Raw genomic sequence first — 70,372 nt, 5'->3', positions numbered from 1 at the left:
ACGTAGTTAATAAGTATTGAGATTTTATCGTGCGACTTGTTAGTTGTGAGTAAGTGCAGTGTTATTTTCATTTGATTTAGATATTTCATTCCATTTTCAGTACTGATTAGTGCTTAGTCAAGGGTTAAAATTAAAGGACATTGAAGGTTTTACCAAAGAGCCTGTATCATTTAAAAAGAGATACCAATCATGTTACTTGTTAAAGAATAATGACTAGGAAATTCCTTAATTTTAAATAAAGAGTTATGATGGGCAAACAACAATTAATGAAGTGGTTTGGGACGACAATGATTCCTATGCAAGATGCAAGTAATACGTAAATCAAAGACGTAGTTAATAAGTATTGAGATTTTATCGTGCGACTTGTTAGTTGCGAGTAAGTGCAGTGTCATTTTCATTTGTTTTAGATATTTCATTCCATTTTCAGTAGTGATTAGTGCTTAGTCAAGGGTTAAAATTAATTTCATTATATTTGGCATTATTTCTAAATGTATTATCTGTGGCGCCACCTCTACAACTTGGGTTGCTAATATTGAGATATTGACAATTTAGTAGAGTTTGTTACGTAACGTGTCCGCTAATAAAGATCTTAATTAAGAAATTATGGGCACATGGTACTTGTCAACTTATGTCTCAGGGTGATGGGCGCAGTGGCAGTGATCCTAAGGCTCAACTCACAGTTTATCGCCTATAGTATATTCATCTCTATTTTCTCATTATTAAGGTACAAATTTGTGTTATGCAAATATGGAAACGGGTGTCGCCGCATGGATGCGATCGAGCGGCTTCGGCGCGTCACTTGAGCGCAGTGAGGCGTCCGACGCCGACCACACTGTGATCCGGGCGCACTAAAGCGAGCGTCGACGCGCGATGACGCGCGTCGCCAAGCGTTGTAATTGAAAGACAGGACGCGACGCGACGCTTCGACTCTGCGCGATTTAAAGCTCTAAGTGGCACTGCAACTGTTATGGATAATATAAGGCGTGTCGCTTACCACCAGGTGCACGACTTGTTCACCTCGTCACTCGTCACTGGTATATTAAGAAAAAAAATTAAGCGCGTTTCAAATATTCGATCAAAACGCCATTTTGGAAAGTATTATGTATATCAAAATAGTGAACAACATCTCAAAATTCTTTTATAAAAATATTACTTAGGTATTTCTGTTTATTATTATGAACTTCGCCGTATTCTCAGTACCTTGATTTTTTAATTAAATGAAAATGAATGAATTGAAGTTTACACATTAGAGATGAAATAACACGTTAGTTAAAAAGGATACTTATGTACAGTAGGATACTTATATGCCTAGGCACTAAGCGTTAGTTTTTTCTTGCTACTCGTATTACTTATTTAGAAGTGCTATGTATTTCTATTGTAACTTTGAAGTCTTAACAATCTGCATTACATATGTAGTTATAGTAGTAATACATTTTTATTTGCACCCGGCTTCGACTCATTTGAGACAAATCTTTGAGGTTTTAAGTTTCATCTCAGCTGCATAGACTTACTGTCAGATTTTTTCTTAGATGTTTTCTTAATTTCTTGTTGCGTTTGTGGCTCTACTTGATCTTGTGGCTCCGCATTGGGTTGAGCTTCCCCGGATTCTATTTCTGTAAATCGACAGAGAACAAGTAATTGTTACGTATGTACAAAAGCATATTTTATTTTAAGTTTTGGGCGTCTTCACTGGGAACATTCGTGTATTTTGTGTAGTTGCGGTGAATTGAGCAAACATTTCTAAGCGTTCTATCATTTGTTCGACAAAACGTTAGTTTTTGGTTCGCCTAAAATAGCCTAAGCTAAATAACCTTTTAATGTCGTATGTATTGTTATGATGCCCGGATGATTGTTCGTACTCGGAATATTATTATTATCTACAATCAATGCACTATCTACTTAGCTTAGAACAGTAACGCATGTTCATACAATACGACTATTGTTACGTTTGTCAAAACATAATGCTGTACTTTTAGTTTATTGATGTAATCAGTTTTGTTTATTGTTTCTATTACTCACCCGCCATTTTACTTGCGTTACTAAAATGTATTTATATTAGGTGCTGTTTGCGTTTACTTTACAATCATAATAATGCACTTGCATGTCGTATTATTATTTGGAAATATCTTTAACTTTTGGTTGACTTGACTTTTGGGTTTTGTAGGGGTTTAAAATTTTTGACATTTAGTTGAAGTATGATAAAGTTATCAGAGTCTCGGTTTTGTTTTTTGTTATTTGTCATCTGCCTGGCCTCTTTTGAAATAAACTCTTTTTTGACAATCGAATACTTTTGGAATTTATGCAGTTATCCTAAAATCTAGACATAGGTAATTATGTTATTATCATCTTACGTGACGTACCTGTATTGTAGCGATACATTTTCGATTCTCTACCGACTAAAAATGTAGGCATAACTGGTAACATTGTTTGTCTAATAAGACTCTATATTACTCAGGATTCCAAATTTGATAAAAATGATCAAAATTCGAGAAGTACTTGACTTCTTTAAATATATTGAAATTTAATATTAGTGTACGTAAATAATAAAATAACCAATGATAATACTTGTAAAACAACATATAATTGTAAAGTCGTAAATAGTCGCTACTCTGGATGCATCTTAGAACATTTCATTTCGCATAAGATGTAGATACAATGTGTATATTTTTATTTCGGACGTAATTTTTTGTGTTAACCTTTATTAAAAATACAGGTATTTTCCAGTATAATATTAGCTTATAGTGGTTTTCAAAAGGCTTTTCTGATTTTATAAACTACCTACTTACCCATAAGGTAGTAGGTAATGAATGAATAACAATAGTAAATAATGAAACTATACTGTAGGTGTATTTGTAAGATTGTCATTATCATTATATAAGTTTTAATGAATTTCAATCGAAGTCATCCACAGATTTAAATTTTTTATCAATGAATGTTTAATGGTAAAATTCACTAGTCAGTAATCATTTATATAATTGATCTTGTATGTTGAGAGAAAATTAAATAATAATAATTATTATATACTACGTCAATTGAAATATGGTATAAATTTCAATGCTCTTTGAGCGACCTCGGAGTATTGCAGCGTATTTTACACCCAATAGGATAGTTCGGTGGGAGGCGCCGGTATGCGACGAAATCCAGCGGTTATGCCCCGGAGTCCGTCTGAGTGCCTCGTGGAAGCGGTTTCTTCTTCTTCTGGTATTGGTGTCATGCACTATAATGCTTGCCATGGTGATAAAAGGATTTGCGGATGGTACGCGTGCAGGGAGGCTCCCATCGTGCATTCCGGGTAGAAGCGCTACGGTACGCTCTCGGATGATCGTGGTATTTTAATATATGTTTCTCATCAATGTGTGCTGGCATCGTAGGTTTGGTTAATCGTCGGAAGCAGAGATAGGTAAGCGACCGGATTTTAATCACGCGCTTTCTTAACGACGCAATAAATCGGGTTAAAACCCATTAACGCCCAAAATCGAGGGAAAATGAGTTCAATATTATGAATGTCTTCTTTCTTAACGAAATTATGTATATTTTTACGGGCATACAAAATATTTGAGTAAATGTACTGTGATGCCACAGTCATGATACCAGTCTCCTTAAACTTTTCTCTGAGAGAAATCCGAGAACCTAAACGGTATATAGAACGAATCGCCTGTTTTGCAACACAAACATGGTTTGCATATCTGCCACTTTACCCCACATGAGAATCCCGTAGGACATTATACTATGGAAGTAACTAAACTAGTCTAGCAGTGGCAACATCGGTAAGTTCACGTATTCTACGGACTGAGTATGCAGTAGAGCGTAATCTGCTGGCCAAGAAAGATATAAATATGTGGAAACCATTGGAGTTTACTGTCTAAGGTCACTCCCAAAAAGACAGCTTTATTAACAAGGTCTAACTTTTCTCCATTTATTTCTATGATTGGGCTAGTCGATTTTATATCTCTTCTATTATTTTAGTCTTCTTGACATTGAGCAATAAATTGTTAATGTTAAACCAATAAATTACCTTTGAAAGGGTATCGTTAATATTGTCATAGTTAACGTCATGTCTGTTTGTTTTAAAAATCAAGGATGTCTCGTCACCAAATAATACTATTTCGCAAAGGTCCTTAACAAAAAATGGTAGATAATTAATATAAATGAGAAATAAGAAAGGTCCAAGCATTGAGCCCAGCGGAATACCCATTTTTACCGGAGAACCCAAAGAAGTCACTCCATTTATGTCTACTTTTTGAATTCTACCATTAAGATATCACGAGTCAAGTTCTAACGCCTTACCACTTACTCCGTAATATTCCAGCTTCCTAACAAGAGTAATATGATCCACGCAATCAAATGCCTTTGAGAGGTCACCGAAAACCCCAATAGCGTTCAAGGCGTAGTGGACCTTTCCCAAGTATCAAAGATATGTGTTCACTATGAAAAATATGATTCCTTCCGAAATACGACAGTAGTTGAGTCAACATAACCTTTTCGAATATTTTACTTAAAGCTGGTAGAATTGACTTGTATCGCCTCTCACTTGAGACTGGTGTAGTTCCCAGGTTGTGGAAGCTTGCAAACGTGCAACCTGTGCCCAAAAAGGGAAACAGAGCTGACCCTGTCAACTATAGACTTATCTCAGTCACTTCTATACTCTGCAAGACTATGGAACGTGTACTCAATAACCGTCTCCTGTTATACCTTGAAAACAATGACCTCCTCAGTGATCGCCAATATGAATTCCGACGAGAGCGATCTATCGGGGATCTTCTAGTGTATGCCTATCACATATGGAGCGAGGCTATAGAAAAGCAAGGCGAAGCACTTGCAGTGTCTTTGGACATTTCTAAAGCCTTTGACACGGTCTGCCACGAAAGCCTTTTAAGCAAGCTTATGGAAGCTTGCAGTGGGAAGCCCACAACATGGGTTGTGGGCTTCCCACTGACCTTTGTAATTGGATCTCGGATTTCTTGAGTGAATGTTCCATTCGAGTGGTCTTAGAAGGGTACTCTTCCGAACATATGGCGATAGATCGGAGTTCCTCAGGGTTCCGTACTGTCCGCAACTCTCTTTATGCTGCATATCAATGATATGTTATTTCCAGGTACCTTTGCGTGTGCTGATGACAGCACAGTTCTAGATAGATATTTGACCAATGCAAGGGTCAGTGGAGAGGAAATCCAGTATTGTCGAGAGTTTATGGTTAACCATTTAGATTTGACGCTCAAGGCAGTCTCTGATTGGGGCGATGCCAATCTTAGCAAATTTAACGCTACCAAAACGCGTGTCTATTCTCTACTAAACGGAGCCGCTTTGAGCTGACTCCGACTTTTCGTGATAAATATCCATACCGAAAGCTGACCGACTTCAGCTACTTGGAATGAACCTATCGTCCAATCAGAACTTCGGCAGATACATTGAATATATGGCCAAAAATGCAGCCAGGAAGCTTGGCATCTTTCCAGGGTGAGGCGTTACTTCACACCGGGACAGTTGCTTCAGCTGTATCAAGCACAAGTCCGGTCTTGTATAGAGTACTGCTGCCACCTTTGGGATGGCTCTGCTACATACCAACTGGCCACCTTGGATTCAATTGACAAGCGTGTCAAGAGGCTTATAGGTGATTCGGGATTAGTAGAGGCGAAGCTGCAAAGCCTTGAACACCGCCGTAAAGTTGCCTGCTTATCGGTATTTTACAGGATATATCACGGAGAGTGTGCGATGGAATTACACGGTTTAATTCCGCCTTCCCCTTTCCATCATCGGGGGACTAGGCGTAGGTTTGGCTTCCACCCCTATGTTGTGGATATTCCAAAGATTCGCAAGAAGCGTTACGCTTCCACATTTATATGGCGAACGGTTAAGGAGTGGAATTCCCTGCCTTCAGACTTGTTCTCTGAACGTCATAACTTGGACCTTTTCAAGGCGAGAGTGAATAGGCATTATTCTGCTGTGCATACTCCATCGTTGACCTCTTCCTCACTTTCCGTCAGGTGAGATGGAGGTCACATGCACACTTACATTATAATAAAATAAAATTAAGTGGGCCTATAGTTACTAGGATCAACTTCCTGCCGCTTTTCAATAAAGGAACAACCTTACTGTATTTCACCAAATCGGGAAAAATACCTTCGTCAACACAGCTATTGAATGCATCAGCTAAATGTGGGGAAATTAGATAGATTACCGAGTCTATAACTTTAGTCGATAGGCCCCAGAGATTTTCAGTTTTTTTAACTTGTATACATTTGAAAGCTTTAATGATGTCTTTTGAATTAAGATGATGAAAATTAAATACACTGCCACAAACTTTAAAATTTTTCTTTAGTAGATCAATAGCAAGGGATGGAGAGGGATTTAATGATTTTGTAGTGTTCACGGCGATTTCAGAAAATAATGCATTCAAAAGTTTGGGCTACCTCATCTTTTGATTTAATAAATTTGCCGTCTTATTTTCCACGTGGTTAATTGCTTCGTAATCTTTCAACCAGTGTCATGTTACACAAAACACGTCAACGGAAATATCGTTTAAAAAAGACTTATATTTCTAATATTTTGCCAGAAAAGCCTTGAATGTTTTGATGAACTACTTGAAAACGATTAGACTTTTCTGTTGACATGTTTTCTAGTTTAAATGTTGATTAGTAATAAGTGTATTGTTGCTACTTAGAGTACGAGCGTTGTCGTGGGACTGAGTTATATCTTCTATAACAGCGTTCTTAATAAGTATTAAAAGCTAGTAAACTAGCAATATGTCTCAGATACCTTAGGGGTAAATGTAAACTATCCTCAAAAACTTTGAAATTCCTTACGAACTTATTGATGTCAAAACATAATATAACGTCACTATGACGGCATGTTAAATTGTAAAAATGTAAATTTATATTATATACATACTCCTTATGAGTAGTGCCTAGATTGGACCAGTACGGGAATGCACTTAGCAGGAATTTACACACACTTCTCATGTATTCTCGTTTCCACCCTCTAAGATTCTCAAGAACACGTCAATGCTACTATTTATTTATTTATATAAATTTGAATCGATTATCATAAAAATCTAATTGTAATGAGAATCCTTAATAGTAAGAATCTAAAGGATTGCAAGGTGGGTATTATGTGGAGTTGCCTGTTTTTCGTCTAAAAAAAAGTTTTTACAATGAAATTTGTGGTAAGTATGGAATAATACCAAATTCCGTATTCGCCGTTCCTACCCACAATTTTGGGCAGAAATGGGTTAAAATTCGGCGCTTTGGGTAAAAACACAGGTTTATAGGGTTGATTGGATTTTAACTCACTGCCCACCTCTGGTCGGAAGTCATTCAACGATGTTAAATGGTTATTTATGAAGTTTTGTGACGTTTCCTTTATTAGCGCCTCAATTTTTAATAATAGTTGAATGATGATACGTTGTATCTAAATTAACGAATGCCTATCCTGCCTGCCATGCGTTACAGCTGTGAGACTGTCGATAACTTCCGATATTACTTCCACGTTTTATGTTTGCCCTAACTCAGTAGTTTTTGAGCGAATGTTGATGTCTCTACAAATAACAATAAGTCCATAGAAATTGGCAACCTTCTAGATATGAAATTTGTTAGACAGTTTATCAAAATATAATATTCTGATTGTCCTATTCATAGCATAGGCCGATTGCCACAATCACGTAATCTAGTCACGTAAATGCCCAGGTAGTGCACAGTAGTACCGTAGATCATCCGTATATAATAAAACCATTGGTACAATAACCCTATACATTTTGGTAGAGTCAAATCATAAAAATAATATGTATGGAACAGTAAAGTTGATAATTTTTTCTGTATCTATAGAAAATTATTGATAATAATAATAATAATAAAAATAATAATAACGCACACACTCAACATGGCCTCGCACTAGGGAAACCCTGTGTCGCGGGTGCCATGGACACACACTTAGACAACCACAAATTACGCCCAATCTCACGAGAGAAATAATTGTAGGCCATACAACTATTTCTGTCGGCCCGGGAAACCAACCTGGGACCTCTGCATGGCAGTCCGGCGTGGTAACCGTTCGGCCACGGAGGCAGTTATAGTTATATATTGATATAGATAGATTAAGCATTTTATTGCCAAATTTACCTGTAAAGTGTATAACACAAAGACAAGAAAGACACATAAGAGTTGAGATGTTTGCATTAATAAGTAACCATTGACCTATGTAAGCAACAGTAATTTTTGCCAAGATGTAAACGTGAAATCGTACCTTTTTGGAGAACACGTGAAGTATGTACTCTGTAACCGTTACTATGTGTATATTTTTATTTAAGAGTGAACAACTTCTTGTTCTATTAGAGTGAGTGAACATCTGTTTACTCAAATTTTTGTCACGTCGCCATGTTTTATACTTATAAGTCTTTTTTTATATAATTCATAACAGGTAACTGAAAAACAAAAATATGGTATGTATCAATTGATTCATAACAGGTAATTGAGAATAAAAAATATGGTATGTATCAATTGATTATCTTGTGCTTTTCGATTGAATAAATTTGAACATGTTTATTCAAATGAAATGTACTAAATCGATTTTTATGCTTTTGATAGAATTTTAGCTCCTGATGGAAAAGGATGACGTAGAGAAACCAGATACACCCTCACCTAAAAGGTGCCTGTTTGCTATAACCTTAAAGATATTATCTAATGACAGGACCCATTTGTTATTTACAATATATATTACAGACAGCCATCATGATCTAACCTGGATATAACACGGAATATTCTTGTGTCGTGCTCGCGCTCATAAAATGACTGGATTTAAATTTATATGTTGGGTTGCTCTAGATAAGCTTTGTGAGCAGTTTATAATTTGCATAATTTAGTATTTTAATTAAAAAGTTAATTATTAATATACGTTGTGAGCTGCACACCTGTAAAGTAAAATCAACACCTAATACGCGCGAATAATGAATCAAAGCAAAAATGCACATTTCAAAAGCCCATGTGAAGATTTAGTTTTTTTAATTTGTGCCGTATCCCGATCATTGTTATTCCTTCGTATAATTTATACCATTGAATTATACTACTAATGGTATATTCACTGATACTAAGCTATCCCATTTATATCTTGAGATGAAGACTTATAAGTCCCGTGACATCCCTGACGTCATAACGTCACGTGGTATTTTACCACAAAGGCTGAATTCTCAATTTTGTTTTCGAGGTATCCGCATCGAGTTTCTTATATTGCGCGTCAAATTTTCATTATTTTTAAATGAAAACGCACACAATAATTTTACGGCATTTTACATGTATAAGTCATTGTTCGTTGGTTGGCGATTCAAGTTACAGTCTGTTTACTAAAATTTTTTTAGTAAGATTAATTTGTAGACAAGGAAATATGTTTTGCTTCTTTTGCAAATGTATATTAATACGAATTCGAATTCTAGACTGTATACAGTTATTTATTCGTCCATTATAATTCGAAATAAAGTAATTTACAATTTCAATGAAAATGACTTTTCTACATAAACTTAAATAGTTCCACTGTCTTTTAAGATACACTTAACTGTTTATGATTTTTTTTATGATACCAAGTGACGGGATGCACAAATCGTGCGCCTAGTGGTAAGTGGTACGCCTGTCCATAATAGTTGCAGTGCCACTCAGAGCTTTAAGTCGCAAAAATCTGTGCCTCTCTCTCTCTCTAATGCCCCCTGCGCCCGTCACACTGACACATAAGTTGACCGACTGGTCATGTGCCTATAATTTCACCAACCCCATTATCCTTCAAAATTGAAACACAGTAATGCTCACTTTACTGCCAAGTGACACAATAAGTAAGGTGGCATTACTTCGCTGGACTCTTTCACAAGGAGTTTTACTGCAACTTTTATTACTATTTACTACAAGACATATATCATATATATCTCTGCAAAAAATGTGATTTGCTGTATTCGCCATACTTAATAAAAGGGTGAGGCGACCGCAGTAAAATTGCAATATAATACTCAGAATCACGTTGCGGCTAACATCCGCCTGTATGTGTGTGTCGATTACGGGGAACTTTATGGCATACGGCATGTTTGGCTGACTTATTTGACTTTGACTTTGAGAATTGCACTTTTTACTGAACACTTCTAAAACTCTGTACCAATTACGACGAGACAATCCAAAATGTATCTATGTTCTTTAAGCTCTTGTATAAAGTTCGAAGTCTGATGTAATTTCAGTACTTTCAATACTGACTAAGTGCATCTTTTTCTTTTAGGTCAAATGTGAGTCCTTTGATATTGTTGAGGAGGTTGGGAAAATCAAGCTCAAAGTAAAATCATCTTAGATTATAATTTAAGAAAATCTAACTAAAACAGAATCGAGCGATCTACAAGTAAAAAATATATTGACATAAAGCAATAGAAAATATAAAGAAGTGTTTGTCTGCCCCGACCAGTAGCCGGTCGGCAAGAGATATCTTTATAATACTTATGCATGTATACATACGCGGAAAGTCTAGCAAGATATACATATTTTACCTACAGCTATGGGTCAACTACATACGGAAAGCTCTCAGCTGTCTAAGAGTCGTGTACAATAATATATTCTGGATGCTGTTGCGGCTGCCGCGTATTTTCATTTAATTTTTATTCTGTATGTTCGCAGAAACTCATGAGGGAGTTGCCGCTATCATGAGAAAGAGAGCGGTATCCTTAATACGAGTGCGTGGCAGCGGTTACGGCATCGTGAGTATTATTGCTGGCCGGGTCCAGGATTCATTCCTTGAACACTGGACTAAACTTCATATATACACGAAACCCAGTACATATTTATAAGTTGTAATTACTAACATTAGTGTATAAGTTTTTTTCTTTGTTATACTAACCAACACGGATGAATAATCCGCAAGAAAATATTTGAATTTGAATTAAACCCTCCCCTGTCGGAATTTGAAAGAACTAATGTCTTCTATAGATTATAAAAACACTGAAGTCACAAATTGATACTAGCGCTACCGTTTTAAGAACCAAAATTAAGTTATCAAACCTTTACGTAGGTTAATGTTACTATAAGACCAAAACTTTGAAAGTCACAATTTAATTGCAAGTACATTTCATACGTCAAGTAGGTGTATATTATGGATTAGCCACACGCTGAACAGGTTCTGCATTCTACTTGTATAAATGTCAAAGTGAGATTTGAGGCCATACAGATAAATGTCAACATGATCTATATCTCTTTATCGGTGACGCTTGCATGAGTTTCGTTTCGTACTACTGAATCTATTTCATATAGCTATCTGATAGTGAGCACAAATGGAAATAGCTATTTCTGGGTTCCCATTTTGTCTCTTATTATTGACTGTCGAAATGTATTGTTTCTAATAAAGGTACAATACACTATAGAGCTCACTCTTTGAGGTTTCACATCTGAGTTTCTCGGAATTTATGTGCGAAATTTAATTTGAAATTTACCATGAGCTTTGCGATGACGGAAAACATCGTGATGAAACCTGCACGTCGAAGAAGGTTCACAACCCTCGGAAAACGTATGAAGTCCCCAACCCCCATTGGGCTAGCGCAGCATGGCGGCCTAAACGACGTAAAAGATCCGTGCCCAGCATTGGGACGCATAACTGGGTTAATGATGAATGTAACCTAAATGGAATTATTCAATTTAATTTGATCTGTCGCAAGAAAAATTATGGGAAAACATGCGTTAAGACAGTTTCATGTTATGATTTTATGTTCAGCCGCATTGCGAAAGAGTGCTTCTTTGTCAAACGGCTAATCGTTGGAATCGTGGCTTTCAGTTGGAATGTGATTGTGATACTTTCAATAAAACAGTGACCTACGTTTAATCATGTTATAATAAAGGATGATCATTGTCATTAATAAAAAATCTAAAATGTTTTCCGCAGAGTGTAGCTATTATTGTCAAAATACAGTACTAAAAATTTTAATTATGGTTCACCATATTGTAAATAGGCTAGTGCTTACAGCCACAGTGCAGTTCCGCGTCCCGGGAAAAAATCGGGATTCGGAGTAGTCTCAAAAATCCCGAGATTTGAGAGAGAGAGAAATCAGACTACTTCAAAAGTAGCTTTCAATGCTTATACGTTAAACAGTTAAATGTGATATTTTAATGAAGTTCTTTATTCAAAATACAAAATAAAAATAATAATTTTATTATGTACTTAAGTTTTTCATTTTTGTATTTGGCACGTAAGAAACAAAGGGCGTTTAATGTGGTTTCAGATGGAGAGAGTCTGATTTTATTACTATCATCCTCAATCTCCACAGATTATACGATGTTCAACTCTACAGCGTCAAAAAAATTTGGTTTAGTACATTTTTAATACTGTATAATGAAGTAATTTAAGAATCAAAAGTCTCAGTATTCCCGGAACTGAAAACATCAATCTTGAGTCTCCAAAATGAAAAAATATCGTCGAGAGTCTCGATATTTTTGAGACCGAGGTTCCCAGCATGAAAACTCTAAAATCGGCATTAGAGAAAATTTATTTTTGAACATATCGCGTAGCTTATTTGCCGTACACTACACAATTTGGTTGCGACACATTTAGAGTTTCTTTAGAATTTCGAAATGACGAAATATCGTATTTATAAGGAGAGGCAGTAGACCATGATCTAGGTATTTTGTTCGAATTTATAATATTGAAGACCTTCTGTGATCTGTAAACTTCTCTGCACTATTATTATAAATGTTTCTCCGATTTGTACCTGTCATTGTTTTCTCAAATTTTGTTCGCACTCAGTGCGATCAATCGTTTTTTCTCCAGTGAATTCTAGTATCAGGTACTTAATTTCTTTTATTTACATAAATTATATGTATAATAACAACAATCTCTTTTGTTTTGAAAACAATACAGAGATCGTTTGATAATTATAAATAAGACACACCGCATCGACAAGAAAAGTAGTTAAATCGTGAACATTGAAGGAGAACATCACAGTCAATTTATATTCTACACTAATGTTTTCTAGAAGAAATATTGTTGTTAATATTTTAATATTGGTGTATTGCTGTGTGAATGCGCGATGTGGTGTCCTCCAAGTGCCGAGAGATAACATCTCCACAATATTACTGCAGGTCCGTGTTTTAAGTCTTACGATTAATGCATAATGTTGAAATGAGAATCATAAAACTGTGTGACACCATTTTTGTTTCTGGATTATCAATATTATTTTCTAATTGGTTCTAATTCTAACATAAACACATGAAACAATGTCCCTGCTGCTGCTGCTTTACAGGACCCATGGTCACGGTTGACTGATCAGTCAATCGTGCATGGGACCTGTAAAGTATGTTTGACAAAACAAATATACGCGATTTAAATCCGGAAAAATAGTTTCATTTCCTATCTATGGTATACTTCAACCAAAATTCTAAAAATGGATGACAAAGAACCGAGAAATGTGTAGATTTGCGAGATTCATCTACATTTTATTTTTTTCCATCCTATAAGGCAAATACCAATATGTAAATAGGCAGCTATGTTAATACCACTGTGACATTGTAGCTACTTTTCTATATGATCAATTGAACAGAAACCAACACTGTCAAACAAGAAACAAAATCTTTTTGAAAATTGTTACATCGTCATATTAAATCGTTAAACACTGTCAGGTTGCTTATGTAACTTAAAATGTGGCAAAGTGGCAATTATATATTTTTTTTCATTTTGAATGATAATTAAAAAAAAATAGCTTATACATAGGGCTCACTATAAGTTTCCGGGACTGGCCACTTACATAAACAACATTTAAAAAGTAATTACAACATTTGAAAATGGAACCCTTTGACAGTAGAATACAGTTTGTTTCATCTGACTGTCACTTGTTTTTACATTGTGGCGTCATTTTAGAAATTGGTTGTCACATCATCATGGATTTAACTCGTGAAAATTTTCGTAGTATGATTTTCTACGACTTTAAGGGTAATTTAACAGCTCGGCGGAGCTTCGCTCGGCTTCAAACTGCTTTTGGCGATGAAGCACCATGCAAGACGACTATTTATAGGTTTGCAGAATTCAAACGCGGTCGTGTGAATGTCAGTGACGAATTTCGTGATGGTCGCAAGTTTACTGCTGTGAACAACAAAAATATCGATGCTGTGCGCTGTATGATCAAAACAAACAGGCATGTGACATACCGAGAGAGCATCTTTAGGCACTGGCATGAGTCAAATACAATCAATACTACACAAACATTTGTGGGGGGAAAATGCTGTGCTCGCGGTGGATCCCACACAATTTGACTGAGGTTCAAAAAACGGATCGCGTCACTTGGTGCAATGCCATGCTTACCAGATTCAACGAAGGGGCGTCAAATTTGGTATGGGACAGGGTAACAGGTGACGAAACGTGAATTTATAGTTACAATCCCAAAACAAAGCAGCAATCAAGCGTATGGGTCTTTCGAGATGAGCCGAAACCAACCAAAGTGGCGCGCGTGCAAATTGCCTCTAAGCGGATGATTGCTTTTTTTAAAATAAAACTGGTCATGTGTGTTCGCCGAAAGTTATTGACATACTCCGTAAAAATAACCGTACACGCCGTATCATCTTGCACCACGATAATGTCAGTTCTCACACTGCCAGACAGACAAATATTTTTTTGAAGGTGATCAACGTTGACCTTATGAGCCATGCCGCGTACAATCCCGACCTGGCACCTTGTGCTTTATTTATTTATTTCCAAAAATTAAGAACCGGTTACGCGGTCAACGATTTTCACCACCTGAAAAGGCTGTCGAAGAGTATGAAAAGTATGTTTTAGAGATTCTCACGGAGGAGTGGCATAAATGTTATCAAAATTAGTTCATTCGTATGAAAAAGTGCATTAACGCTAACGGAGAATATTTTGAGAAACAATAAATTAATTTCTGACCATTTATAGTATTTTTTTCTTATTCATTCCGGAAACTTATAATGCACCCCACCTACGTTTACGTTTTCATTTTTCTATGTTTTACGATACTTTTTGTTTTTTATTTCTATGTAATATTTTTTTAGTATCTATTTTATTATCTGTTAACCAGTGCCCCTGCAAGAGATTGCATATGGATTACGGTGACAGTTATCGCTAGCGACTAGAGTAAAACGTATGTGTATACATTAAGAACGAATTCTTACGGTCAAATGTTGGTCTAATTTGTATTTTTGCAAGACTCAGTTTCGTAGTCTTCCAGTGCCGTGACCGTACTCAACATACGACCAACATACTACCACAAATAATACATAATGTAAAACGTTAATGTTTATTCTCCGTCTCAGTGTTATCGCCTTAATACGTAATATTTACTTTCGTCATCATCATCGTCAACACATTTACACCTCCCACTGTGTCCGCACGCGTGTCCTATCAGGCGTGGATTTAGGCCATAGTCTGCTGCGGGTTGAGGACTTCACAAGTTTTTTTTCAAAGGTTGCTTGATGCTTTCTTTCACCGAAAAGCTTATAGTAAATTTGAAATTAAATTGCGCACACAAATTCTGAGAAACAAACCAAAGGCTTCTGGTTGAGAGGCGATATATCAACAGGTTTCCACGGCTTTTTTAATATTTACTTTATTCTTAAAATATTGGTTACTATGCGCTATTATGTTTTTGGTTTCAGGACAAAAGCTATTACCGATATGCTTGAAGTTTAATTCGTAATATGTTATGTTATGTCATCAGGTTAAAAGTGAAGGATTACAACCACTAACGGAACCCAAACTTCGGATAAAAAGACAAAAGGGTAAGATACCACAGCACAAAATATAATCTAATCTATACGTAGTTACACTTAAGGGTTGGTGCGTTCTAAGACAATACGATATTGAAACCATATTACATTTTCTTTAATAAATTAAGTCACTTCGTATGTCCAATGTAGGTATAAAATAAAATTGATTTTCTGGGTTATTTTCATCTGATCCTCTACAACGGTCCACCGCCAATTTAAATCCCAATTGATCCACTCTATATTTAGCAACTCCCAACAAATCTCCTTATTGTATTTGTAAGGTAAGTACAGTCAAAGGAAAAAGAAGTTTTAAAATAAAATCGTTTATAGAGCAAACGTCAAATCATTTTTTTACGACAGCTTATTAGTATTAACATATTGCAAATCACAAGTAATAAAAAAATGAGTCTTAAGTAATATTTAAAATGCTAGTTTTTCTAAATAGTGACTAACAGTGATAGTCGCAGTCAAAAGTTCGTCAGTGACGTATTTGTGCCAGTTATCGATTGCTATTTCTTTTATTAATCGTCGCTTTACTAGTGGTTTTGTTAACTGTAAATTATATTCCTTAATATGCACTATCTGCGAATTTGCGTCATGTCTTAGAAGCTGTCAAAAGCTTCTCTTGTTGACAGTACCTACCAAAAAAAGCTTGTGAACACCAAGGTAACAAGTGGGATTAAAATATTAATATTTATTCGTGATCCCTGCATAGGGGATCCGATGGTAACATGAAATAATACAAAACAAAGCGGATCCACCAGGGGATCAGTTTTAGGGGATCAGACGGGAATAATCGATTTTTCCAGAATGTCGCTTCAATTTTGTAGCATGTACTTATATATAAACATTAATTTGAGCTGTATTTTGTAAAATTGTATAAAAGCAGTTATATGTACACCGTTAACATATAATATAATTTCAGGTGGCTCCATGTTTGATATAGGAATGGACCAAAGTAAAGCGTTTCGAATGTGGTTTGAAGCCATTGTCAGCCTATTCTCAAAAAAGAACGATGGCCTAGTGCATCCTTTACACAAAAGTGTGCCATTAGGATTTGTGAGATACTTAAAACATACGATAGGCATAATGTTTTAAATAAACAAGTTATTTTTCGTCCTATTTTCGTGTTTCATTTGATGTGTATTTTAGTAGCAGTAGAGCTACTTGAGAAAGAGGTCGTCCAGGGAAGTACTGCAACCTTACCTATTTCTACCGCCAAGCAGTAATGTTGGCATTATTACGTTCCGGATTTAAAGGCTTAAGGGTGCTGGTCAAATTACAAGGACATGTGATTTGTCAGCTTATGTCTCAGGGTGTAGTGGCAATGCCTCTCAGTCTTTGCGATTTAAGGCTCTGAGTGGCACTGCAACTGTTATGGATAGGCGTGTCGCTTACCTACAGGCGCACGATATTTTTCATCCCGTCCCTTGGTATTATAAAAAAGTATGTTTTTATGATTATTCAGACAAAAATTTAACACTAAGAAAAATTTCTTTGATCTGGCTGAATTCGAACCAGCGCCTTCAGCATGCCGTGTCTGGCGCTACGTAGCTCAGTAAAGTTGGGCACTTTACTGAGCTACGAAACAAGCCAGCAGAACTTACAATTTTTCTATGCTTGTTGCAGATTTTTGTTTTTGATTTTAAACGACTTTATGCTGTAGCGCCATCTGTGTTTTCATGATTTTCTATTTGATTACTTTAATATCAATTACATTTGAATCGCAAATTTATGATGTTTGTGAACAAAGCATATTTTTTAGATCTATTACAACCTCAAATGTTTTTTATTTATTTAAAAACAACGCCTAAGAGTACGTCCCGTTTATGTCGTAACGTTTTATGTATCGTTGGACAACTGTCGCATCTAGCCTGTTCCCATATCACGACTATGTTGGGACTGTGTCGTGGACGTTTATTTTATCGTTGGACGACTTCCAGCTATTCCCACTAGATCGTTACGACAATTTATCGGTTCACGGCAGCCGCCTTGTCGTTTGCACGGCAGAATCGTTTCAAGTTGCGATTATTTGTCGTCACATGTTTATCGTGACGCGTTATTTACCGTCAGACGACTGTCGGTTAGCTCTTCCCATTGTCAGGACAGTCTGTCGTTGTAACGTCAAAAAAGTCGTGAACGACAGTTAATCCTGGTGTTCTATGTGTGAACAACTTCATTTAAATATACAAGTCACGACATTTTAAACTGCACGGCTATCTGTCGTCACTACATAATGGGAACGCGCCCTTAGACAACTGGATAGATTCGTAAATAACGCACACACTCAACATAACGCACACACTCAACATAGAAATACATAGACAAAGTTGCATAGTTAATTACGAAAAAAAAAACACAACCAGTTATACATTAATACTTATACACAATTAGCTCCCTATGTAAATACACAAAGGCTCAGGGACATAATATATTTTGAGGCACTTCGCGGCTCGTGACAGTTAATGCTGGGGTGCCACAGGGCTCCGTGCTGTCGCCCACGCTGTTCCTTCTGCATATCAATGACTTGTTGCCTTTTGGCAACATTCATTGCTATGCAGATGATAGCACAGTGCACGGTTGCTATTATAAGCAATCGTCAAGCACCCGGGAGGACCCTGAGAGAAACCGGGAAAAACTTGTCGATGAGCTCAACCATGTTTTGGAACATATATCGTCGTGGGGCTCCCGAAACTTGGTTGAGTTCAACGCCAAGAAAACCCAGGTATGCGCGTTCAGCTCCAAAAAATCCCCATTCCTTCCACTTCCCCATCTTCAGGGTACAACGCTGACGCTGCAGGACAAGCTCAGCCTGCTGGGGATGAGCATCCGGAAGGACATGAGCAACAAAGATTATATCGAGAGCGTCATCTGTACCGCGTCGCGCAAGCTTGGCAACCTGAACAAGGTGCACCGATTTTTTACTCCAGAGTTGCGATACCTGTTGTATAAAGCTCAGGTCCGAAGCAGCATGGAGTACTGTTCGCACCTTTGGGGCGGCTCTGCCAAGTACTTGCTCGATGCCCTAGAAGGACTGCAGCGCTACGCCTTCCGTGTTGTCAACGATCCTCATGTAACTGAGCATGCGGAGTCGTTACAGCTTCGCAGAGATATAGCGTCTCTTAGCGTATTCTATCGCCTGTACCACGGTGAGTGCTCTGAAGAGTTATTCAACCTTATCCCTTCCTCTCCTTTTCATCAGCGGACCACCCGTGCCGGACTGCGTTGCCACAGATGGACGGTCAGTTCAATACCGTCCCGCACTAAATAGTTTGGCAATTCGTTTTTATGCCGAACCATCAAATTGTGGAACCAACTCCCGGCGCATGTATTCCCTCCCCTCTACAACATCGGGTCCTTCAAACGTAGTGTGAAGAAGCATTTGGCCAGACCGGCAAAATGATAGTGACGGAGTGAAGATATTTGTGTTTTCCATCCGTTACTCTCATCTCTGGACTGTATTCGCACTTTCCATCAGGCGCGGTGCAGTCATTTTGCCGAGTCACAATAAAAAAAATAATAAATAAATAAATAAATATGAACACCAAACATAGCTTTAAACCTCGGTATCAGTAGTATCCAGAAGTTCGCAACCTTCATAGGTATTCAGTTTCCAAGTATAAATCAGTAAACATGCAGAGTGTCAAACGATTATGGAAAATGTGTTATTATTTTCAGGATACACAGCGTGCGTTTTCTAATCCAAATTTAGTAGAAAATCCAAGAAATAATACAAACTTCACAAAGCAAATATTATTGAAATGGAAGCTTCAGAATGATGAACGGGACAAACCAACACAGAAGACTATTACAAATTCTTATAAAAAAGTTGTTGAGGAAAAAAAGATCGGAGACACAGTAAATTTGACACAAAAAATGAGGATAGCTTCAAATACCATACTAAAAATAGGCAAATGCAAGAGCGTCACTAGAAGCAAAAATTTGTCAAGACGATGGACCGAAAATATAACACCTGTGATATTCACAAATAAAGAAACAGAATGGGAAGAAATGCCTACGGTTACTACAGATAAAACCAAGCTAAGTGTACTGTCTGATGCTGTTGTGGAATTATTACTAATGACGTCAGACAGCAAAGAAAACGTCAGGAAAGTTAAGAATATTAGAAAGAAAAGAGCACAAACATATACCGGTGAATATTTAGAACGTGAATTATAACGTAGATCGAACAAATACAAAGAAAAATTTCTTTTGTCCGGTTAAATTCAAATCAGGATTTGTTGCCAGAGCGGGGCTCTCCCAACTGAGCTCGACAACATAGAGAAAATTTCATGAATTTCTTTATGTAGTCGAGGTTTGTTTTTGATTTGAACAGTTTTTTGTCGTAGCAATAGGTATTCATAGGTTTCTTACAAATGGAACGACGGTAAAAATGCCGTTTGACTAAGACAAGGATCGACAAAAAGCATATAGAGAATTTTGTGAGGTCTGCTGATTCGTTCCCCCAATAGCCCCAGTATGGCAAACTGGTTTGAATCCAGCCGGATTGAAGGATTTTTTCTTTGTATTTGTTCGATCTTTGTATCAATAATGACTCTTAACTATTGGAGTATTTTCACAATAGTATTAATATCATGGTCATAAAAACATGATATTCAATAAAATATATATCGCGATTAAAACTGTTGAAGGTCTCAGATCATTTAAAACAACTGAAATAAACTCGGTAATTTTAATTTATGTCAAAAGTGTAAAGCAACATGTTTCATGGAAGACAAGCATTGAGTTGATATTTAAATTGAATATTGCAGGAAAAGTATACTAATATTATTTACTAATCAAGTTTTATTGAATGTCAGGATATTTCACCACCATGATATTAATTTTTTTTATGAAATTACTCCACTAGTTTGTTATAATAATTAAACAAAAATCGAACACTTAGAAAACATTCATCGCGACTGCCAATTAAGCTACTGAACGAACCAACGGACCTCACGAATTCATCCATGTGCTAGTTGCAAATATTGGTTTTGGTTTTTAACGAGTTTTTTGCTGTAGCGTCATCTGTGAGAAATCTATGAAACAATAACATTATTTACGTTTTACTATAATATTATTTTTCGTTACAGTTACACACAAACCCTATTGGATGCTGATGGAAACCTCGGCACAACAGATGGCTTCGATGGTGGCACATGTATTTCGGCGGTTATGGAGGGCGACTCCTTACTCAAGGTCACAAAAATTCACTCCAGAAATGCTGCTTACGAGACCAGTGTATATCCTCATGGATAAAATAGGTCAAAATATATTCCCGATAGATAAACGATTTGCACAGGAACAATGGTAAATGTAGGTACCAATATAGATTTGTATTGTTTATAACGTTTTTTTACTTCTCCTTCTTCCTTATCCTTGACATTCAAATAAACAGGTATCTCCTGAAGAATGTTCTTGTAAACTTGATACACAAGAGTATAGGTAGATACCTTAGTGATTATTGACATGCACTTAAAAATTAATGGAACAGACAAATCAATACTAGCACCAGTGATGTTTTCTAAAGTAAAATAATAATTAATAAAACATGAACGCTATTACACCTATCTGATATAGTTACATTTTTAGAATAAGCTAGAAAAACGGGTTTTATTATAATTGGAAATTAGCTTTAAAGTATTTATGGAAATGGTGGCCATAAAAAATGTAATTACGAACGTTGTTTTAGAATGATCATGTCTTTGAACTATTTATTGGACAGTTTAGATGCATATTGTAAAAGCAATGCATTACGAAAGCTTCGTCAAGATGGGAGGCATATCCAGTCGTTTTCTTTCTACGGCTGTGGGCGGGGTAATATTTAGTATATAAGTCTGGTGAGTGGATCACCGCGCGTATTATAGTCATCCGAGTTCGGCGTGCCTCCGAGATGAAGGTACGCTCCAAATGTCCAACCTTGGGTGACACTTCTGATAGTTTAAAATAAGTGATCTTATTCCGCACTCTTTCGCTATACCTCAATTAGCAGTTTGCATTTTAATGTGAAGTGTGAAAAGTGATTTGAAATATTACGTTAAAATATACCTCATATTCTGATGGTGGTTTTTTCAAGAAATTAATAGTTTGTGTTTCTTTTTGCATTTTTACTTATAGGATTAATTTAACGTGTGGTGTAATTTACAATAAAGGTGAAAAATTTTACGTGAAAGCAATTCATTAATTCAGCCAGGGAGTTCTATTGTATTAATGGAACTGTCACACTCAATGCAAAAATACAAGATGCATTTTCAGACGATTCAATTGTTACTGATATTCCTAAAATATACGAGTATTTGTTTGATTTTGTACATATTAGACTTTATTAAACCGCGTTTGACGTAGAAACGTACTTACTTGATATGTAAGTACATATTGAGGTTATAAAAATGTTGGTTAATTGATTTGATAACATGTAGTTTTGAAATCAATTAACTTAGGTCCAGCAGTTAGGACTCTGGACTTTAGATGAGGAGATACCGGGTTCAATGCCTGGGCCCATTAAGGAAATGATTTTCTTAAATCATTCTTGGTATTCTACTACCTTTTCGTTACTGTGGTAGTCACAGTACAGGGAATTTCCTAGTTTCAGACAATTGGTATTATTGTTTCACTATACGTTAGTGTTGAAGGAATTATTCACTATGTTACGTCAAAAATGAAAAAAATCGTAACATATATATCAAATCTTACATACCTGTATGTATAAACCATCTTGGGGAGTTTATATAAATGTTTATTTCGCAATCTAGGCTGAATTAACCAGTATCAATTATTTTTATACCAGTGTACACTATTTGGAGTAATTTTTAAGACTTTCTTGGTCGTTGTCATAATTATTTATTATAAAACAACCCTAAAGGTAATAAGAACAGTGACGATGATCTTTAAAAAAGGCCAAGATAAACACATTGGTGACTCTTTAGGTATTTCTGCTATTGTTGGCTGGCGTGGCGACTGCTTCAGCGGGGAACGCAATAGCCTGGCCTGGCGCAATCCCTGTCTCCAGAATACTGCAGAAAACCACATTATCTCCTGAGACCAAGACCTTCAGCTTTCCATTATCTCAGTACATTAATGCGGTAAGTAGTTACATAGGAAATAACGACAAAATAACTTAATTTAAATTTACATACATTATAATTCCTAAACTGGTTCTAAACTTTTTAATTAAACTCGCATTAGAGACCGTTCATAAATGACGTCATACTTCTAGAGAGAGGGAAAAATGTATGAAAAATACGGCAAAATAAAATTGACATATAATATACATATAAGTAAAATAAATATGCTTAGTTTACCACGGCGCATCTTTCAGCATGATGAAAGTAACATCGAGAGGTTTAATCATAATTGGTGAGAAGACTACTTTGTGTATGTTGGAAACGCAAAGATTTTTAGTAATAAATCTTTATGTCATTTTCGAAGCAGTAACTAAACCCCATCAAGGGCACATTACGAGGCCGGGGGTACTATTTGGAACCAATCAATTAATACCACATGCATGTTATTTCATTCCTACCACATATTTAACGAACTTTTTGTATGAACTAACACATGTACTGTACATCTTAACTGGTAAACTATAGAGCACAAACCAATGTAATATTTTAAGACCTTATGTTATTACCCATAGTCATGCAATAAATGTATTCTTATTCTTATTCAAAGGTCGAAAAGGACGTTCAGTTTTTAATTGTACTTCCAAAAGAAACCACCACTCGATTTGTGGTAAACCAGTAAGGTTTACAGGAGTAGTGCAATTTGCCTATTGCCAATAAATTACAGTCAACTGAAATGGTCTTTAAATTTACGAGCTCGTCGAGATCCTCTACATCTACTTTGGGTCTGGCGGCTGCAGTGTTCAGTAAGTGAAAGTTTTTAGGGCCTGTTTAAACAGGAAATTTAAATTAAAAATGACTATTATGTTGTATAATTATATGCAAAATTCCAAGTAATAACGTAATAGTAATTTTTGACAAATGTTTATAGTTTCTTTGGAAAAATATGTTATAACAATTTCAAAAGGCGCATAGAATTAATTGTACTACGAAATATTTATGCAGGAGATATTAAATTCAGATATATGCATAATCTCGCCGCTTATTGCGTCATCACTCAATTATTTCTGGTTTAATAAACATATTTTTTATTTATTGACGGCAATGGTAGTCGGTAATGATAGTACACGTACTCAGATTTAATAGTAGAAGAGTTCAATGGGCAATTAATAATAATGAGGAAGTTCAATTTAATCAGTCTAGTTCTACTTTGTAACGTAGGAAGGTTCAAAATAATTCCTTACACTTTGATTAATTATACTTTTCATTCTATTACAGTTGCCGGTACCCTATCAGTTTCAAACTCCACAATATGCTTACCAATATCCGCAACTAAATCCTATTTCTCCTGTACACCCAGGTTTTGGGTTGCACGTACAAGGGCCGCCTTACTATACAAGTGGTGCTATATATTATCCACCAGTAGCACCCGTCAGTCCTATTGCTACTTACCCTACGATCATTCCCGCCATTCCCGGGCCTGCCCAACCGCCCCTGCAATCTCAACACCCAGGACTACCCCCTGCGGATCAACCAGCTGGTGATGCCGATACTGCTGTCGTTGACTCAGCTGAGTTCCCGCTACAAGACCAACAACAGTCTTCACCAGCACCAACACCTCCCACATCACAATTCCCGCCAGCAAGCAACTTCCCCTTTTTCCCACAGCAAGGACAAAACCCGCAAAATCCTCCACAAAACGTACAAGATGTAGAGTCATCCAGCCCGCAGACGCCGGAAAGTTCTGGCTCTCCGTCCTTACCTCAATTCCCGCAGACTCCTCAGTTTCCTCAGTTTCCTCAATTTCCTCAATTTCCTCAGGGTTCAGGGACGCCCTCATTTCCCCAATTACCACAGTTTCCGTCCGTACCTGGTTTTCCTCAACTTCCACAATTCCCATCAAATCCATCAAGTCCTCAGCAACCCGCCCCCTCTCCCCCCTCGACTTTCCCTTCAGGTAACAATGACGACAAAGGACTGAACGATGAAGACACAGTATCTATAGAGTCGATCTAAAAATGTTAATCCTATGTATTCTTAAATAATATACTTTGTAGTAAAATTGAAGATTATTTTTATTTTTGGAATAATTTAAGTATCTACTGTTAGCATAGTACTTACTAAGTGTTTAAATAAATATTATAAAAGTATTCTCATGTATTATAATTCTATTCATACACATTAGCATTAAATTAAAATACTTTATTACAAAAATTATACGATGAATACCGTGATAGCTATACTATAAATATTTTATTTGTGTGAAATGGAATTAATTACACACTAAATATTTTATAATCGTATATATTAAATAAAAATAAAGTCTAGATTACCAGATACGTTCATTTCTTTCGAGATGCCAATCTTCCATGTCAGTGTAAGTAGTATTCCTGCCGTAGATACCGACAGTATAATAGAAATTATAAGGGAACCGATCGGTACTGAACTCAATGGAGATATTGTAGCCACCTACACCTTGGATTTTTGGATCCGCCCATCGGTTAGGAAATAGCATATTCACGCAGAGTATTGTTGTTTCCAAGCCGGCGGATAACTGTAAGAAATGTTAGGTTGACTTTGAATTCTCTTGACACGTGACAGTCTGCTGCAGCTGTACAGCACTATAAGGCTCCAATTTTCAACGCGTCTTATCCGAAAACTACAAAATTGTATGATTTGACCATGATAGGTACTTTATTAGATACCTAGAGCTGTGTGTGTCAGAATTGTTTCCTTTTTAACCGACTTCAAAAAAGGAGGAGGTTCTCAATTCGACTGAATGTTTTTTTTTGTACGTATGTTACGCGATAACTCCGGTATTTGTGCACCGATTTTAATGATTTTTTGTTGGAAAGAGAGTACCTCCATAGTGGTCCCATTTAATTTTGAAGAAAATCATCCACCTTTAAAAGTGGCTGTTGCATGAAGATTCATTTTTATAAATAGCGCCTAATGATTGCTCCTTATAATAAAATTTAGCCATTTTATTCAACCATTAAATTCAATTATTTTAATGGTTGATTTTGCTATTCTCTAATTCAAGGCGTTTTTCTCTCTCAATATACTTTGAGTAGTGAGAATCGATTTTTATTATCTCCTGTGTCAAGTCCTATATAGTGGCGAACTAGGGATATTTCAATAAAACTTGGCAAATAGATGTAATTCCACGTACTTTTGAGGTCGGTTTTTTTAGTACTCTGTACTGAGATTATTATGATATCAAGTGATGGGAACTTATTTAGATTTTTGTGGACGCGATAAACACGCTGTGCACCTGGTGGTAAGCGACACGCTAGTCCGTAGCAGTTGCAGTGCCGCCGCAAGGTCTGACTTTTATATCGCAAAGATCTGAGGGGCACTGCTACTGCACCTGTCACCTTGATACATAAGTTGACAAGTCCCAAGTGCCTGTAATTACACCAGCACCATTAGTCTTCAAAATTGGAACGCAGAAATGCTCACATATCCGCTTGGCGGCAGACATAGGTAAGGTGGCAGTACTTCTCTGGACGAGCTGTTTCACAAGAAGCTCTACGGTTACACTTTTTTTGTTGAAAATTGCACCTTACGTCATGTTAATAACAAATAAAACTTTGCATAGCTTAACCTCTAGGTGAAGAATACGTACTTGGAAAAAAATGTTCATCACGCCAGGTGGGTTACCGTTTATCTGAAATTTTTCCGAGTAGAAGAATGCTAACCTATTTTTCTTGTGCTCGCTTTTATAACACCAGTTTCCGCACACATAATTGCGACCCTTCCACCCTTGAAGGACTTCTTTTCTTCTTCTGAGAAAACCTTTAGCATAACCCCCTTCTGAAAGGATATTATAGTTTATTAACGAGGGGTTTCACAAAGGTGGTGACGAAGCGGCATGTATAATGAACTCGAAACTTACTAACTCCAGCATCAGTGAGCGTAACCTTATTAGGGTATGGCAAAGGTAGTATGTGTGCGGTGACGGTGTTGATGATCCAAGATGAGTAGGGGTATACATCGATATAGACGGGCGGCTGTGCGTTGAGCCGTTGACGTTGCGCGCGCCGGGCGCACGGGACTGAGGCTGCCGCTAAACCCATCAGCTCGAAGTTACCAACCTAGATTTGAATTCAGTTACAACTTACTTTTATTACTTTATTACAACTACAGAAAGAGTTATAGTGCGTACAAAGGATCTAGATTTCATCATTGAATAAACTAAACAGTTGGGATACAGGGCGTTAAAATCCCATTTTGACAAATCAATAACTCGTACGCTTGGTATAATAAAACCACATGTGATTTTATCATATGAAAGTCAATAGTACGAACTTCATGAAATAAATTAATGTATGTATATTGATATTTTACGACTCTCCCACTTAAGCATCAAAAAGTCATCGACTACTTCCGTTCGTAGAATCTGTAAACCTCTTTCTTGAAAAGTTATCCTATGCAGATGTGGCCTTATTACAAGAGTGCGAACTTTCGGCCTTCAAATTCGGTGTTTCTTCAAAATAAACCGTGTAGTATATTGTATAGATAGCACGAACCATTGAATGGGTGACAATTGGAGCTCCGGTTCGTACTCCGCATCCCGAGGAACAGAGAACGTGACTTACTCCTTCGCTGCCAAGCCTCTAAGGAACAAAATTACATTACGCTATATAAAATATTGCTGAAGACTGGACAATTGAAACACCTTTCCTTGCGAAAACAACAGTGATATACAATCTTCATTTATTAATCGAAAAACGACATTTGTTACTGCATTTGTAATTTTGATCAATTACATTCAATATCAATCCAAGTTTTATTTTTAGGCAACAAAATTATAATATATATTAGTGGAAAATCTGATGTTGTTTATTATTTATTCAATTGCGCTGAAACAGCTGAATGGATTTTACTGAAATTTGGACTTAATTGATTTGGTTTGGTACTTAAGCTATTATTTTAATCAGGACAAAAAACGCGTTACCGATTTCAAGCGATGTCTTTTGCAGTCTCTATGAGTATACAATTTTAATGACTTTTTGGCCATTTTCTCTACTGTGAAGTCTCTTGGGACACCTGCAAAAACAAAAGCGGTATGATACTTGGAAAATATTCACGATATATCTTGTCTGTTGGGCTAGGACGACAGGGAGCGACTAGCGCGAGAGCGACATAAAGCGCGAGGTACTGCCAATCTCGCAAAGAGATCACGCGCTCTATATCGCTCTCGCGCAAGTCGCGCATTGTGTTCCTAGCCCTACTGGCTTTATTCTTTACTATATGTTTACTATAAACTAATTTAGACACACGGTATTGTATTTGGTTGACGTTCAGAAAACAAATGGCGACCCACTTACTATATATTACATTATTTCATGTACCACTTACATTGACTTCGAAGCAAAACGACTAGATACCGAAATGACCATATCGTTAAATAGACCACATAGTAAAACCACAAGGTAACTACGTTTAGTTAAATTTTTTTTATATATTTTAATATTTTAATAAAGTTTAAAGTGGAATAAACTTTACTTTATAAGTGTACTTCATTGGCTTACAAATAAATCAATGGTGTATTTTCTGTGTGCCACATAAAAGCAAAAAGTTTCGGCATATTTTACGAATAAATACTAGCCAGTTGAAATCTAGGTGTCATGACGTTTAATGATGACTTCTAAAGTGTCACTGTTTTGTAATCGCTGCTATAATTTTTCAATCGTATGAAAATATAAATATACAAACTATTTTCTCAAAAATATTTCCACTATAAAGTACAATTTAAAGTTATAAGTTTGGTTCCATTTTATACTTTAAATTGTTTGGTAATTTTAATTTAATTAAATTAATTAATTTTTTTAATTATTAATTTAATTAAAAATTTAAAAAAAATTAATTTGAGTTGGTAAGGTCGGCTGTGGCCTACAAATAAAAATACAAATTACAAAAATTTTGCTTAATTTTTTTTTCGTGATGAATGATAATACTAAATGAACCAAATTGTAATTTGAAAAACAATAACAAAATCTAGTTATTTTGCTACCTTGTCGTTTTACTATGTGGTTCATTTAAAGGGCATTTCGATATCTGATTGTTTTGCTACCAAGTCATTGTAAATCATAGTCTTTCTGCAGAGGTGGTCGTGTTGCGATCTAGTCCCTATACTGATCAAGTAATTTTAAAGATATAGTCATTATGATACCGAACCCTTACATTAAACAATATAAATATATGGACGATTTCGAGCTGCTTTCTAAAAAAAAATTTGTGCACGACATTGGATATTGAAAGGAAACAATAAGAAAACAGCAAATTGTAAATCGAAAGTTATCGAAATTGAAGACCAACAACTACAACAGTATATTTACGGTGGAACTGATATTACTTTTTAACTGTTAGTATGTAATAGTAATAATAATGCACACACTCAACATAGCCCCGGAAACCCTGTGTCGCGGGTGCCATGGACACGCACATAGACAATCATAAATTACACCCAAACTCACGAGAGAAATAAGTAGGCCATACGAATATTTCTACCGGTCCGGGAATCGAACCTGGGACTTCTGCGTGGCAGTCCAGCATGGTAACCGTTCGGCCAAGGAGGCAGTTAAATATGTGAAGAAGTAATAGGAGTAGGTACAATGATCGCAATGGAAATATTCACTCAAGGGAAAAATTTGTCTCCGTGAAACGTGAAACATTTCAAATTATGCTTAAAGAATTCATTTAAAAGACTTTAGCAGTTAATGCATTATGTCTATGCGTAATGTGACTAGATAGTTTAAAATGTTTCAAAAGAAAAATTGTAGCTTTACTTACTACTAGTTGTTAAGTTTTATCATGACATTAAAACGATACAATTAAATTTACAAGTTCTATATCAATTTAAACGTTTCGAAAGAGGTAATCAGGTTTGGTATGTATAAAGTTACTACATAGTTACTAATCTATCACATAAAACCAAAATCCTGCAAGACACTGTACAGTGCTTTAACCGGTTTCAAAAAAGGAGCTTTTTTTGTGTGTATGCTACGCGATTACTCCGACACAAAGTCATAAATGAACTGATTTCTGTGATTATTTTTTTGTTCGAAGACGTTAGTGGTTTCATTTAATTTTAAACAAAATATTACACTTCTAAGGACGGCAAATTAGGGTATGAATCTGCTTTATAGAGTTTCACACTTAACAAATAGATCTGATGACAAACTTTTGAGGTCGGTTTTTTTTGATAAAAAAGTTCTAATTACTTATGTAAATTCATAACTACAAGAATCTATCGGCTGTTATTAAGGAAAATCTATTAACTTTTTCGATATAAATAGCTTATTTTGCAAAGTCAATTACAATGGCTAGATAATTCTCTAATATCTAACGTACAATAGTTATTTTTGATATAAATGCGGAAAGTTAGTCATTATTTACGAGTCTCGAGGCTTCTTGGCCCGAGCCAGAGGCGAGGGTCAAGACGCGAGAAAAGTGAAAATGACAAATCCGCACGTGTATCAAACGACGTTTTTTAATACATTTGCGAAAAAACTACATTGAAAATAAAACAAAACAGTATTTAAAAAAAAACTCATTTTCTGCTAGTAAATTAAAATAATGAAATACAACCACTGCAACCATTATATAAATAAATGATTATTATTATTATTATTATTTAAAAGTCTAAGGAAATCTAGTTCTAACGTGCTATTTTTGTTTATTTTCTGTAATATCGGTCTGTAACCACTTTTCATATTATGAAGTCCTGGTACTTTTGTTTAAACTTCTTTGGGAACCCGTGCACGGTAGTGAGATACAATTTATCTGTAATACATAGAACAAATATATACATAAAAATCTCGCCTGTCACCCATTCAGGGGTAGGCAGAGACTGCGGACCTCCACTCGATACGTTCATTATATAGTATTTGTAAATAAATATAAGTTTTAATGACGAATGACTTACGTCACAAAGCACGTAAATATTAAATAAATATACAACTTCTTTAGTTCTGTGCTTAAGATTTGAAACAACAGTAAATTAAAAAAAATGGAAAAGTAAAAAGCACTACAGTCAATTCGGGTAACTTTGAATCGTGGTGTAACTTTGAACGTAGTTGCGTAAAAGATTTAAAAATTTATTTTATGTATGGCATCTTTTATTTTTAGTATTGAAACTGTATAAATGGGAACAAAATTGTTAAACGAAAGTTATGAAAGAAAAAAGTAATGTTAAATTGTATTTTTTTAAACTTTCGCAGTTTTTTCTTGGTGAAAGTAGTTTGGTGTGATTTGTTGCTCAGTTTTAGAATCGGAATTAAATATATAAATCTGAATATTGACTGGTAAGTTTTGGTTTCCATACTTAAGTAGAGGTTATATATCGCTTTTTAAAGAATAATTTAATTTGGTTTTGTATTTACGCGTAAAACGAATTAGATTTTGACGACGTTACCAAACAGAGAAATTTGGGTAACTTTGAATGTGTTTGACTGTGTTTTTAGAGAAGAGGGTAGTCTGTTTCCAGGGAGAGTTCTAAAAGTTACTCCTTTGGAAATTACTGTCTCAGTGCTCCAAAAATGCTTTTTAGGAGGTTGGTCTTGGCCCTCTAACGTTGAGACATGTCAAGTTAATAAAGCCGATATTGTGAATATTATAAAAGAGCAACAACTATCTAGAAAAGGCGGCCGTATTTATATTGATGACGATATTTTATTCAAGGAGTGGGGTGAATAGATTTTTGTTATGTATTTACTTTGTCTAAAATAATTGTTATAGGTGATTCATTTTGATCTCGTTTGATAGCTAAATAAGCGTAGAATTTATTATTAAACAGAAAATTTTCATTTTTATTCGCATTAATTAAAAAATCTAAAAAAAAAGTTTTTCATTTCAAGTAAATTAGTTCGTCTCGTTTTATTATGGCAATACCGAGTCAAATGTCGTTTTTGAACGCATTGTCAGGAATATTTGGACAGATTCACATCTAAAAAATATGAATATGTCGTATAATCTTACACAAACTGTAAAATATCTAGTAAATATACGGTTTCCATATCGAAGGCTTATCTTATTCAAAAATACCCAAAATTCAAGGCAACTTTGAATGTGACTTTTGGAGCAAATCTAGAACAGTTTTGTTGAATAATTACTAAATTCCTTCTATAAGAACGAAAAAAGGGCTTAAAAGAACACTATTCAGTTAATAAAGTAATTGTTAAGAAACATAATTAAATTTGAAATTATTAGAATAACGCAAAAAATGTTCAAAGTTACCCGAATTGACTGTAGTGCGAAAATTCCAACTTTCGGCACGATTTTTAGTACGAAAAATACCACGTTTTGAGTAACTGTATTAAAAAGTAAGTTTTATGTTGTTAACTTGAAAAATTACAAAAAAGAAAAAACTGGAAAATCACTTTTGCATATTCTCAAAGTGCTGTTTTTTAAACTACAAGACATTGGTTAGTCATGGTAATACTGTTATATACTTCTGTAGGTTGAAGAAACTTATTGGTGCCCATGGATTATAATTATTTTATTGGTGTATCCGACGGCGGGCTCACATATCCATTGTTCTGAAAATGGCCTCTCTTTGACATTCTGTTTTTAGTAGGACAAAAAATAACCTTTATTTTGGTCCACAATTGTGACATTTCAACGCACCGGACTTCGTGATCGTCACAGATACGCGTGAAAAAAAAAAACACGTGTGGACGATTATTGTCACGCGGACTAATGGCACGACCTAATTAATATCACAGAGCGATCCACGACCACAGAAATGGCACGTACACTAGCGTGCCTTATATTTATGGCGTAACAAGAACGTACAACATCGCGTAAGATTGTACATATTGTATACATATGTTAAAGCACTAGCAAATATAAACACATTTAAATCCACATTTAGTGTAGCAAATACCCGTTACATTTCACGGAGTCTCGGTTTGTTGAAGTGTCACAAATGTGGACCCACCATTTGGGGAGATCTTCAAAACGTATAAAAACGGCTTAGTAAGTAATAAATGCAAGGGACCAAGATTGCACGCAGTGGTATTCTATAATTTGAGGAATCCTATGCTCAAATGGTCGCCTCTGATGAAGATAGAATTATGTTATTTTATTTATAATAATAATAACGCACACACTCATAGAACGCACCAGGGAAACCTTGTATCGCGGGTGCCAAGGTCATACACATAGGCAACAACATATTGCACCCAAACTCACGAGAGTAATAAATGTAGATCATACAAATAATTTTCCCCGCCCGAGAATAGAACCCGGGACCTCTTCTTGGCAGACTAGCATTGTAATCGTTCGGCCACGGAGGCAATAAGTTTCTTTGCGAATTGGAGTACTTATTTTGTACGCAAATAGTAGTGAGATCTAGAGTGTTTAGTTACAGTACTGTATAGTAAAATGTCGTTTGCTTACCACTGACATAGTCTACAAGAAATACGACTTTAGTTCTTTTCTTTCTTTGCCGCTCTTCCAAACTTGGTAAACAAATTGGTACAGCGTAAACTGAAAAAAGAAAGTTTTTGATTATAGAACGTAGGCATAAACTTTATTGAACATATCGAGTTCTTCGAGGTTTTCGCGATTGTTACACATAGGAAATGAAACTATTTTTCCGGATTTAAATCGCGTATATTTGTTTTTTCAAACATTTTTTATTGAACATTACAACAGATATGGAAGAGCGGTAGTAGCCTTGTGGCAGAACCGTTGCTTCAATTGAAAGGTCAACGATTCGAATCTCCGTGGCGACAGGTACCTATGACATTAAGGGCGCCTTCAAATTAGACGCTTGTAGAAGCGCTGCAGTGGCACGACAGTGGCGCAGTTTGAATTACACAGTGAACGGGTACAGGTCGGGCGCGTGTCGGGACGGGAGCATGCTGTGTAATTCTGTGTATATATATATGATTGAAATCGTGGGTCGGATGGTCGGCGGATGTGTTTCACGCTTTATTGTGAATGCAAATACGGCGCACACGTGCCACGATAGTGGTGCTGCAACTGCGCTTCTAAATATTGTATGAAAATTGGAAGTTGCAGCGTGGCTGAAGCGCTATAATCTAATTTGCCCTATAAATTACGTACATTTATGAATGTTTAATATTTTTTTTATAACACACATGACACTCGTATCAATTGCCTGGTCTCTAACTAGGGAATTCTCAGTACTATGAATATCAGACAAAGAGAATTCATTATGGGGCACTTCCCAAAACACCTAGATCAGAACCAATTTAGAAAAGTTCATTTGCCAAATCGTAGCTGTTGTAATGTTACTTAGAAAATTAAAAGAAAGATGAGAAATTTCTAATAGAAAACCTATTGCATAAAGTTGACGAATTTTTTGACGTTATACCGATTAATACTTAATTTGATTAAAAAATACTGTTATTATTATTGTGCATTATTAATATTTATTATTAATAATATTTAGTGAGATAACATGGTCTAATACTAAATCTCAATACTACATTGCTTTAGTTTGTTTCTTTACCTCTGGTGTCATCTGTCTCTACAACAGCGATCAGCCGAAGAGATCTTCTAAAAATAAATACCTTGCTGCTGTCTAATCTTTGGCGTTCTCGAACAAGATTAACCAGCAACAACAACAAAACTGACACTGGCCCAAGCTTAGTGGCCGCTATTAAGGAAAAACAATAATAATAAGTATGTACACTTACGTGATTTCAAGGGTCGAAGTAGTTTGACGAGAGCCAGACTGTTTCCTACACCAAATCTGAAAAGCAGTTCAAATTATCAGTGCATTAGACGGTACATAATGATTATGAGAATGAATTACAGAAATCGTTAAAAAGAGAAACCTTGAGAATTCCGGATGCGGAATGATATCAGAGAAGGGCATTTCTATATATGCGCCCGGGCACTGAAGCCCCATGTGAATTTGTGATTTCGTCAAACCACAATCCTCTTCATCTCGCTCGTAATCACCGAATATAACGTTACCGCTGAAAAGCAAAATTGAACACCGTTTTTAAAGCTTTGCTTACTTTCAAAGGAACCCTATTAAAGTAAAAGCTAACGCGTATACGATGCGACTTTTAAAGTACATTCGAGTTTTTGATCATTTTGGAATGATTTTAATAGTGCAGTGGTTTGAGAAAAATGCCTGAAATAGATGATTTTTGAACAAGTACTGCTCATGATGGTAAGCTACACGCCTGTCCATAACAGTTGCTGTGCCACTCAGAGCTTTAAATAGCTAAGATCTGACGGGTGTCCCATGTGCCTGTAATTTCACCAGCACCCTCTTACCCTTCAAAACTGGAACGCAGCAATGCTAACATTACTGCTTAGCGGCAGAAATAGGTAACGTGGCAGTACTTCCTTGGATTAACTCTTTCACAAGAAGCTCTACTGCTACTAAATTAATTATAAATTTACGGTTCTAAACACTTAAAATTTGTTTTTTGTACCATTGTGGTGTAATACGTCCATATCTGCAGGTCAATGTTAAATAGGATATTAAATTTATTGAATATCAATATTTTATTTTTTTATTTTTAGTTTGTTATAAGTATTAATACAAATATCGAACACTTAGAATAATTTTTACGATCCGGCTGCATACTGTGCCTGATGGCCAACAGAGCTATGAAACGAACCAGCAGTTTTATGAATTTTTCTGTGCGCTTGTTGCAGATCTTTGTTTTTCGTTTTTACAGGTATGGTATGGGACACCTTACTCTTTACATGGATCGTAGTGGTAGTACGCAGAGAAATATTTGCAAAGAAAATATTAAAAGCATATTGGTATAAAATACAGGTGTTAGGGTGGCAAATCTTTCGTTGATGTAGTGTATCGGTGGACAGTTGGTAACGTACTACGTAAAATAAAGTGAGAATACGTGTTTAAATTAAAGCAGAGTCATACCGAAGAATGTATGAGACCATGTACACATATTACTGGTGAAATTACAGGCACATGGGACTTGTCAACTTATGTCTCAGGGTGACAAGCGCAGTGGCAGTGCCCCTCAGATCTTTGCGTCTTAAAGCTCTGAGTTGCACTGCAACTGTTATGGACAGGCGTGTAGCTTACCATCAGGCGCACGACTTGTTCGTCCCGTCACTTGATATTATTAAAAAAATACAGTTATTTTAATTATTTAATTATACGGAGAGTGTGTCACGGAGAGTGCGATGGAATTACACGATTTAATTCCACCTTCCCCTTTCCATCACCGAGGACTAGGCGTAGGCTTGGGTAGATGTGGAATCCATGTTGTGGATATTCCAAAGATTCGCACGAAGCGTTACGTTTCCACATTTTTATGGCGAACGATTATGATGTGGAATTTCCTGCCACTTTCCACCAGGTGAGATGGAAGTCAAATGCGCACTTACACTATATAAAAAAACATACACGTAGAATAGTTATACAATTTCACATAATGTGTTTCATGTAGTTCATATTTTTTTTATGTGATAAAAGCACTTTTGTCGTGTGGCTTACATATACGTGGGGCACGCTATAAGTTTCCGGAATGAATAAGAAAAAAATACTATAAATGGTCAAAAATGAATTTATTGTTTCTCAAAACATTCTCCGTTAGCGTTAATGCACTTTTTCATACGAATGAACCAATTTTGAAAACATTTATGCCATTCCTCCGTGACAATCTCTGAAACATATTTTTCATACTCTTCGACAGCCTCTTCATGTGATGAAAATCGTTGAACGCGTAACTGGTTCTTAATTTTTGGAAATAAATAAAAGTCACAAGGTGCCAGGTCGGGACTGTACGCGAGATGACTCATAAGGTCAACGTTGTTCACCTTCAAAAATTCATTTGTCCGTCTGGCCGTGTGAAAACTAGCATTATCGTGGTGCAAGATGATACGGCGTTTACGGTTATTGTTACGGAGTTTGTCAATAACTTCCGGCAAACAAATGGTCGTGTACCAATCATTATTCACGGTACAACGATTCTCCAAAGCAACAGTAGCCACGCGTCCAGTTTTATTAAAAAAAGAAGCAATCATCCGCTTAAAGGCACTTTGCACGCGCGCCACTTTGGTTGGTTTCGGCTCATCTCGAAAGACCCGTACGCTCGATTGCTGCTTTGTTTTGGGATTGTAACTATAAATCCATGTGTTGTATGTCGCATACGAAATTTGACGCCCCTTCTTTGAATCCAGTAAGCATGGCATTGCACCAAGTGACGCTATCCGTTTTTTGAGCCTCAGTCAAATTGTGTGGGATCCACAGAGAGCACAGCTTTTTTACACTCAAATGTTTGTGTAGTATTGATTGTATTTGACTCATGCCTATGCTCGAAGATGCCCGAATCTCATGCCTGTCTGTTTTGATTACACGGCGCACAGCATCGATGTTTTTGTCGTTCACAGCAGTGGACGGGCAACCATCACGAAAATCGTCACTGAGATTCACACGACCGCGTTTGAATTCTGTAAACCAGCTATAAATAGTGGTCTTGCATGGTGCTTTGTCGCCAAAAGCAGTTTGAAGCCAAGCGAAGCTCCGCTGAGCTGTTAAACTACACTTAAAGTCGCAGAAAATCAAACTACGAAAATTTTCGCGAGTTAACCCATGGTGATGTAGACAACCAATTTCTAAAATGACGCCACAATGTAAAAACAAGTGGCAGTAAGATGAAATAAACTGTATTCTACAGCCAAGGAGTTCCATTTTCAAATGTAATTACTTTTTGTATATTGTTTATGTAAGTGGCCAGTTCCGGAAACTTATAGTGCGCCCTATGTATATGGCTTTATTATACCAAGGGTACTATTTATTCTTAGTTATTTAATTCATAAGAGCGGTGGAACAACTCTAGAACGGTTGATTCTCAATTAAAGCATATTTGATTTAAGTTCTAAGTAAAGTAGATTTGTGAATTATTTAGTAGCATTACCTCTCGCTCAAAATTGTTGAAATCTGCATCTCACAGAAAGTTCACAAAATTTCCAAAATGTCTGAAGACCGATACACGCAGTGGGCTTGAAAGGCGGATTAAAGAGTCAAACTCCCTTGTTAGATAAGACAATGGGCTGCTAGCGGGTCTCCTTTATATATGATATAATTACTAAATTATCAGTTTTTATTTCTGTACAATATTACTGATACTACTTACAGTTTGTAATTTTTTGGCACTCGCAGCAAATCCATGGAAGTGCCCATAGCGAAATGTTTATGGATGAGAACTACACGTGGTGCTTTATTGTGATGTGGAAGGCCGGTTGTAACTAAAAAATATAATTTATTGTGAAAAGTCACAGAAAACATTGTAACACAAAAAGTAAATGTAATTGAAAAGTAAATGTTATATTTACAATAAATGAAACTTTGCAACTTTTGGTTTGTTAGTCAAATCAATACATATGATAAAATAGTAAACAGGTAAGTCCCTGTTGACTTTAATATTTTAAAGTAAAAGTCTACGCTATCTACAGAAGACACTTAAGCAAAACCAAAAACAATGCAAAAACATATTTTTTTTTAAATGAAATGAAATAATTTTGTCCGATGACGTCATGTTCCATAGACTAAATCGTATTTTTTTATTATACTAAATGACGGGATCATATGGACGGGACGAACAAGTCGTATGCCTGGTGGTAAACGTCACGTCTGTTCCTAATAGTTGCAGTGTCACTCAGAGCTTTAAATCACAAAGATCTGAGGGGTACTGCCACTGCGCCGGACACCCTGAAACGTAAGTTGACAAGTCCCATGTGCCTGTAATTTCACCAGTACCATTTCCCTTCGAAACCGGAACGCAGTAATTATCAGGCGCCTTAATAGTGATTCCAAAACATCTTAATATTATTTACTTGCCTATTTAATACTATACGTGAAGTATATTACAAACCGTGCACATAATGGATGACACCAAGCCAGGTAAAGGAGTGAGGTTTTAAAAGTCCATCGGGCGGCTGGTGGGCGAAATCATCATGGCATTCCGTAAAGTCTCTCATCACACTCACCGCAGAGTTGACAAACACTGAACAAACAATTAAAAATACCAAGTACTTACGATTGACGAGTGTAGATTATTATACAGCCACATATTTAGCTTAACACTACTTTAAAAGTAAAGTATCCAAAATAATGCAGTATTTTTTCAAAAGTCTGGTCGGACATTTTACCTTTAAAATTAAACAATATTCGACTGTCATTTTTTATTCTATCGCCGCTTTGTCAAAACATCTAAAAAAAGGCATTTTGTAAATTTCGATTTTTTTCCAATAAAGATAGATGATTAAATTGCAAGTTTAAGGCTAGTAGTGGTTACGCACAACGACTTTTAGCATCGATGCAATCGTGCGTTTCACAAACGCGCGTTTGCATCGCGCAAAGTCGCGGCAAACGCGTAACTGCATCGGTACAGCCTCTATGTTGTGTAATTATGTACAAAAAATCTGTATAGTTTTATGCACACTATTTTGCTAATTGTAAATTTAAAAGTGAAATTAATAAAAACATCAAATAAATTAGTTAATTAATTTCAAACGTGCATCGCGTGAGTATCGCGTTTGCATCGCTGCTTAAAGTCGCGCGCGTGTAACCGCTCTTATTTATCTTATTTATTGAAATCTAAATCTCGTTGCTATTTCATATTTTAATGTTTTGTTCTGCTAATTGTGCCGATGTGTGTCACGTACATCAACTGTCTGCAGACGACGTATGGAAATAATGAACGTATACATAAGCTGATTGGTGATTTAGTACATTGATAAATGAAGGTCAATGAGTACAGTGCATCTATTTTCTTAAAGTCTCTCGGAAAACTTCGGATTTCCGAATGCATCCGAATACAAATTTCCGTGTGTTGCGATCACTAGATTTATCATCTATCATAATTTGAATTAAGAATTATGAATGTACTTTAGTGTTGTTTTGTTTTGATTTCCATCTGAACTGCATAGAGCTGTAAAACTAAATTCCTTTTTATAACATAACATTTACTACTGAATAATATACCAAGGAAGTTAACAAAAATAGAAACAAAATAAAGACTAGTGGCTGCTATTATACACTTCTAAGCCTTCGAAGATTGCCAAGAGAGATTAAGAAAATTGTTGTACTATACTCGTATAGTGAAAATGAAGTGTAGAAATTGTAGTGAGCGAATAGATTCTCTTTCGTTGGCGCAGTCCCTTTTCTGCGCATACAGAGTACGAAGAGACAATCGACAATCAGATCGTTCGATGACGTTTGAGAGAAATGTATTTTTCTCAAACATGCTCGGAAATGTTTGCATTACTTTCAAAAAACGAACATGGAAAGTTTGTTATAATATGAACTGTGGCGAGACTTCTGCCCAGCTAAAGACTGCAAAGTATGAAAATCCATTACTGTCCACTTCTCTAAACTTTTAAATCTAAATACTAATAACGAACAACGTAAACAGGCAAAAGAAAAACTCATACAGCCAACAGCCCAGTGTTCATATTTGCGAGAATTAAGAATACCTACCTGTACCGCATACTTAAAAAATAAAGAAAACGGTGGTGGTGACATTTAAACTAAAGTGTTTTGGTATTTTTTTGTTTTTTCGTCGTTTTTTATTTTGGTTGCGAAAATAAGTGCTTGTGAGAAGAGTGATAAAGAAAATACAGTACTTAATAGATACACATTCAAACACATCATCAGAAGTTCAGCAGACACTGTTAATGTGCCTGGAAAAACAGTAATATTTTTTTTAGCAATTGTCCTAACACGTTAAATATTATTTTTAATAGTAATTAATAAAATTTTTACTTTTTTTATTGTACATCTTCCTCTCTTTAGTCTTTTATTATTTCCTCATTGTTTGAGAAAAATACTGTACATGCCTCGGCGGGAACGGGATTGCTTGACTCGTATATACAAGGCTTCTCTGGCGCTCTTCCTTGTAACTCATACTCGTCCAGCAAACCCTTACTTCCTGGCCTGTGCAATCTTGTACAATTGTTATTGTTGTATTGTAATGCATTACGTGCAGTAAATGTCCATATATCTATTATTCTAGGAATTATATTTAAGCTTCTTTCTATGGTAGGTATCACTGTATATTAGCAGTATAAATGTCCTTCCACGTGACCATTGCGTGATTACCAAACTTTTACTGATATGAGCTTTTCTAAACACGTCACCCACAATGCTAGTGTGTATCTGTTATCTAACTTCATTTGAAACGTAATCTATACATTGTTGTAGCAATAAACGCTTTATAGGAACCATAGAGTTCTCATAACGATGTATATGTAGTTTATTGCAAGCAGATAAGTCGATTTTCAACGTAAATGCTGTTTTGAATTGGTATTCTAATTCAATACAGATTCCGAGATATAATTTGTAAAACAAAATTTACTAGAGCTATTCAAACACCTAGAAACAGCTTAAGTTGTGCCTGTATGGGGCGTTATTTAATTGCTTTACCCGAAAGGGTATTTCACCCATTAACTTTACTACGAAGGGGCCCCACCTCAAATTTCCAAAGTAATAATCATCTTGTTATAATTATGAACACAAAGACAAATTCCTTCAATCGCGACCCTGAACCGTTTGTTACAGACACCCAGTACGTAGTGGATGGTTACAGATCTTTAACTGATTTTTTGCCTAGCGCCATCTGTGGGAAATCTATGAAAGGTTTCTTAACTCAACATATACAACTACCAAAGATTGACAAGAGTCATATTCATAAAATGTAATATTGATTACAATTAATGGTCTGTTGACGCGATCTGTAACTCAGTCAGTATGGCACAGATGCAGGTTTTTTTAACGCACACTCTCGTAGCCCTGCACTGGGGCAACCCAGTATCGCGAGTGCCATTGACGCATACATAGACAACCACAAATTACACGCAAACTCACGAGAGAATTAAATGTAGGCCATACAAATATTTCTTCCGGCCCGGGAATCGAACCCGGGACCTCTGCGTGGCGGTCCAGCATGGTAACTGTTCGGCCACAGAGGTAGTTTTAGGTTCGAGCTTTGTCAGATCGAAGGAATTTTTCTTTGTGTTCGATCTTTGTATTAATAATTATAACGAACTGCGATTACTGCTGCTGATTATTGCTGAGCTGCATTATCTGCGAGCTGCGAATATAATGCAATTCAGTAAACAGTAAACGTGATTATACAAAACCAACAACACTTACATGTACAAAGAAAAATCCAATTTACTGGATACATTTTTCACTTTGTTTCCATCTCGCACGTCCCTTCGAATTCAAAGAACTTTACTGTTTGAAAATCGTAATGAAAGTGCAACATGTATTGTTCTAGTGTTTAGAATACCAAAGAGTTTGGTATTTTTGTCGTCGACACAAATTCGGTATTTAGGAAAACTCCTATAACGAAGTAAATATAAAATGTAAATAAACTCCTATAACTGCCTCCGTAGCCGAACGGTTGCCATGCTGGACTGCCATGCAGAGGTCCTGGGTTAGATTCCCAGGCCGGGAGAAATACTTGTATGGCCTACATTTATTACTGTCGTGAGTTTGGATGTAATTTGTGAATGTCTATTTGTGTATCCATGGCACCCGCAACACAGGGTTTCCCGAGTGCGGGGCTATGTTGAATGTGTGGGGTGTTATTATTATTGATACCCTTTGTGTAACGAACGATCTTTATGATCCGCATTTTATAGATTATAGCACTACATGTCATTAAAAATATAATAATAATAATGTGCCGGACAAACTCAAAGATTAGCTGGTCTCAAAAATTGGCAACTCCCCATACTATGAGTTCCAGGTCAACGGAATTTATTCAGTTCATTTCCTAAATGGACTTTAATGGGAATGGAACTCTATACCTTCTCATACAGTGGCTACAGTGCAAAACCGTTGGGCCAACGAAGTCGTCATATTAAATCACATTGAGTGTTCTTGTCGGCAAAAGTTGTAAGTCTTAGGATCGTATATTGTTTACATAACCTTTAACGTATAAATATTAATTGATTTCGATGGGAGTGACGATGAATATAACAAACGTAAGAATAATGAAGGAAAACGGAATTCGAAAACAATTCAAAACTGTAAAAATAAGTGGCCAGGACCAGAAAAGAGGATGATAAAAATGTGGGATGACGATAAAGGAGGTAAACATTGTCACAAACTTATTTGTATTTTTTTTATAATTAAAATAACAAGACGAATAAATCGTGCACCTGATGGTAAGCTACACGCCTGTTTATAACAGTTGCAGTGCCACTCAGAGCTTTAAATCGGAAGGATCTGAGTGGCTCTGCCATTACGCCCGACACCCTGAGATATTAGTTGACAAGTCCCTAGCGCCTGTAATTTCACTAGCACCCTTAACCTTGAAAACCGGAACACAGTAATCTAACATTACTGGTTGGCGGCAGAAATAGGTAAGGTGGCAGTACTTCCCTGGACGAACTCTTTCACGAGGAGATCTACAGCTACTAAACTATTCACAACATAATTCGCAGTGTTCAATTGTGTCGTATCGATGTTTATTAAATTCTAGGCGCAGAACGACTGATAAACCCGAAAACTTTGAAGAGTTATACATGCACTTTATAAAAATGAAATTTATTTTTTCTCTAAGTGTTGTGAATTATTCAACTATAACGATTTGCTTTAAAAATCTTGTATTGTCACCGTAACTAAGCTGCTTGGGGAAGTACTCAGGGCTAAAACCTTGTTTTAATAGATGTTGACCTCAATCATTAATCAACAAGTAATACCCACCAGTAACTTTCTTAGATCAATTATCACGTGAACAATAGTGATTAATTTTGGGTTTCTTATTTTACTTCGTGAGTAATTAACACCTCAAAATGTTTTGTTTGATGATGCAGTACGTACATTTATCTAAAAAATGCACCTTGTAGAACAGCTTTTAATTTTTTTATAAGCTACAACGCATAGTTAAGAATCTTTGGCGTCTCCCGAAACACCCGAAATTTAGAAAAGTTAAAATTTGTAAATAACAATAATAACGCAACACACTCATAACTCCGCACTAGGAAAATCCTGAGTGCGGGTGCCATGGACACTCACATAGACAACCACAAATGACACCCAAACTCACGAGAGAAATAAATGTAGGCCATACACATGTTTCTCCCGGCCTGGGAATCGAACCCAGGACCTCTGCGTGCCAGTCCAGCATAGTAACCGATGAAATGACCTTCTCAAGAATTCAATTCCAATCGTCATGTCATATGATAAGATTAAACTATACAAAATTAAGTAAATTATACCTTACGCTACAACATGCGAAGTACTTAATTTACAATAGTCCCCTTAGGCCTTAATCCGGCCCTAACGAAGAAATGTAGGAAAACGCAAGTCGCATTTGCCGAAAAATCAGCCACGTAGCTTTATAGCGCGCCTAGTGTTGCACTATTTACTTACTTATATTGATTTATCGGAATCGGCATTTATCGGAAAATCGTCCCGTCCAGTACCAAGTGTATTATAAAAATAGGGAAATCGTTTTTTTTTTCTACTGGTGTATTTTTCACTTGCATTTAGAAATACTTTTAACTAATAAATACTACAGGAATTCAGTGACTGCCAAAACTAAGAGTTCATTTTAGTAAATTCAACGTTTCAAGCTATTTTTTTAATAATCTTGAATTTAGTGTAGTGAAACTTTTAACACGTATAATGGAAATAAAATAGTTTCTCGGAGGTCGGACCGAAAATTCCCATAGTTCGTTTTCATAATTATTTTTGAGAATAGATTTTCACGTTGGTAACTTGATTATTTATTACAATTCGCTAATCAACCTGCACGTAAGTAACCTGAGCGTACTTTTACTTTCGAATTATCTCTAGAAGGCCACTTAAGCCAGACAAGGAGATAAAAGTCTTCTTTTTTATTATGTTTGTTTGTGGTTTTAAAATTAACATTTATTGATTATTCTGCTACCTTGCTTTTTACTAGCACTCCTACTTCTCTTCTTTCTACTGACAATTTATGAATTTCTTGGAACAATTCATTAGGTTTATTTCTAGTGGAGTTCCTTATGATTTGTGGTGTAAGAAAGAAAGTCCATGTTACTTAATCTATTGAGTATTCAATCTAGGTTTGTACGGAACAGCATCACATTTCCTCTTTTGATTTTATGAGGTAGATTTTTGTTTTTAGGGCCTGAGAGAGTGTTGTTATCATTTGCGTTTATGCGAGTGTTCTTATCAAATAAAATTAATAACAAATAAAAAGACAATTTATTTACCAAGTAATAAAATAAAAGCAATCGTTTTATTTTAAATGTTGTATGTTTTTAACATTCAAAATAAAGCAATTACTTTTCGAAGAAAAGAAAGAAGCTTCAGCAATTTATTTGCAGGCTTCACTTGCAAGTATCCGCCACTGGCGACACCGTAACATATCGAGACGGGTATCTATCTATATCTATATATTAAAATATAATATAAATAAGACGGTACGTTACTCATTATATATACAAAACTTAGTACAGAAACAACAATTATTCAATTTTTAAACCTTAAATAACATACGTACCGACCGCCGACGATACTGCACTGAGCAATAAAGGGTATTTTCCTATGGACAAAGAATATAACTGGCAGAGAATGGAAGTTAATGTAGCCGAGTATTAGAACTACATACGAAACTTTACTAAATAAATAGGTACTCAACCTCATCTTCTACAAGGATAGATATATGAGATCACTTACTTATATGTATGAAACTATTACATAAAATCAAATGTGTAAAAAGAAACAACAGTGGGGAATAGAAATAATATTGTTTAATAATCTGGGTTAGGATGATAAAAATTAAAATTAATATCAGCCGGTAGTTTGAATTCACCGCTTAAAAAGAATTCATGCACTTCTAATCGTTGAATGGAATTCATCATTAGGTAATGAACTATGCCTTGACAATAATACATGGGGAAACGACTATTGACAAACATGAACAACCTATTGGTAAAAATTTTTACTACCACACATTGCAATTTACGATTAATTGTATTCTTCTTGGCCAGTAGCTGCAAAGGAGAACAGAAAATTTTAAATATTGGTACTCTAGTACACTCGGCGTCAAAATTATCTTAACGGGAAAAATATTAGTACAGTAAAATTTTGACTTATCAATTTTGTTGTCTTCCTAAAGAAAACAAGTTCTTTGAAGACTAAAATGATTTTTTGATTAGTCGGATTGCTCTGGTAATTTTATAGAGCCGGTGTCTTTTTGTTTATTGTGGACTGTACATGACACATGTATGTATATAATAAAATAGTTATGAATTATAATTCATAACTATTTTTTATGATAACACAGGTTGTATAGAAGTTTAAGGCGACAAAATAAGTTTACCTATTTTCACTGTGGTAGGCCAAATATTACGCATACAAACATATTGAAAGTACATTGTCTATTTACTGTCACGCATTATTTTTTATTTTTTTTTTTTTTTATTGCGACTCGACAAAATGACTGCACCGCGCCTGATGGAAAGTGCGAATACAGTCCAGAGATGAGAGTAACGGATGGAAAACACAAATATCTTCACTCCGTCACTATCATTTTGCCGGTCTGGCCAAATGCACTGGATGTACACCAACTGATCCCTGAACGCGATTCGCAAAAGCGTTTCACTGTGGAGGGTTTTCCGCCGTGTGTACTGTGGTCGCTATCCAGTCGGCACAGAGCCTACCACAATGCTAAGCAGATGGACACTTGTGACGCCCTCGGTCGCCTCTTACGACCCCCACGGGCATGTATGGGGAGGCGACAATGTATTCTTAAGCCGTCGCCCCACGGCTAAAATTAATTAATTAATTAATTAAAAATAATTAGCAAAGTAAATTAGGTGTAACATGTTTATTTTTATTATATATCATTCAGACATGCACACATGGATGAGTCAGTTAATAATATAAACGGTGTGAATTTGGGTCAATATTAATAAAACAATTGTAAAAATAAATCCAAAAACCAAAGAGATTATAAAAAAATAGCGTGCTATAATAATATTTGAACAATAAATTACAAGTTTTTTATAAAAAACGACCTCAAAGGCCACGGCCTTTGAGGTCGTTTTATGCTGCTGTAGCATTATTCCACGGAATTACATCTATTTGCCAAGTTTTATTGAGGACGGTTACTGGAAATGTGTGTTCATCCCCTACTTTCCACAAAAAAAGAAACATCACATTCGGGTAACAAATGCCTTATTCACATTCTTATTCATATTCACAAATGAGTTATCGCGTAACATACATACAAAAAAAAATACAGTCTTACTGAGAACCTCCTCCTTTTTTTGAAGTCGGTTAAAACAAAGGAATGTAACTTACATAAAGAAACCTTTGTGGGGCCTCGGCTTCGGTGGGAATTTTCGTTACGAGTGTTTTTCTAAGATATTTACGCAACAAATTTTCCCTATCGCATTGTCCAAACTTATAGACACTATGTTGAAAATCTGAAAAAAAATATCGAATGTTTGCTGTTTAAGCAGAACATTATTTTAATTAGAAATCTACCGTGAGACTCAGACATGTTATCCAATGTATCCATAGCATTATGATTATGGGGTATTAGCTCCTCGCTGCCATTCGCGCCCTCACCCGTACTGAGTGACGGGACTATTAGGGCTTTGGCGTGCAGTTTTCGTCGAGTCACTGCCATGTTGCCATGGAAGCTCATGACTAAGGACCACGGATTGTTTCGAAACACATCGAGCAAAACTTCGACAAAAATATACGAGTTAGCTTAGTTAATATAGAATATTATTATTCTGAATCTGTTAACCATGCACATACGTCTATCTTTCGCAATATTTGCACGAAATATTTGTTAATCAAAATGTATCAGTCATTGTTATTGACAAATTCATGTCATTGAAGTTTATATAATTTTTTTTTTTTTTTTTTAATTTATTAAGGCTTTGGCAAAGCCATCAGCCTAAACATGAAGTTTAAATATGTTTCTGTAAATATGGCTGCCACAAAGAGGATAGGCAATTTGAGGCGGCGTGCTTGGATTGACTCGGGATTCCTTAAAACGGGCCGATACGGGTATTTTATTTCGAGATTCGTATAATTTCGCGTTTTAATCTTCGATTAAGGCACAATAGCACTATCCTATTCCACTTTAAACTAGATTTCACAAAATAATTGAAAGTCAAAATAAAAACGACACTTTTCCCTCCAAAAGGTCCAGAGCGAATCAGTTTATATAATGTACTTAAAAGTGTTACCATGTTAAAATATTAAAGCATACCTCGGCGTAGTTTGTCAACTTGGCTATAACCTCCACGACGCAAGGAATGATGGGCTTGGTTAAAATTTATGGCTTTCCAACCATCACTGGCGCCTTAATAAGGGGAAAAAAATGTAAATAAGTCTATTATGGCAATACGTTTTAGGTCGACCTCTCAATATTACAGATTTCTTCGTGGCCTTTTGTTCTTTCTTCCCACATTATCCTCCATAATGCCTCCGGCAGTTCAAGGCTATTCCTGCTTATACCTATTGAACTTATGCTACAGCATTATTAATTTGGTGTCATAGTTGAAGCTTGTTCTGCCAATTTAGTAATTTCTTTTCTTAGCGATTATGATAAGAAACATGGTTAAGAAACTTGCATTTATAACAAAATTCAAAGAGAGTTGTATAGAGATGTGAAGGTATAGAAATACCGCACTCAGCAGAGGAACGCACACAGGTAAACATCGAACTCGACTTACCAAACAAATGAACATTAAGTGTTAACAACGACAATAAAATATGCTGCTGTAGCATTATTTATGTCGCTGTGATGAAGGATTTAGGTGATGAGCGTCTCTTTGTGTCTATTATATGGCAGCTTTTCTAAGTTCAAATCCTTTGTAGCCGATTTAGATACAACAGATATATTACTATTTGACGAAGTGTGAACGAACATTGATGTTACGTCGGTAAAATGGAGTAATTAATTCCATTGATTCAAGTAATGAAATCTTAAGAGAAATCTTAGTTTTATACCGCTTCTAAGTTTACCAATAACCTTAAATGGTTTCAAAATATTTGGTATAATCTGTCTTTGATACGCATTCTTTTCTTGTTGTGACATTTTGTTATTTGGCTCTAAAGAGAATTCGAAAACTTTTCGGCAAATTGTAAAAAAATATTTTTTCTTTTGTCAAGTAACGTGACGATCAAGTGGTGTGCTTGATGTCAAGCGACACGCCTGTCTATAACAGTTGCAGTACCACTCTGAGCTTTAAATCGCAAAAGTGTGAGGGACACTGCCACTATGCCTGTCACCTGGTGACATAAATCGTCAAGTCCCATGTGCCTGTAATTTCACCAGTACCTCTTACCTTTCAAAATAGGAACGCAGTAATAGTCACATTACTGCTTGGCGGCAGAAATTGGTAAGGTGGCACTTTCCTGCATGAACTCTTTCTTTCATAAGGAGCTTTACTGCTACTACGATGTGGTGGACTACAGCTAAACTCTCCCCTCAGAGATGAGCCGTGGGATGATATATCTTTAAAAAAATATATTACTTAATGTACTGTTTGGTAAATATACCTTTTTTATTGCTTTATAGTTAAAATAAATTTTTGATAAAAATGTTTAAAATAATGTAAAGTAAAATCATAAATTTAGAATTAATTATGGAATGTAGGTCATAATACGTTTTCCGACTAAATTGTTCAACACATTTGTTTTTAATTTGAGTATACGAAATTTTCCGTGGACGACTAATACAAAATTTATATACGGTAGCTATGTATCACTCTTGTTTATAAATTGATTGTTTTGAAACATCAATGTCTAAAACTTTTGAATCACTATATTTTCAATTGAAATACATATAAATGTGGATGGAAATCCTTTGAAAGATCTGTTTATCGGTACATTTCGCTGTGATATCTACGTACATTTTAAATTCTAATTGGTTTTAGTGTTATACTAAATTATGAAGCAGATGAAGTGCTCTTTACGGACGATAATTATGGCATTACTGGGTTCAGGTGAATACATTTTGCGTTATTAACCTTCTGCTGTCAGATAACATTGATTACCCAATTACTGCCGCGTGGTGTCAAAAAAAACTTTTGGTTTTGAAAATTATTTTTTTGAGGAATAAAATAGAAAGTGGAAAAAAATATTTTGCCATGTAATGTACAAAAGTACGAGTATGTAGGTAATATGTCTAATACGATAAATAGACGTAACTTACAGTCTCTTCGGAAAAAAGCTCTTTATGTTCGATTAACAAGAACAGTGGTCAACAATCAATCACTGTTAAATTAAGCACTAATAATAGTGCTTGATTTACTTACATACGTAAGTTTGTTCCCTACTATGTTAATGGCTATGAATAAAGATTTATTATTATTTATTATTATTATTAAGAGACTCCATGTTTTACATATCGATAATTCGGAGAAAAAAGGGCACGAATGTCTATTATATAAAAAATAATTATTTTGTAATCAGGTTCATTTTCATGCCCCTTCTGTTTGTCTACTTAAAATTTAGCTCTTCGACAAAAAACAGTTACAAAAATAAAATAGGTTTGAACTAAAGTGTTTATAAGTTGTTGATTGCTCGTTTTTTAAACTTTGTAGTTTGGTATTTACGCCTTTTCTTTCCCGAAGTATCGACAAGTATATGTTCAAATGCAAATAATATTTATTCGTCAAAATAACTTATTAGGTACACTCATTATTGTTGTAAAAGTGCCCAAAAATCGGGCAAATTTTTTGACGACACAACGATCGACTCGAGTGATCAAAAAAAAGGAGTAAATTTGTAAGCAACAGATGATCAATTGTATTGTAAGTTTTTTTTGTAGATCGATATTTGGCGATCAACAAAAAATCGAGCAAATCTATATTCACATTGAAAGACTATGTTATTTAAAAAAGTTCTTAAAACCCCCAAAGCTCCAAAGTGCTACAGTACATCAAGCTACACACTTTTGTTCGAATATCGCTTCCAATGCAACGGAACAAGATCCGTCAATGTGTTTTTTTTTATTCTAATGTAAGTGTGCATTTTTTAGCTCTATCTCACCTGATGGGAAGTGACGATGAGGTCGACGATGGAGCATGCACACCTAAATGTGTAGTTTGATGTTCTGTCGTCGTACATTGAGAGCTTACATTGAAACTTTACTATAGTATGAAATATCAATTCTACGTCATTAGCTTTCTAGAATTATTGTCTGACAGGTGGTAAATTGTTGCAGCGCAACTGCAATAATAATATATCCTCCTATGACCCAGTAAAACACCCATTGCACATTAAAATGTACTAAATATAATTACACGCTTCAGGTTCAAGCAAGTTTTCCTTCATTTATTTATGTACAACGTATTTTTCTAGACACCTAATGGGCATATAAAATATACGTATAGTTCTAAATTTGAATGCGGTATCTTCATTATTATGTGCATGTTTACGTAATAATACTATCTTGAGTCGGAATATTCATATTCACATATTAGGCATGTAACTTTTGATGTACCTACACGGGGCCTTAGACTCCTAAGATATAGATATATATGAAGATCGTTATGCTCAAGTTTGATATTGTTACAGTGTCACATGTTAAGGGCTGGATGTTCTTCGTTCCCTTAAAGGATATAACGCTAGCGAACAGAATTGCTAATCCAAGTGAGTAATTTGTTAACTTTGTTATTCGAGATAAGTAATGTTTAGTAAATTAGTTGGCTACGATATGCAATATTACGTAGATAATCTTGACTACATTTTGAAAGGGCAATAAAATTTTTAGTATCTTAATTAATGCTTTTTAAGAAATTTCGTGTACTTGCCTGTACCTCGGTGCTCTTTTAATACAAAACTACATCTCTGTATATAACATAATACATGTAATTGCTTTCAAAGAATGATACATTAATAAGGGTGCGTATAGATCTGGTGAGTGCACTGCGAGCGCGCTGCTCGCATACTGTACGCCTGTTGTATGCGTGTTGCACGCGTGCTGCATGCGTGTAAATAAGTACACATTAATATATGTTTCGCGCGAGTGACGCGAGAACGGCACGCGAACAGATCGTGTGCAGCTAGCGAGCGTTTCACAAACAGGCGCATTACGCACCCTAATAAATATAAGAGACTTGTTATCAAATTGGAATAGCAGAAAAATCTCTCTGTATTAATTCTATGTCAATCAGCAGAGCTGTGGGATGTATGTATATAATTTGGTATAGTAAGCTTTAAAAAAAAGGTTTATAAAGAAAGTTTTTACAGCACACAAACACAGTGAATACATTTTTGGCGATTGCAGGAGAAGAGACATAAAGTTTTATAGCACTGTGCATTTGGATAATATGGATGTTCTCGGGAAAATTATTATTAGAGTAAGTATACAATAATAGTAGATTGTAACATTCGTAATACTAAAAGCAAAATTGTGTATTTGAGGGCGCTTTATGTTTTGAATTCAGAGTCGAGCGATGCAGATGTTCAGGCAGTGCGTCCGAATGTTACTCCTAAGACGGACATAACGTTGCTCCCGCATCCCGGTTGGACATGGGTAGAACCTAGCGATGGGCGAGTCGAGTTATTTAACTCGAATAACTCGAGTTAGTCTCACAACGAGTCGACTCGAGTTACTTTTTTAAGAACTCGAACTAACTCGATTCGGTACCCGCCTCGCCGAGCCGAATACTTCATTCATACAGCGCAATTCGCAATGGCTACTCGTTCTCACTCGGTCGGTTCGGTGACCTTCGGAGTATGCTCGAGTTGCGAGCGATGGGCGAGTCGAGCTATTTAACTCGAGCTACTCCCACAACGAGTCAACTCGAGATATTTTTTGTGAACTCCAGCTAGCTCGGTTCGGTTCCCGCCGAGTCGAATACTTCATACAGGTTCGGTGACTGGTGAATCGTCGGTTCGAGTTCTACTCACGACTCGCGGTTGATCTGTCATACACCGAGCGAGTTAACTCCAGTTGCAACTCGAGTTAGCAGTCACATCAACTCGAGTAACTCCAATTGAAAAAATGCAACTCGTCCCATCGCTAGTAGAACCGTACTTATTTTAACTTTACCCTGCAATGAAAATAAATTGAAAACGCTTAGAACAGCTGGCTGAATAGTTTGCCAACTAGTACTACTTTTAAGCAATCTTCTTCTTCATACCTTTTTGAATGCACTGATTATACATTCGACTCAAAATTAGGCCGGTAGGTGTGTGGAGTAACTGAAATGAAAAATAGTTTACTGGTAACAATAACTCTTTAAAAAAAATGGACCAGGAAACTCCGGATTTCCAAATCAGGTTACATACAAACCTAAATGAAATAACAATTTCAAAAAGTAATGATCAGTGTTTCCTTGTGATTTCATAGTCCTGGTGAAATTATAGGGACATCATGGTGACGAACCCAGCGGCAGTTCTGCTCAGATCTTTCTAAGCACTCATAGCTCTGAGTGGCACTGCAACTGCTCTGGATAGGCGTGTCGCTTACCATCGCTCGAATTGTTCGTCAAAAAATATTTCAAATTCAATTTCTCCATTTCCAGGGATGGTTACCAATAAGGAGAATTCCTACCTGCATTAAGATCAGAGCAACTTCCTATGAAGAAGACCTGTTTAGAAGTACGGCCTACAACTTCCAAATGTGCGTTCCTAGGGTATCATACTGTCACACTCAAAAACGAATTTCTTTTTATTATTACGAGTGGTACATTCCTGAAGACATGTCTGGTGGTATGAGCTGGGACCTTTATTTCTTTGGTCCCATTAGAATGTCTTGGTAATTCGAAAAAAAAAACATGGAACTAAGTCAAGACAGCTACGTATTGTGATACAAATATTATTTATTAAGTATTAAATTGTTTATTTTTGTTTAGTGATGTTACAAACTGTACCTTTCACGATACTTTCATGTTAATTCGTACCTAGATAGTAATACACTTTCTTTTTGTAATAGGTACATTTGTTTGTGCTTGAAAGGAAATGTCAGAAGCGTTTTTTCGTGCGATTTCAGAGGATTCTCCACGGCAAAAATTGTACATACTCATTAATTGAATCATCCCTTTAAAATTTCGCATATTTTTGCGTCACTTTGCATTTTATTTATTTAACAATTTGTGAATCATATTCTGTTATTTGTTTATGGAAAATAAGCAACAAGAAACGTATTTATAAACAATCGCTCATCTATTAATCGTTAATTATGCAATGTTAATAAATAATAAATATAATAAACTAAATATAAACAAAATTTGAGAGCTATAAAACTGGAGAACATTCACAGATGTTGCATAGTCTTTCTAGAACGTCCATCGAAGTTATTTCACACGTTAATTTGGGATACTTTCTTGTTTCTAATAATTTGCTAATTTATATCGATTGATATCACGAAATGTTCGATTTAAACCACTGTGCAGTGCTTTTATGTATTTTTCCACGTATGTATACTTTGTGTATTTATTAATTAAAATCTGACAGTTTAAATTAACATTTATATTATATAGTTCAAGAATCGATGAAATCAAAATGAATCAGTGAATTTGGTGGGTACTAGTTTCTCAGACTGCATAGTATGTGGTACCTGATTGCCCGGGCCTGTTAATAAAGTAACTAGTTGTCTAGTTAAGACGTAACTCCACCAGGCGTATGATCATTTTGTGTAGGCTGTGTAATGCTTAGATGGTATTAGAACTTTTGTCAGTGCATAAAAAGTAATTAAATTGAAGCGATTGGACCGAAACTGTTCTAAAATAATTCTGATAATTTGGTTATAATTTTTTAGGCTTAACCCAATTTAGGTTGTGTAGGAATTTGATTTCCTCTCCTAGTATTTAATGTGACTTGGTAATTTGTGCGTAACAAAGGAATGTTTCAACTTTATAGAGAAACTGTAACTGGTGATAAGAGATGTTATTAACGAGATCTTGAAATTGTTGATATTGCCATATATTATTTCTTCGTATGTGAATTTAAACAAAAATAAGACGCCATTAACAATACGAACATCTATTATCTATTCCCCTTTCAATATGGGGTCCAAAAGAAACTGTCATCTTTATATTCGTTTCGTTCATGTATTAGAGACGTATAAATAACATGTTTTTCTAACACCCTTTTACAGTTCCACTCAGTGATTGCTGGCAATTTTTTGACTCTTTAAGTGATTTAAGAACTACTAAAAATGGAACCGGTAAGCTCTGTACCCCAGTTAATAAAATGCTAAATTTGTAATTTATTAAATATTTGGCTCTTATGTACTTGTCTCATTGTCATCGGATCTTTTTAAATAGCTTTTACGGCTCTGGATACTATGCCTTGTTTCGCCAAACGTCAAAAGTTCATCAGTATTTGTCATATGTAATTTAGAAAAGTTCCTTTCCTAAATTGTTCCTTCCGGGAATCGAACCCACAACCTCCTCATCCAGTGCCCACAGTGCAAATTGTTGGACCATAGAGGTCGATATTATTGCGACTATGGATTGTGTGGGCTCCGCCAAAACAGCCGAGACCCGTTAAAAGCTCAAATACGCCAACTTCAGCCCGTGCTACAGCGTTGTGCCTTTTGTGGTGGATACCCTTGACTTTTGGTAAAGTACAAGTTAGAAAAAAATGAAGAATTTAATTAGGAAAACTATTCTAACTTAAGCCAAATGTGACAATCCAGCGAATAACTTAGTTTAGCACGTAATTGGTGCGAATATCTTACAAATTTAAAAGCTCATTATTTTATCAATTTAATAAGAATCAAGTTTTGACATTAAATGTTTTGGTAAACATTACAAGTATTTTTTTGTTAATAGAGACAAATACAGAATTTATCTACGGTCAATGTCGGCCAAATTACAAAATCGTATATTACACACATGTCCACCTTACTAACGAAGATGTCGTGAAAAAGTCAATTGTCAGAGTAAGTTATTGAAATATATATAATAAAAATATAATAATAAAAAAAAATATATCTTTCATGCTTACGTATATTCACTTTAAGCAAATTTAAGCAGCGATGCAAACGCCATATAAACGGGATGCAAATGCGATACAAAACCGATGCACGTTTTACATTAATTAACTAATTTATTTATTTAATGTATTTATTAATTTCCCTTTTAAATTTACAATTAACAAAACTAGACAATGTGCATAAACTTATAAAATTTTTCGTATATAATGATTCAATATAAGCGACTGTATCGATGCAATCGCGCGTTTGTATCGATGCAATCGCCTATAAATCGCAATTGTAGCGATGTAATCGTGCATTTCACGAACGCGTAGCTGCATCGTTGCTAAAAGTCGTCGTGTGTAACCACTCCAAGGGTGGTGAAATTACACAAGCACACGGGACCTGTCAACTTTATGTCTCAGGGTGACGGCCGCAGTTGCTGTGCTCTTCGGATCTTGCGATTTAAAGTTCTTAGTGGCACTGTATCTGTCATGGATAGCTGTGTCCCTTATCGCCAGGCATACTACTTATTCGTCCCATAATAAAACAACTATATGTAAAAGCATTATAATACTTTTTTATAAACTTGAATGTAGGTACGTAAGTTCGTATTCTATATTAGGTGAATAAATAGTATTTGGTTATCGTTTAATCGCATAAATTACGTGAATAACTTGTAATAATATTATTCTCATTACGACTGTATTTGTAATGTATACGTTGCTTTATTGTTAATTGTATTTCTAGAATACTCATTTAAGTTTTTTTTCTTAATTTTATTTTGTAATGGAAGGTAGGACTAGAAAATCTTTCTTAAAATAATATAATCCTACTATTTGTACATGGGCTAACGCTTTTCTCCAGTAGTCGGTGGTGTCCTTAAAATATTCTGTTAAAAGTATCCTTACTTTTCAGGGGTGGCTAGAGATACCTAAAGTGCCAACTTGTATTAGAATTAGAGGCACGTTCTACGAAGAAGATATGTTTCGAAGCACTGCTTACAACTTCCAAATGTGTACACCTGTCATAACGTACATACATGACAAAAATAGATATAGATACTTTTATTACGAATGGTATCTTCCTGATGAAGAACTTCCTGGTGTTAATTGGGATCTATATTTTTATGGAACGCCAGGAGAAGAATGGGGTTTGCTGAAATACGAGTAACAAATTGATTGAACGTTGATTTTGATTGAGTTATTTATGATTTATTTTATAATAGTATCCGATGTTTTTGTATCGATTGATTGTTTTTGTACCTACTAAATATTTCAATATGCAGAATTTCAAATTTTATAAAAGTACAGATTTGTTTGATTTCCGAAATACCTCAACCTTATTAAAAAACTAGAAGAGAACTTTTATTATCGTTATGTAAGTAATGAAGTAATGTCACTATATGATATTAGGCATGTAATACTATAGACGAGTATCAAAATTTAAGACAAATTGTCACCCGTATTTATGAACAAAACAGAAGTCGCATTTAGAGAAAATTCTTGACTAAAATCGACTTGACTGAAATTATTGCTTAAGTTTTGTATTTTAAATTTTTTGAAATTATTGCTTAAGTTAAGCTTGGTATTATTTGATATATAAGAACATTTTTTCGCTTGCTCTTAACCAAGGTCAGTCTCAAGTTTTACTTTGAAGCCGGTAGCCAATGATTTTTGAAAATGTTTTGTAGTTTCGACTTTTGTTTGTCGCAGTTAACAAACAATTACTTTTGCCTTTTTCTTCAACGGAAAGAATAAAAAATTCAACAATCTGTTTTGACTTATTCGTTTTAATACTTAAGTCAGGGCTCCTTGTGAAAGAGTTCGTCTAGGGTAGTACTGCCACCTTATCTATTTCTACCCCCAAACAGTGATGTCAGTATTACTGTGTTCCGGTTTTGAAGGGTAAGGGTGCTGGTGAAATTGCAGGCAAATTGGACTTGTAAGTGGCACTGCAACTGTTATGGACGGGCGTGTAGCTTACCATCAGGTGCACGACTGTTCGTCCTGTCACTTGATATTATACAAAAAAAGTTTAAACAATATTGATTTTTTGTATTCGGTTTTAAATATATTAATTAATTAATTATTATGGCTGAACTTGCACTAATGGGAAAATGGTGTTTACAACTAATTCATCAATCTGGAACATGAAGATGAAAACCAATGATAATCAGAGTTATCTCACTCTGTTTTATTGTATCTTGCTGTAGGGGTACGAATTATTTCTATATATTACAATGTGTTGAACTGTTTGTTGAAATAAGTATGAAACTTCAAGTAAGTGCAGGAACAGAATAAATGGTTCCATTGTACTTTACTGAATCTTAGTGAAATGAGAAAGTCAAAGTTAAGTAGGTACATAACTGGGTTCTTATAAACCTATAAGTTTTGATATTTATTTTTTCATTATTGATACAAGGATTATAGAAGTATTTTGACATTGTGAACTATGTAGAAAAAGTATCAAGAGGATTGGTCACGTGGTGCAGTTTCCCCACAGTGGTATTTGAATCTTTTATAATACTCATAAATATCAAATAGTTCCTACTTCATATTACTTTCCTACTTAATGAGAAGAATTTTCATATCTGTATCGGCTGAAAAACTGTTCGTCATCCAGTACTTCCAAGATATTGCCAGGAGCCCTCAAATTTAGGTGCTCTTACACCACGGTAATCATCTTCGTTCCCCAGATAATCTGCCATGAAGGCCTCAAAGTCGTCCATTTTTGAAATAATGTAATACACATTTATAAACCAAAAAAAGATAAGTAAATACGTAAAATAAAAAAATGTACGAGCAACCCAAGAGAAAACGCAAATAACACATTGATAAAAATGTTAAAATATTTCCAAGTCAGACTTAAGACAGTTAAAGACTGGTTTTATACAAGTGCGACTTAACTCGATCCTAAGACCGAGTTAAGATATAAAATCGTTCATATCTAAACTGAGTACATACCTAAACTTGTTGAGTAAAACAACTTGAGTACTGTAAGTACGTAGTCGTGGGTAAGCGTAGCGAGAGGCTCATTTCAATGAGAAACGAGGATTATATTCATAAATAAAACTTTACTACGTGTATTCAATTTGAAAGCTTTGTCCAGAACTCGTATCTTGACCCTTTGACAACAACCTTCCATTCTTTATACAATTCTAAATATAAAACCTTTATTCAGCCAGTTCCAATACAAATAATACTGCCTAGTCTACATCCCTCCTCCTTAGAACTGAAGGGGGAACATCCCTAGCTAGTGCCCTACCTATGATAGGCAAACTTACACATGTGATTAGCCTTTATTATAAGCTAGACACACACTGCTCGGAAGTTATTACCCTACCAACGAACATAACTACAGAGCAGGCTATGGCTTTCATCTGCCAAAAACCTATCCGAAAGGACAGATTATGGTTACACCCTAAGCAAACAATTCAAATATGTTTACTCATTACCTATCCCAGCTATTTGGGTATCCTAGCTAAACCCTAGCTATAAAATTGTAACTTTTATTGTAACTAAAATCCTAGTTAGGTTGAGTTCACAGACCACATAAATACTAGTAATAGACTGGTTAGTGGGCGGGGTCCGCGTTACCTAGTTTATCACCAGACGGGCATATGAGTGTCAACAGCCCGTCAGTCGTCGTTCAAATGTGATATATGATTATTTTGTGGAAAAAAATAGAAACATTTTTACGAATTGTGCAATTATATCATGTCGTGTAAGAAGCCAAAATACTCCGGGAGTGATTTCATTTCATCGGTAAGTACTAAAACTCTGAATTTTCTAATATTTTCAACAATATAATACTATAATTTCGAAACAAAACTATTTTCTTACAACTCGGTAATAATAATATACATTGGTTGCTAGCCATCGCCGCCGTCAAAAGAATAATTTTAATGACGCTCAATGAATTGCTTGCACTAGTGTTGTATTACACTTGGTACTGGCTCCGCGTGTTGTAATCAAATTATCGGTATTGAGAAACCCGGGTTTGGTTTAGTTCAACATTTTTTTTTATCATGCTGTACCAATGTGTAAACATAAATTGTTTACAGGTATTTAAAAGTTAACAATTTTGATTACTTAAATGTTTGGTCCTAACACTAGCAATAGTTTTTTAAATTTTGAATTTAAGTAAAAACGATATATTAATGGAAAAAAAGGAAATATAGATAGAAGAGGTACAGTGTCGATAATTTTACAATGCACGTAAGTTCATGGAGTGTCAAATGAAGACTTTATGAGATTGGAGATTTTCTTTCCCTTATCTACATGATTCCTATCTCCCTACTTGCTCTCACTTTCGTCCGCTTGAATTCTTAGTTTTACCACAGGCATGATTTACATTTGCAGTTTTTGTATCGTTTTTTTAGTTTCCCGCGGATCCCTTTCAAAGGAGAAAATGGGTTGAAGCAACAGGCAGTAAAAGCTGGGTACCTACTAAATGTAGCACTATTTGCTATAGGCATTTCATGACATCACATTAAATTATATACATATGAATAACAACCGAAAAATTCATTAAGAAATAAATCATTTGGTTAATCAGGTAATATATGACATGAAACTAAGAATCGCAAATTATAGACCACATCTAAATGTGAGAACATTTCTGAAGCATTGTCAGTTATTTTTCGTCAAGTTTTCATGAAGCAAATGATACGTTTCTTCGCCTTCGGAAATAAGTATCTTCATTTTCTTGATGAGCTCGTCGACGCTATCGGTGTGGTCATGGTCAGTCAGTTCAGAAAGAGGTAATTGTTGAACAAATAAATCATATTTCAGGGAGAATAAAGATTTTTATGATGACTGTGTTTTAATATTTCAATCCTTCCAGTGATCGGATTGACTGGAAATTTAGTAGGTTAATGAAAGTACGACGATAGTATAATAAATCATTAATACTGTGATTGTAGCATGTAGCTACGTATACGCATGCGCCCGCGTAGCTAATATCAATTAATATTTACGTGTAGTAAAACCATGTGTATTTGGTAACAAATGTGTGCGTGTAAAAGTCAGCTACGCTAGTCTCGAAAAGATTGCTTTAAATGCCGTTTCCATATACTCCGTGATTAACCCTAATTATACCAAGTATAAAGCAATGCCTAGTTCAATATTCCGCTAGTTATGAAACATAATGTCGATATCAATTAAATGTCACGTCCCTATCTGTAGCCCACATTGTCAACTTTTTGCTTTTGTTCCAAGAAGTTTATGTTCATAAGATTCTTAGCTTTTATGTGACTAGTAATAATAAAACCTTATTAGATCCAAATACGTTTAAATTTTTTTTACCAATAGTTTTTTATTATTGTCTATTTTCGTTTGATAATTTATAACCAATTAAAATTATGTTACCTTAGTACTAATGTAAGATTACATTTTCAAATGTGTGCGTGTGGCGACACCGGTTTTGATACAAATGTTGCTTGATGCCATTTCCATTCTTTTTTTCTTCCGTGGTTGAATTCTACCACAATCTTAATAAAATCTATACATCTCATTATAAAAACCACATTTCCAATTAAATAACAATCTACACGCGTATTATGCTGTTAAGACGACATCTCGGGCCTGAACATCCATCGGATGCTCACTGGGTTACATCCTTAGAATAATAACGCATAGAAACCTAGCCCGCATACGTTAAGTGAGGCAAATTGTAGGGCGCCCTATAGGCCTACACGAGCGAGCGGGCTGTCAGTGCTCAAGGTCAAGTTGCACCGCGAGTAGCTCAAAAATTTTTGCTAAAAATGACGAAATGTGCGGTAATTGGGTTTAAAAATAGATCAGACAAATATAAAATAGACACTAACATCACATTCCATAAGGAAGTAACGCGTTTCAACTTGTATTTTTATGTAAATATTCACTAAAACAGAAAATTAATTTCGTTGCAACAAGATACGAAAATGTTGGAAAGTAACGGGTTTTTTCTCCCCATTTTGCTATTCTGTTTCAAAATAATTTTTACGAAATATATTTAGTATTTGCCTTCATTAGTTTCATGTGAAAAATCATTATTCTTGTTCATCATACACTCATTTAAAAAAATTGTCTTGCCAAGACTCAAAAGTTCTTAAGTAAAATCATTTCAGGAAACTAACACTGACTAAAAAGTCATCGTCACTTCTCCAAAATCGTGTATAAATAACTTTCAGGTTCAGGTTCTTAATTGTTATCGTGTACTTTTCATGTAAACATACCCACAGATAATATCAAGCTATTTATATATTCAAATTCGATAGTCGCACTTAAACTCGCTTGTAGGTTTTTGTTCATACATGAGTTAAATAAAAATTGGGTAGTATTTAATAAGGTGCCTACAGATTTGCTCGACATTGTCGATCGACAGTAACGATTGAGAATTATAGACGTTTTCGAGGAGTTTTAGAGTGTTATTACGAATGTAGCATTAATTTCTAAATCCAAGATGGTTGACAACAATTTTCGAAAATGTATTTTTGGTAAACCATAAGGAAATGGCATGTATATCTGAATACATAATGGCGGACAAGACTTCTAATTCTTCTTCTTCAAATTGTTCGCCATCTTGAATTTAGAAATATGTGCTATATTCGGAATGAGCAGCCCCAAATACCTTGAAAACGACACCCAACTTGCCATTATTCGAAAAATCGTGCCCGCCATCTTGGATTTAGAAATTAGTGCCATGTTCTTAATGAGCACCCCCAAATACCTCGAAAATGATACTCATATTGCATTTATTTCAAAAGTCGTGTCCGCCATCTTGGATTTAGAAATAAATGCCATATTCATGATGAGCACCTCGAATACCTCGAAAACGGTTCCCATATTGCATTTATTTGAAAAGACGTGTCCGCCATCTCGGATTTAGAAATGAGAAAAGTCGTGTCTGCCTTCGTGTATTCAGATATAAATGCCATTTCCATAAGGATTAACAAAAATAAATTTTTGAAAATTTCTGTCACTTGACGTTGTCGATCAACAGTAACGATCGACAAAATCGAGCATATCTGTAGGCAACCGATCGACAGTAACGATCGACAAAATCAAGCAAATCTGTAGGCATCTCTAACTTAACGATGAGTTAAGCAAGATACAATTTCCCCACTTTTGAGGGAAATGTTATTCCATGGCATCATTATTTGTATATTTGTGTGCGTGCCGACGAGCGTAAATACAAGTTGCTTACGCCTACATGAATTTGATTTTTGCCTCACTTGTGATAGTTCGTTTTGTATGAAACTATCATTCTATGCGTTATTATTCTAAGGTTACATCAATATAGATCTCCCAGCTGCCTTAGCCTTCGCCCTGCAGCTATCCATGTTTCATTAGATTATCTTACTTTATTTGGACAAAGCAAAGAACACACAAATTTTCCTAACAAAAATAAACATCAGAAATAAATATGATTTGGTGATACATCATATTGAAGATTTATAATGATCAGAAATATATTTTCTATTGAATGCAGATAGTTCTTGTTCATTTGGAGGAACGTCCAACAACCATACACATACACACAGGTTAATATAATATACTCTTGAAATCAAAATGAAATAAGTCATATTCATCCAAGTTAGCAATTCATCTCTCCTCCTGTCCTTTTGTGTTAGCATCAATTTGCATTCGCCAGAAAGACTTCCATCCTACAACAGCGTCATCATGGCCTCATTGTTTTCTCCATATGAAAAATAAACAAAAGATTAACAAACATATAACAACAAAACATAAATAACTTATCACCTATTACAAATAGAAAATCGTTAAACTATCTACTGAAGAACCTCTTCATTCTATTACGTGAACAAGATCCTACCTACCAGAGATCCTGCCTACCAGACCTACTCAGATCTATTTTCCTCACATTAGCGTATCTCCTGGATGATAAAGCAACTCTAGCATTCTTATCAAAACTGCGTTTCTGTTTAGATCGCGTTCGTCTTACCCGTTCCTTACACGACTCAATCAAGGCTGCTCGTTTCCAGTGCTTATCTTGCATACTCTCCGAAACGCTTACACCATCAAACCTTACACGTTTACCGATATTCTTTGCCAGCCCCCCAACCGGCTCCCCAACCGACCCCTCAACCGACCCCCCAACCAGCCCCCCAAATCAATTGCAATTAAAATCAATTGCAATTAAATCAATTGCGTATTGATTTCAATTGAATTGATTTTTTAATCTGATTGAATTTATAATTGAAATTTAATTGATTAACGCCCAACACTGGTGCCATGGACACACAAATAGACAACCACAAATTACACCCAAACTCACGAGAGAAATAAATGTAGGCCATACACATATTTCTCCCCGCCTGGGAATCGAACCCAGAACCAAGGAGCATGGCAGTCTGTATAGTACCCAGGACCTCTGCATAGTAACCGTTTGGCCACAGAGGCAGTTACGATTACGAATAACGATTTAGCATATTCTTATAGACTATATCCTTGGATGTATAGTATATTTTATATACGACTGTTATTTAATAGTAAATACCTAAAACACTGGATCTAGAAAAACAGTTTTCCCCCCTTCTCCTCCGGACTCGCCTAAAGTCGTTGTTTCACCGGAGTCCTGTCTGCCTGCCCTACTTATCATAACTAATGTAATCGACGTTCTTAGCGAAATTGAGGTATTAACATATCTGAAATAAACAAATCTAGATTTACAACCCCCTTGTAAGCAGTTTTATCTTATTTACTTTCAGTTTTATAAACAAAATCTAATTGACTTTTTTCAAATAGAAAAGCTTTAGGTACCAATATTTCGAAAGTTAGCAAAATGTAAATGCGCTAGTTATAACAAGGCGGTATTATGACTAGGTATAATTTAGTGCCACACTCATCATCATAATTATCACACATATCTACAACTGAATATGTCTTACTAATACAATACCACCAATCACCATCCTGCAGGCTTAGTATGAGCCCGAAGACAAAAGTTATCTCTTCTTCGAACTGTCAAAATCTCGAGATTTTAGAGAGAAAATTGACAGTGCGAAGAAGAGATAACTCTTGTCTTCGGGCTCATGTATAAGCCTGCTGGTCTGATTAGATTTAACGGTTCCCCTTCACCGGAAGGCTCATCATGTGACACGAAATATGTCTTCTGTCAGTGGTATTCTGTCTTACGGGCTCAGTGTTATTATTAAAACTATTGTTTTTATTCTTTATCTATCAAAATATTGACAGTATGGCCGATTACTGTAGTACTGTCTCTATTAATTATCTGCCAAGTCTCTAGCCCGAAGGCTCTAGCCGTCAAGACTAAACGTCTCGAAACTAAATGCGAATGCCAACGTAATTTCTTTTGCCGACCGTGGCAATAAATAGTAATAATAATAATGATGTGCCAGAAAACTAAACCAATTGCCTAGTTACAGACCAGGGAATTCCCAATAACCCGTATCTAACCTGTATCTATATCTACTGTATACCAGAGCAACGGAATTCACTCTGGGGTACTTCCCAGAACACTCAGGCCAGAACCAATTAAGAATAGTTCATTTTCTAAATTGGTCCTACCGGGAATCGAATCCGCGACCTCCGCATTCAGCGCCCACAGTGTTAAACCGTTAGGACACCGAGGTCGTCACACACACGTTCAGCAACGTGTCCTGCTGCTATAAAATCTAAACAATAAGGACTGGACCCAAAATTTGTTTATTAAATATGTTCGGAATTCTAGTCTTAACTGTTTGCTTGTAGTAAACGAAAAATAGGAATTCATAAACAAGTTTCTTCTTAATCGCAAGCAACGTAATCAAAGTGAGATTATAAGTTTGGGGACGGACATTGTTGTAGCAGCTCGTGGAAAGAACATTCATATGTACAGTTACATAACAAAAAAAGAACTATTTTCGTTGTAAGCATTTGTACTGTATTATAATCATTCATTCTTAACACAAAAAATATTTGTATTAAAATGTTAATTTTCAACTATAGTGCTGTGCTTTTACTCATTTGGTCAGGTAATGTTACTTGTGTTTATTTAATTATAAGTTTTATTTTTACATATTTCACACCATATCGCGACCTAAAAGCGAGGGTTTATATTCGGAGAGTTACATTTTAGCAAAACTGACAAAAAAGATTAATAATAATAGTAACTTTCCTTCTCTCCACGAATTTTGATTACAATTATATGGCACAAGAACAGAACAGACACAATTTGTAGGAGACTGGAATCTAAACTACATGAAGATATCTGTGTCATGTCTGATGGCTGGTGCAATGAAAATTATTTTTTTTTTCGAAACTTTAATTTTTAATTTGGTAACTTTAGTGTTGAGGCTGCGTTATTGGGTTATTTAATGACATGATAATGATTATATACCCTTTTACAGCTTCACTGAGCTCAGGCTGGAAATTTTTCGACTCGTTAAATTATTTAAGGACTAAGGCTAATGGAACCGGTAAGCGCATACTTTCAATATGTAATAGCATACTTATTATCCAACTACAGCAAAACGTTGATTGGGAATGAAACTATTTTTTCGGATCTAATACGCAGATCTTTCCTTACCTACGGTGTGCAGACATGGTTCTGGACCGAAAATAAAAAATCTAAGATCAGTGTTTGCCAAAGAGCGATGGAACGCAGCATATTAGGTGTAAAGAGGATGTACAGAATCTGGAACACTACTCTGTGCTTCGAGCGCAAAGTAGTGTTCCGGATTCTAACACGGTTAACTGACGTTGGAAAAAGGACTGCCAGGCTGAAATCGGATTGCGCTGGACACGTATGTCGCATGCACTCACAGAGATGGGCTCACACAGCCACTTGGTGGGTGCCGGAGAACGCCAACGACGACGAGGCAGACCAAAGAGATGGCGGGACGACTTGGACGCATGTGTAAAGAACTGGCCTAACATTGCATTAAACAGGGAATTGTGGAAGTCAAGAGGAGAGGCATTTGTTCAGCAGTGGGTAACCTATCACTGACCCGAATAATTTTTTTCCGAAATAATGTTTGTTCGAATTTTCACTACCCCGAAAACCGAATTATGACGAAACCGTTGTTCTTTCAGGATATGTTGGATGTTTATCGCAAAGACACGATTAGGTTGGGTTATGTTAGGTATGAAAGAAAAAAATATTTTCCTCTCAAAATTACTTTCGAGGTTATGAAAATTCGAGCAAACGTTATTTCTGGAAAATGTCATTTCGGACTTCCGAAGTCAAACCCAGCTGTGAGGCACTGCAGGCTAATTAAAAAAAAATCCGCGTAAATTTTTTTCAATCATACCAACATTCTTTCTTTTACAGGGCCCTAAGTCACTACTAATTATTTTACCTTTCATTAGATTCGTTTTTTTCTTACAATTAAAGTGCTTGTAGTAGTAGTGCCTCATAATCAGAAATACATTCGATTTGAAGACTGTACATAGTAATTCCATGGTTGTTTTAGTAAGCAAATATCGATCTTAAGTGATTGAATGAATGAATGCCGTCACTGCCATTCCATACTACTATATTTTATTAACTATGATTTAGCTGAACAACAAACATTATCATAATTGCAATTTAAACTCAGTGCAGTCTCCATGGAATTACAATGAACAGTGGTTTGAAGAAGATTAGCAGACTCCAATCAAAAATTAAATTAGCAGGGTCCAAGTCCCATGACTGGCGGGACAGAATTGTCATATGTGATTTATATAAAAAAAAAGTTACATTTTCAATGTGTATCGCGATAATCTAAGAAGTAAAAGAGAATTAATTTGTATTAGCCGTAGAAGTAACTTTGATTATGACGAGTGCCAGCCGCCATAATCGCTCAAATAGCGACGCTGATTCTATAATGTTATAAACGTTAAAAAATTGGATGAGTGTTTTGATATTTCGCACCCGTGATGTAATAAGACCATATTAGCAAAATGAAAAATTTCGAAAGATTGTACGAACGAAAGAAGCATGACTTCTATTTTGCTTCTATTCTTTTCATTTCTGTTAAACGTTCTGGTATGTGACATATGAAAATTGTTATCATAATTCAAACTTTTTTTGGCATTCCTCTAAATATGTCCATGTCCAATACAAAAATGGAATAAAAAAATTCCTTCGATCCAACTGGACTCGACCTCGCCATATCGTGGCTAACGCTATACCAACTGAGCTACGGAACGAACCAGCAGATCTTAATTTTTCTTTGTGCTGTCCATTAGTTATCAAAAATATTTTTGTTTACAGAGGCGTACACAGAATTTGTCTACGGTAAATGTAAAAAAGATCCCTACAAGCCGATAATATTATTTGAACAAGTTCATCTATTGCCTGACGACGTTAAAATGAAAGCCATTGTCAGAGTAAGTCGTCAAAATTTACCTCTGTATAGGTACTGTTGCAACGGCCACACCAATCACCTGGTCTCGAACTAGGTATTCGCTGTACTATAACTGTCTTTTTATGATATCAAGTGGCGGGACACACAAATCGTGCGCCTGATGGTGTGCGACGCGCCGTCCATACCCTTTATTCTCATAAGGACAGATTCTCAATAGGACGGATTCTCAAGAAGACGGATTCTCATGAAGACAGATTCTCAAAAAACCGGAAATTGTACAGGTGCACGCAAAAGTATTTGAAATACGCCTCGGTAACATAAGTTTAACGTATGTCTGCATGTTCCTTGCGCGTTGGTTACTTTTTGTATGGGCCTTTAAATAGTACTTTTTTTTGTCGTCGTGGCGATAATTGAGGATGCCTATCATTGAGGGATGCCTATTTCTAGCAGTGGACGTCTTTCTGCTGAAGTGATACTGATGATGATATCACAATATTTGGTCAAAATGTCAATCCACTGTTCCCAGGGTGTAAACAAACCGATACATCATAAATGGTTAATTTGTGCATTTATGATGCACGTGATCATTTTTTAAATTTATTTGAAATTATTAATTGATCCTTTTTTTCACAATACATAACATATAACGCATTATGGTGTGTCGGTTTGTTTCATCATCATCACACAGCCTGTATACGTCCCACTGCAGGGCACAGGCCTATGTATGGACCGTGGGTATCCATACACGATGCTTGTTGTTGACTCCCGGGGAATAGTGGATTGAAACAGCAGAGTAGGTATATGAGTAAATTGCAGTGGAAAGTGTAATCTCCTTGCTGTATAATTTGTTTTGTTACTGGTGATTTGATAAAACTAATTATTAAACATGTCATTGATTTGACATTGTCATGAAATATCTTGAATGTAAGCTAATTTTCCTATCTCTATGTAAAATCATTGATTTTTTTTTCAAAAATGGATAAAGCGGGCCCTAGTTCTGGAAAAATTAACATCGTGATAATTGAAGGAAATAAAGGTACGACTCAGTTTATGAGCTGTTAATTTTTATGAATATTCATTTACTGTGTCAGGACAGTTTTCCTATCGTCTCTGTTCCGTTTGGAGCTGTACAACATGTATTGATGGATAGAACTGGGGAGTAGTTCAGTTGTGATAGATCGGTTGACCGGACCATACCATACCTAAACTTTCATGTGGTAGTACAGTTAACCGGACAGACGATAATTCTTAGTGACCATGGGTACAGTCAAATCTATAGACAACCAAAAGTTTAGCTGTGGTCCTGTCAACCGGTATATCACGACTGAACCACAGAAAAGAAGCACCGAATGAAGTTTTTTACTTATTGTTATAGGTAAAGGCCGGTTATCGAATCAAGGAATGGTGCTTCTGCACGCTGGCCATAAATATAATTTTGTTAAAACAAATATGTGTGGTACAACTAATTGGCGATGCGTCAATAAAAACATTTGTAGCACTTCCATAACATTAACAGCTGATAATAAAGAAATTGTGAAAGAAGCTAAACATGTATGTTTACCAGATTATGAACGTAACAAAATTGATTTCACAATGTCATTAGCCAAACAAGAGGTTTGTCTTAATATGGCGCCTATACCTGAAATTTTTGAGAAACACTATTACAAACTTCATAAACAGGATTCTGATCATACATTTGGTCAGGGCGAAATGCTTTCCCCAGAGGAATTACCTACATTCAGTTCAAAAAAGGATACGCTGTATCGGGCACGCTATAAATTTTTAAATGTAAAAAAAAGTAAATTTTTGCGACCCCAAGATGTGCAGTTGCCAGACAGTTTAGTAAGTGATTTCTTTTTGTATGACGATGGTGTTGAAGAGAAGATTATAATTTTTGGTACTCGACTGGCAAAAGCAACATTGAAAACAGTTGATATTGTGTACGTTGATGGAACGTTTAGATGTTGCCCGATTCCTTTCTATCAGCTGTTTTCTGTACATGCTGACATTACGCATGAATCAGGAACTGTGTGCTTTGTGCCATTGTTGTTCGCTTTGTTGCCCAACAAAAGCCAAACTACATACGAGAGACTTTTCAAAATTTTAAAATATCAATTTTTTATGAATATCAGCACTTTCAAATGTGACTACGAACTGGCTATTATCCAAGCGATAAAGGCAATATATCCTGACATTGTAGTAAAGGGTTGCTACTATCATTTTACAAACGCAGTTTGGAAAAAGTCGAAATCGATTAATTTTAGTTCATCCAACGAGGGTCGTAAATGTACTCAGCTCTTTTCCTTATTAGCACTGTTGCCAGCGTCGCTTATACCGGAGGCGTATCTGACATTATGTGAATTAGCTCCTAATACTGAAGAAAGTACACAATTCCAAAATTATTTCTCGAAGCAATGGATC

The 70,372-nt window shown here is 35.7% G+C and overlaps 5 protein-coding genes and 1 long non-coding RNA gene across 13 annotated transcripts in view; 3 read left to right on the top strand and 3 right to left on the bottom strand.

Moving 5' to 3' along the window:
• Positions 1–2,164, bottom strand: part of LOC113230530 (cytosolic carboxypeptidase 1-like) — a 68,380-nt gene extending 66,216 nt beyond the window's left edge. For all 8 annotated transcript variants that reach the window (XM_026464509.1, XM_026464513.1, XM_026464516.1 and 5 more), the window contains exons 1-2: positions 2,020–2,164; positions 1,512–1,613 (exon numbers count right to left, since the gene is read on the bottom strand). In XM_026464509.1, coding sequence (XP_026320294.1) covers positions 1,512–1,613; positions 2,020–2,026 — 109 coding nt within the window. In that variant the 5' untranslated portion in view covers positions 2,027–2,164. The remainder of the gene's footprint in view (positions 1–1,511; positions 1,614–2,019) is intronic.
• Positions 2,165–13,043: 10,879 nt separating this feature from the next.
• On the top strand, positions 13,044–16,694 carry LOC113230573. Its single transcript, XR_003310512.1, has 3 exons — positions 13,044–13,079; positions 15,668–15,728; positions 16,642–16,694. It is a non-coding gene; the product is annotated as an uncharacterized LOC113230573 (long non-coding RNA).
• Positions 16,695–21,590: 4,896 nt separating this feature from the next.
• LOC113230372 (proline-rich protein 36-like) lies at positions 21,591–24,993 on the top strand. The gene is made up of 3 exons (XM_026464278.1): positions 21,591–21,615; positions 22,643–22,798; positions 24,056–24,993. The coding sequence occupies exons 1-3, from the start codon at positions 21,610–21,612 to the stop codon at positions 24,791–24,793; spliced, it is 900 nt and encodes a 299-aa protein (XP_026320063.1). The 5' UTR covers positions 21,591–21,609; the 3' UTR covers positions 24,794–24,993.
• Positions 24,994–25,106: 113 nt separating this feature from the next.
• LOC113229975 lies at positions 25,107–38,731 on the bottom strand. Its single transcript, XM_026463677.1, has 10 exons — positions 38,626–38,731; positions 37,888–37,999; positions 34,594–34,737; positions 34,453–34,508; positions 33,185–33,274; positions 27,738–27,829; positions 27,310–27,396; positions 26,676–26,874; positions 26,406–26,593; positions 25,107–25,331 (listed from the first exon to the last, which is right to left on the bottom strand). The coding sequence occupies exons 1-10, from the start codon at positions 38,729–38,731 to the stop codon at positions 25,107–25,109; spliced, it is 1,299 nt and encodes a 432-aa protein (XP_026319462.1).
• A 6,761-nt stretch (positions 38,732–45,492) lies between these two features.
• LOC113229974 lies at positions 45,493–58,384 on the bottom strand. Its single transcript, XM_026463676.1, has 4 exons — positions 58,282–58,384; positions 47,986–48,078; positions 47,061–47,185; positions 45,493–45,748 (listed from the first exon to the last, which is right to left on the bottom strand). The coding sequence occupies exons 1-4, from the start codon at positions 58,382–58,384 to the stop codon at positions 45,506–45,508; spliced, it is 564 nt and encodes a 187-aa protein (XP_026319461.1). The 3' UTR covers positions 45,493–45,505.
• A 10,066-nt stretch (positions 58,385–68,450) lies between these two features.
• LOC113229972 overlaps positions 68,451–70,372 on the top strand; it is a 2,255-nt gene continuing 333 nt past the window's right edge. Inside the window, exons 1-2 of the mRNA XM_026463674.1 lie at positions 68,451–68,987; positions 69,327–70,372. The exon at positions 69,327–70,372 is cut by the window's right edge and continues 333 nt beyond it. Of these exons, the coding sequence (XP_026319459.1) occupies positions 68,927–68,987; positions 69,327–70,372 (1,107 nt within the window). The 5' untranslated portion in view covers positions 68,451–68,926. The remainder of the gene's footprint in view (positions 68,988–69,326) is intronic.

The sequence above is a fragment of the Hyposmocoma kahamanoa genome, unplaced genomic scaffold (genome assembly GCF_003589595.1).
Source record: "Hyposmocoma kahamanoa isolate Upper Pololo Valley unplaced genomic scaffold, ASM358959v1 63, whole genome shotgun sequence".
Classification (NCBI taxonomy): Eukaryota; Metazoa; Arthropoda; class Insecta; order Lepidoptera; family Cosmopterigidae; genus Hyposmocoma; species Hyposmocoma kahamanoa.
Note: the sequence above shows the minus strand (reverse complement) of the source record. Positions and strands in the feature narration are given on the sequence as shown.

Excerpts from the sequence above, each read along its gene's own strand:
- LOC113230372 (XM_026464278.1), top strand. Across the intron at positions 22,799-24,055 it reads TATCTCAGTACATTAATGCG|TTGCCGGTACCCTATCAGTT; the intron begins GTAAGTAGTTAC and ends ATTCTATTACAG.
- LOC113229975 (XM_026463677.1), bottom strand. The coding sequence starts at position 38,731 with ATGAGAGACTTTACGGAATGCCATGATGATTTCGCCCACCAGCCGCCC. Across the intron at positions 34,509-34,593 it reads CCGCATCCGGAATTCTCAAG|ATTTGGTGTAGGAAACAGTC; the intron begins GTTTCTCTTTTT and ends ACTGCTTTTCAG. Across the intron at positions 26,594-26,675 it reads GCTCACTGATGCTGGAGTTA|AAGGGGGTTATGCTAAAGGT; the intron begins GTAAGTTTCGAG and ends ATATCCTTTCAG.
- LOC113229974 (XM_026463676.1), bottom strand. The coding sequence starts at position 58,384 with ATGGACGACTTTGAGGCCTTCATGGCAGATTATCTGGGGAACGAAGAT. Across the intron at positions 48,079-58,281 it reads CTCCTGGCAATATCTTGGAA|GCGCCAGTGATGGTTGGAAA; the intron begins GTACTGGATGAC and ends CCCCTTATTAAG. Across the intron at positions 47,186-47,985 it reads AGTTGACAAACTACGCCGAG|ATTTTCAACATAGTGTCTAT; the intron begins GTATGCTTTAAT and ends ATTTTTTTTCAG.